Here is a 71051-nt window from a genome sequence, read left to right on the forward strand (position 1 = left end):
TCCAACGGTGACCTGGACTCTGGTCAGCTCCCTCCCTCCCTTTTCCAAGCCCTTTCATGAGTGCCTTTGGGAATCATTCCTTGCATAGAATCCTTTACCTGGTTTTTCGCTTGCACTTCACTTACTCTCCACTGCAGAAGACTTCTTTGATTGACAGGTTTTCCATTTTAAAGATGTCTTTCTCTCCCACCTAACAAAGACATCACCAAATCTGACAATTTCAGAAATATTCCCTTCTGCAAACACTTATCGAGTGCCTACCACGTACCTGGCTCACCAGGTGAGTCAGATGAAGATCTGAACTTCTGACCAGCCTGTCCTTCAGAAAGCCTTCTTCAGCGATCAATGCAAAGAAATAGAGGAAAACAACAGAATGGGAAAGACTAGGGATCTCTTCAAGAAAATCAGAGATACCAAAGGAACATTTCATGCAAAGATGGGCTCGATAAAGGACAGAAATGGTATGGACCTAACAGAAGCAGAAGATATTAAGAAGAGATGGCAAGAATACGCAGAAGAACTGTACAAAAAAGATCTTCATGACCCAGATAATCACGATGGTGTGATCACTGACCTAGAGCCAGACATCCTGGAATGTGAAGTCAAGTGGACCTTAGAAAGCATCACTACGAACAAAACTAGTGGAGGTGATGGAATTCCAGTTGAGCTATTCCAAGTCCTGAAAGATGATGCTGTGAAAGTGCTGCACTCAATATGCCAGCAAATTTGGAAAACTCAGCAGTGGCCAGGACTGGAGAAGGTCAGTTTTCATTCCAATCCCAAAGAAAAGCAATGCCAAAGAATGCTCAAACTACCACACAATTGCACTCATCTCACACACTAGTAAAGTAATGCTCAAAATTCTCCAAGCCAGGCTTCAGCAATATGTGAACCGTGAACTTCCTGATGTTCAAGCTGGTTTTAGAAAAGGCAGAGCAGCCAGAGATCAAATTGCCAACATCCGCTGGATCATGGAAAAAGCAAGAGAGTTCCAGAAAAGCATCTATTTCTGCTTTATTGACTATGCCAAAGCCTTTGATTGTGTGGATCACAATAAACTGTGGAAAATTCTGAAAGAGATGGGAATACCAGACCACCTGATCTGCCTCTTAAGAAATCTGTATGCAGGTCAGGAAGCAACAGTTAGAACTAGACATGGAACAACAGACTGGTTCCAAATAGGAAAAGGAGTATGTCAAGGCTGTATATTGTCACCCTGTTTATTTAACTTCTATGCAGAGTACATCATGAGAAATGCTGGACTGGAAGAAACACAAGCTGGAATCAAGATTGCTGGGAGAAATATCAATAACCTCAGATATGCAGATGACACCACCCTTATGGCAGAAAGTGAAGAGGAACTCAAAAGCCTCTTGATGAAAGTGAAAGAGGAGAGTGAAAAAGTTGGCTTAAAGCTCAACATTCAGAAAATGAAGATCGTGGCGTCTGGTCCCATCACTTCATGGGAAATAGATGGGGAAACAGTGGAAACAGTGTCAGACTTTATTTTTCTGGGCTCCAAAATCACTGCAGATGGTGACTGCAGCCATGAAATTAAAAGATGCTTACTCCTTGGAAGGAAAGTTATGACCAACCTAGACAGTATATTCAAAAGCAGAGACATTACTTTGCCAACAAAGTTTTGTCTAGTCAAGGCTATGGTTTTTCCTGTGGTCATGTATGGATGTGAGAGTTGGACTGTGAAGAAGGCTGAGCGCCGAAGAATTGATGCTTTTGAACTGTGGTGTTGGAGAAGACTCTTGAGAGTCCCTTGGACTGCAAGGAGATCCAACCAGTCCATTCTGAAGGAGATCAGCCCTGGGATTTCTTTGGAAGGAATGATGCTAAAGCAGAAACTCCAATACTTTGGCCACCTCATGCGAAGAGTTGACTCATTGGAAAAGACTCTGATGCTGGGAGGGATTGGGGGCAAGAGGAGAAGGGGATGACAGAGGATGAGATGGCTGGATGGCATCACTGACTCGATGGACGTGAGTCTGAGTGAACTCCGGGAGCTGGTAATGGACAGGGAGGCCTGGATTCATGGGGTCGCAAAGAGTCGGACATGACTGAGCGACTGATCTGATCTGATCTGTCCTTCATTTCCAACACGATGTTTCAAGATAAGACCTCCTTTCCTGAGGACTCTTTTACCTTTCAAGGCAATTTCTCAGTTGGCTTCTACCCCAACATTTTATCATAATTCTTTTTCTAAATCAAGACACACTGTATGATGAAGTTTGGGGAGTATTTCCTCACCAGGAAGTTAAAAAATAAAACCACAAGGCAGCATCTGTTTTGATAGCTTTATTGGAACATCATGATAACACAAAATGTGGATTTGGGGGCGCAGTGCAGATGCTTCTCCTCTGGGCAGCACACGCCCCACTTCTGCAGCCAGCAGGGGATGCGGGGGTCTCCAGGAGGGTAGGGCAGCTCAGAGAAAGGTCTGCAGTGGCAGGTGGCACATAGGCACCCTGACATCAGCCCTGACCAGCTGAGTCTGTAATCAGCCAGACCCGTCTTATGCTCCATCTACCTGGGCCATAACATAGAAACCCACCTGTCTCAGATTCCTGGGAAAACTTCCAAAAGAGGGATTCTGAGATTTCCAAGGGAATCCAGCCAACAGATTGAGCATCTCTGGGGAACACTGGGGCAAATAATGCCTTCAGGTGTATTGGCAGATAAATTGCTTAAAGCTCCCACTAGGTGGGCCAAACAGTCTCCGAGGAGCTAGACACACAATGGTCAACAGAAACAGGCAGGAGTTACTGACAGACAAGGGTCAGGGGACCACACAGGCATGACAGATATGCCCATGGCTTCCGAGGACAGTTCCAGGGGTGTGGGTGGGAGGCAGACCCAATAGGGACAGTCAAGGAAGACTCCGGAAGACTCCCTGAAAAGTGACGTTTCAGCTGAGATCCCGTGGCTGAAAGGACAAGAGCAGCTTTTCAAGTGATGGAAACAGCTCTGTGCGAGGTGCAGCTGGAAGGAGCAGCGAGATAAATAAACCCAAAGGAGAAGGCCGGTGGGGCTGGGGTGAAGAGGTAGAAGCCAGGGTCGGGGAAGGACGAGGCTGGAGGGCACATCAGGGCCCACCGCGCGGGGCCTGCGGGCTGGCTTTCTCCGCGCCGTTGCGTTTTGCTCAGCCCTCTCTGGCTGGAGGACAGGGAGTGGTCGGGGAGGGGTGGGCCAGTGGGGAATGCGGGAAGCTTTCCCATTTTCCTGATGGAGGGGATGGCAGCGGGACCAAGTGAGGGCCGGGCAGGTGAGAGAACCAGGTGGAAACACGTGGGAGCTAAGTCCATCGAGAGCGTGGAGCGTGAGGAGCCAAGAGGAGGGTGGGGCCAGGACGGACCTTTGAAATCAATGGTAGGGTTTCTGTCTGAGGAGGGGGACCCTGGGGCAGGAGCAGATGCAGGGCAAAGGTCAAGGTGCAGAGGCGGACATGCTCCAGGTGAGGCTGAGAAACAGCGAGAGCTTCCAGCAGGAACCTGGAGGAATTTTCGAGCTAAGCTTCCTGGTAGCTTCGGCAGTGCTGATGAGGCCACAGAGAGTGAGGAATGGCAGTGAGGGGCAAAGGCTCAGGACTGAGCCTTGGGCAATGGCCACGTGTGAAGACTGGGGAGGGGGACTGAAAAGGCATGAGTGGGTGGGGAGGGGTACTCCAGGAGGGGGTCTTGCAACCAGGGGAAGAGGGGGCTCGGGGAGGGGCAGTGGTCATGCGGGGAGCCCATGGACACCCTCATCTCCTCCACCTCCTTGGGTCTCTTCAACAACCCTGAAAGTAGGAAAGGGGAGCGGTGCCCCCCGGGGCAGAGTGAGTAAGGGGCTGGTCCAAGGAGGAGGCCGCCGCAGGTCCCCCCGCCTCCAGCAGAGGGCGCGCCGGGGCCAACTTCCTGACTCGAGCCTGTTGGGTCCCCCTCCCCCAACCTGACCCTCCTCGTTGCCCCTCACGTTTTCCCCAGCAAATCTGCTCCACGCCACTCCTTCTTGATGGAAAGCACCAGAGAGAGACAGAACTGCAGCATGAAGGGCGCCCCCCCAGGCTCCGGATCTGAGCCTGGCTTGCTGGAGGGTCGGCTGAGTCAAGGAAGTACCGAGGCCTCTCTGCAGAGGCAGGGTAGGGTCCCGTCGAAGAGCATGGGCTGGAGGCCTGGATTTCTATCCATCCTCCTGTTCGTCTGTTTGTTCCCTCCTTCCACAGCAATTCTCAAGTGTCCTGTGCGAGACGCACCTTCTAGCTGAGCGGCCCCACACTTCTCTGAGCCTGTCTCTACCCCAGATCCCTGCCGCGCGTACGAAGTGAGCCGACTCCGGGGAAGCACCGGGCACACAGAAGGTGTTCACTGAAGACCGACGCCATTCCCTTCCCTTCCCTTCCCTCCCTGCATCCTGCAGAGCGCTGGGATGGCAACACCCTCTGCGGTGCCCAGATGGTACCCGTGTTTCTGCACACACACAGGTCCTCAGAAGTCCCGCCATCTCTGCTGGTGACTCGGGGCCAGCACCAACGTGAGCTTTGTACCTGTGGCATTCGGCAGACCTGGACCCAGGGAAGTCCCAGTGTAGGGCGGGCCAGCTCCATTCCAGCCCAGAGGACCCCAGCACCCACCTGCCGGGTGCTCTGGGAGTCCCCAGACTGGAGCTGGGGTATGTCCTCTGTGGTTTGTGGGGCTTTGGGGTCCTTAGTGGCTCCGGGAGTCAAATCCTGGTGCTGGGGAGCAGTTATCATCAGCATCCTGGGGCCGGGGCTACACCGTCTAGGAGGGCAGCGTCCTCACCGATTCCTGGGCGGGTGCTGTTGGCGGCTCCTCTGACAGTGGCGCCCCTGGCTGCTCCCCCCAGGGGCCTCCCTCGTGTCTCTGGAGGAACCTAAGCGCCCAAAGGCTCTTGCAGCAGCTGAGAAGGTTGCTGGAGCACGCAGTGCTGGACCGTGCTGGATTCCTAGGGGGATACAAGCACAGGGTGGGCTGAGGTGAGTGCCACAGCAAGGCCAGTGGGCCAGACCCGGCCTCTGGCCTTTGCTTCTTCTCAGCTGGGCCCTGGGGAGGGGAGGGTGAGATGGGACAGAATTTGGTTGGGGGGGAGCAGTGGGACCTCCCACGTCAACAGGGCTTCCAACACGGAGGAACATTCAGGAGACTGGCTTTCAACTCCCAAGTTGGCTTCTAAGATGCTGTGTACCCTTGGTCAAGTTACCTAACCCCTGTAAGCAGAAGTAAAGATAACCACCTTTCCAATCCTTGCAAGGATTAAGTGTTATAAAATATGTCTATAAGTATCCCATACATTGCCTGGCTCATAGTTTGAACCCAATGAATGTTTGCTATTTCTGTGTCTGAATAAAATGATTCCTGAACACCTACATCCTGTTTTGCATGAGTGGGGGGAGGCTGGGAGAAGACACAAAGACTTGTTCAGCCTTGCATTAAAACCGGTTGTGAATACATCTGCCTCCCCATTAGAACATGTGGTCCTTGAAGGACAGGCGCTTGCCTTTCAAACCCCTACTAAGCGGCCAGCACATAGTAGGCCCTCAGTTAATATCTGCTGAGTCATGCTGATTGAAGGTCACTGAAGGAAAGTTAGCCAAACACTTGGGAGGAAAGGTTTTAACAAAGTGTTTGATGTACATTTTCAGAAAGGATGTCCCCCACCTCCAGGTATACAAAAGTCTTTTGCCTGTTGCGTGCTGCAGTGTGGACAGCTGACCTGCTTTTTCCTTCCACCACATTCAGTGAGTAAGAATTCCTTTATCGTTTTTATCTCGAGCCGTCTGAGGTCAAGAGAGAATGGCTCCACACGGCGGGCCTGTTTTTCAGCACCCAGCATGCAGGTCTACCTTTATAACCCGGAGCGAGGGCAGGCTCAGAGCTTTTATCAGGAAGTGAAATCTGGACAGACTTGGGGGGGCATTGTCTTGTGTCATTGTTTCTGTGTGCACAAGTACTTCCGTTTCCCACAAGTGATACTGCGTTTCCATCTGTGGTGATAATATAAAGTCCTATCAATCTATTTTGGTGAAAACAGCCAGGGGTGTGGAGATCTTAGGTGCACATAATACAGTTGGGAGAGGACCATGGGCTGCACAGGGAAGGGGATCTGCCAGCAGCTGTGGTTCCGGCGGTGTCCTTGCAAGTCCTGGCCCACCCTGGCTCACCCATGGCCCCTGGAGACTCTGCCTGGGTCTCTGCAGCTCCAGGGCAGGCAAAATCTGGCTTCAGCTCTGTCTAAGGCAGCAGCTGCCACCTAGCTTCGTGCTTCCCTGCCTAGGCTGCTGGAGCAGTGGCTTTCTGCGTCCAGTGTCAAGCTGGGAGCTAGCCTTCGCTTGGTCCTGAGATCAGGTCTTCTCTGGATGTCTTACAGAAGCTCGTGCCTGGCCTCCGCTCTAGCCATGATCTGTTAAGGGATTCTGGCCACCAGAGGAATCATACTCACTGCCTTCCCCAGAGAGAGAAAGAAGAGCATCATTGCTCTTCTTACAGTCCTTCAGAGTGACGCTGTAGATACGGCTGTGACTCTGTAAGACGTTGTGGACAGGGACTCAGCCGACACCCGAGCCTCCCTCAGTGCCTGGCGTGTCCTGGCTTAGCCAGTGCTGGAGGCCTCACGTGACCCAGCCTCTCGCCACAGGTCTGGCCAGCCCCACTCTCACCTGGACGTCAAGGTCACATCCCTGGCATTTCAGAGGCTCCAGTTCTTCTCCATGCCAGCAGGGTACATATTTGACCAAGCAGGCAGGGATCTAACCTTGGATTAACATACCAGATGGAGCCTGAAGTGTGATAAAATGACTTTCACTGAGATTAGTGAAATTATGGAAGACAGGATAGCTCTAGGCTATGCAATTACCTCCCTTCTCCTAAAAGGCTTACAAATCCCTTAAAATAATGTGATTGTGAAGTATCACATGTTCATAGTAAAAGATTCAGAACATAGAGGCTAACAAAAAGAAGAAGACAAACATCTCAAATAACTCGTCTACTCAGCTAGATCTTTTTGCTACATGGTGATTCTGTCCTTAAATATTTTTCAATAAAATACATCAAAGAGATTATATAAAAAACACAGATGTGTGGCTTAAAATATTAAAATGCATGCCAGCGTAACCACCTCTCAGGTTAAGTAACAGAATTTACCAGCCTCTGACTTGTTTCAGCAAATATGTTTGTATTGGTAAATAATACTCTGTGTTGTTCTGCCAGTGTTTTACTTTTATATAAATGGAATCATGTTTTAGGGTATTTTTTTTATGTACTACCTTTTTTTTAAGTTGTTGTTTAACATTATATTTTTGAGATTGAGCTGTGTTGACACGTGGACCTGTAGTTCATTTTCACTGTCATAAGGTATTCCAGCATGGGAAGATACTCCAATTTATTTATCTGTTCACCTTTTGATGGACATCTGAGTTGTTTCTCATTTTTATGATCTTCCCTCACAGACTTGTTTTTCAGTTTACACTCTGCTGGTCTCATTAAATGAACAGGAGAGTTTCCTCTTTTCTCCCCTCTGAAGAGTCTGAGCAGCACCGGAATGGTCTGTTCCTCTAGTGTTTGGTGGAACTCCTTAGCAAAACCAAGAACTACTCATGTTTCATTCACTTTATTTTTAAAGGTTATAGGATCATTCACGTTCTCTATTTCTTTCCAAGTCAGTTCTGGCAAATTCTGTTTTGCTAGGAATTTGTTCACTGCATCTGAGTTTTCCCTTGTTTGGGGCATAAAATTAATCAGGGGTTCTTATTATCTTTCTTAGGCTTCCCTGGTGGCTCAGACAGTAAAGCATCTGCCTACAATGCGGGAGACCTGGGTTCGATCCCTGGGTTGGGAAGATCCTCTGGAGAAGGCAATGGCAACCCACTCCAGTACTCTTGCCTGGAAAATCCCATGGACGGAGGAGCCTGGTAGGCTACAGTCTATGGGGTCGCAAAGAGTCGGACATGACTGAGCGACTTCACTTCATTATCTTTCTTAATCTTTGCAAAATCTATAATGGTATCTCCCTTTCATTCTTAATATTGTTCATGTTAATGATTAATCTCTCTTTATAGTTCTGTCAATTTTGCCTTTTGAAGCAAATTTATTTGATATATACATGTCTAGAATTCTTATCCTTCTAGTGAACTGCATCTTTTTTCAAAAGGTGGTGACCATCTTTATGTTTAGTAACCCTTTTTGCTTACAGTTCACTTTGATATTAATACAGCTACCCAGATTTCTTTTGGTTACTATTTGCCTAGTATATCTTATATTTCCTTCCTTATATGTTCTACATTCTTGTTTCCTTAGGTCTATGTCTTGTAAAAATATTTGTTTGGATTTAAAAAATCATATCTGACAACCTTCACTTTTTAAAAATTGGCACAACTTACTCCACCTATATTACCTATGATGACTGATGGATTTTGACTAATTTATTCAATGAGATTTTGTGTTTTATATTTGTCCCATCTTTTCTAAAACTTCCTGTCCTTTTATTTATTTTTTGCCTGTTTTAAACAGCCTTTTATTCTCCTTCTGTTTACTCCTCACCATATAGAATTTCTATCCTCTTATAAAAGATTGTTGCCATGCATATTTAACTTCACAGCGTCTGGTGGTATGGAGCCCTTCCGCCTTTACTTAGCTTGCCATCCATGCCAGAGAAGTTGGATTCCCATCCTATGTAGACGTTCTTACATTACACATGTCTAGAGACCCTAGTAGGGTTAATATTCCTTCATGGCCCATTTTTGCCCTGACACTTGAAACTAGAAGACATTAATGGGGTTGGAGAAGGAAATGGCAACCCACTCCAGTGTTCTTGCCTGGAGAATCCCAGGGGCAGGAGAACCTGGTGGGCTGATGTCTATGGGGTCACACAGAGTCGGACACAACTGAAATGACTTAGCAGCAGCAGCAGCAGGAGAGCCCATAACAGAGTATCTGCCATTCAGTACCAGCTTATGGAAACATCTCATTTTTACTTTCCCCTCATCAATTCCCCTTCTTTTGGTAATGGTACCTGGATTCTTTATTGGGATCCAAACTTCCTGTACTCTATCCATGTGGGTGAGGTGAGATTTACCTCTTACGCATTGCCCTGGCTCCAGATCTGGGTATAGTGGTAGAGATATGACCCAAACCAGCCAATACAACTTAAGCCTAAAACTTTCCATTGGAACAGGAGGAAAGGGGCATATTTTGCATGGAGGGTGGGTACTAAGGTGGCAAGATGTAAAGTTGGAGCTTCTGGTGGCACCCCAGGGAGACTTTAACTGAAAATGAAGCAGGCTAGGATGAAACTAGTTGCAAGCTGGACAAAGACAAATTTATGATGACATTTGAGTGACTGAGTCCAGCTTTAAGCTACTCTTGATCTCTTCAGTTCTAAGCCAGTTCCCAAGCTCCACCAATCCCAGCCCCTTATAACTGGATTTCTGCTAAAGGCATTTAAGTGTCCTAATAGCATTCCTAAGGAAAGTCCTTTGAATCTCCATCTTTTCTCATGAAGGCACTATAATGTGTTCAGCCACCAGGGGTCAGGACTCAGTTTCAGTGAGAAGCCTTGCTCTGGCGTGCTCTGAGCCTTGGTTTCCTCATCTGTGAAATATGTTAATAGTAGCAAGCTCACAGGACTACTGTGAGGACTCCAGACAATGAGTGTCATTGCCCTTTCCCATTACCCTCTGCCTCTTAGAATACAAATTATCACACAGAACCACCATACCCATATGAGAATCCGCTATTTCTTATAAATACTTGCCCCTTTATACATGTCATTGTTTGAAATTCCTTTATCTTCCTTGCTGTGCACTTTGGAGTGATTCAAGGTTCTGTTCAGGCATAGCCTCCTCTGGGGAGTTGTCTCTGAGGTCTCCCAAGGTTACTGATTCCTTCCTGCCTCCTGGAGCCCCTTTGCTGAGACACTAACCTTGGGCTAACGATCAGTTTACCTATCTCCCAGACCACAGACAGGTGTAGGATCTGTCATCGTCGACCCCAGTGTCCAAGTTTATAGCAGGATTCAGTCGTGTGTGTGAACTAATGAACGAAAGGCCCATCACTCTCAGTTTAGACGGTGATGCTCCTGTCTTCCGACTTTCCGATTTCACAAATGGGCCACAGCACTGCTCCTGGCTGCGTGGCAGCCTGTAGCCCTCTGGGTGGTGTCTCCTGCTGGTCTTGTTTCTACCTTCCCACCGCTACCAGCCCAGAAGAGCACTCTAAGCCAGGGCCTCGGGACCAAGAGGCAGCATTTCAGCCAATCCCTGCTGAACACCAGCCCTGTGCTGGGCTGACTGGGACCAAATGTGAGATCTGGAAGCTTGAGTCCTGCATTCTGGTTGAGGCTGCCTCACTCCCCTGCTGTCAGTCTCGGACAATTCCACCTCCTGCTGAAACTCATCTCATCTGTGAAATGGGCGTGGTCCCAGGGGAAGGCTGTGGAAGCCAGGAGAAGGGATGAGAGAAGGGAAAGGCTGAGGAGTTCTAGAAGATTCTTCTCCTCTCCCTCTTCTCTTTCCTGCGATGGGTATAGCCGTTAGCTGCTTTGCCCTGAGGGTCAGCAAGGGCTGGTGACTGAGGGACTGTGTGCTGAAGGCTGGGCTGGCCCCAGAACCCAGACCCTTGCTTATCCCACACCCAAGCACCTGGGAGAGCCGGCACACCCAGGCGGGCTACCTACATCCTGGGAGTCAGCTCCCTGGGAAGTCCTATCTCGTTCTTGAGAAGAGGGAAGTAGAGGAGCTTACAAAGGGGAAGTGATCCCCTAGTACCCTGGGAATCAGCTACAAACCATGTGTCTGACTCCTTGCCCTGTGCTTTTACAAAAATCAGAGGTGACCCTCTTCTCCAAGGAGACCTAATTTCTGGTTGTCCTAAAATAAGCTTTGAGGCGGAAATTCCCAGATGCCAAGTTACCAGAGCCCACTCGCACGAGTGTTATCTTCATTGAACTGTTTACTATCACCAACCAGTATTACCCAATATTTGGCTGAAACGAACAAACTTCCGCCCTTCGCCCATGAAAGAACTGATTTTTTTTCAGTGCATTCTCATAATTTTCTGCAAGTAAACACAGAGTCTGCTTTGAAGAGTGGAGGGCCAGGACAGGCTAGTGGGCACTCAAGACTAAGTCCACAGATGGAGCTTTCTGTCTGTCCTTCAAACATCAAGAGCAAGCTCGGCAAAGGCTTCCTGCAAGAGCTTGGCAAAAACAGTGTTCATTTTCATTATGGATAAGACACCCACAGAACTCCCTGGGACTAAGTTGAGATAATAAGCAACAGTCACAAACTATTATCCCTTTTTAGTTTTTTTCCTGTGACAACGGAAAGGATAGTGAGGGTCAGGGTACTTTAGTCTCCTGAAAGTGATCTTGAGTAGAGACCTCCCAGAACATACACCCCTAAATGCTGGTGGGCCACAGCCTGGGACCAGAATAGGAGCTCAAGGGAAGGGCTGGTAGTGACTCTAGCAACCCCGGCGGCCTGGTACATGGCCAGCATCCGTGAGTTGTACTGGTGAATGATTAGTAAGTAAGTGATTGACAAGTGAGCCTTTACTGAGTGTGCCTGTGCTAGGTCCTGATCGGGGTGCTTGGCATCCTTTTTCTAGTTAGTGCCACTCCAAGGTAAGTGCAGGTGTCCTGTTTCACAGACTAGGAAACTGGGGCTCCAGGCGAGTAAGTGATGCCCCCAGATTACTCAGGAGCAAAGCTCAAATGTGAACCAACAGGTGTGGACTCCCAACTCTGATCCCTTCCAGACCAAGTCAATATGATGGAGAGCTAATATGAGAGATGCGGAGATGGTCAGGGCAAGGTCACTGGTCTCGAGGTGCTCAAGGATGTGAGTGGGTATGTGTATGTGAACATACACATGTGTGCACCCAAGAGCATGTATGCCAGTGCCTGAGTGTGCATGGCAGTGTATGCATCAGAGTGTGAGTAAGTGTGCGTGGGCAGGTGGTCTGGAACAGCAGCCATTTCTGGCCCTGGGGATCCGGGGAGGTGTTGTGGAGCAGGTGTCATTGGAATTGGGTCTGGGGCAATGAGTGGAAATTGAACAGGTGTGTTGGAAAGGTGGGTAGTTTTTCAAGGCCCAGGGAGGCAGCACAAGCCGTGCGTCGTACTCTGAGAACTTGGAATGGTCTAGGTCAGCTGAAGTTGCAGTGGAGGGGAGTGAAGGTTTTCAGGGGCCAGAACAGCTTGGCCTTGCTGGAGCTGACAGGCACCTGAGCACTGCTGAAGGCTTTCTGCCTGGAGAGTGTTTTGAACTGACCAAGGTATGGTCTCAGCTGTAGTGTGGCCTGGCTGGTCTCCAGGAGTTGCTGACTGCATGGGTTAGTGTGACTGTACCTGCCTGTGGGTGTAGGAGCCCCAGGGGGTGGAGGGGGAGTGCGCACCTCTGGTATGGAGCATGCACCCGCACTGGGGGAGCCGTGGCTCCGGGGCTGGGCTCTGCTGGTTTCTGTGGGGTCCTCTTTAAGGCCCTCAGCCAACAGTCACACTGAGTGCTTACTGTCAGTCTGGCGTGCCACGGGGGCCCCACAACCCACATCTTTACAGAGGAGGGGACCGGCTTTTTGTAGGGTTAAGCAATCAACCTAACCAAGGTCACACAGCCAGTGGGTGGAGGAACAGGGCTCTGTGCCACAGTGGCGAGGTCTGAAGCCTGTGCTCTGGGCCCTGAGAGCAGCCGGGTGACAGCTAGGCCCGGCTCTGAGCATTTTGTCAATAGTGGCTCAGTTTAATTCACACATCCACCTCTATGTGATGGAGGGGGAAACAAAGGCACAGAGAGGTTAGGAAACTCACGTGAGGTCACAGAGCTGGTAAGGAGCGCTGGGCATGTCACACAGCACACTGGGTTTGCTGCTTCGAGGACATGTAAAGGCGTGGCAAGCCCTACTTCCGCTCAACCCTTCCTCTGCCTCCGCTGATAAGTGAGGTGGCAGAATAAGAAAGGATGGGAGTGATCACAGGTCAGCCTTAACACTGAACTCTCATAGCATCCATGTGACATGTTTGATACTATGACACTATGACACTCTTATCTCCAGCAGTGGAGAGAGTTCCCAAAACCCTTCAGTCACTCGCACAGCAAGTAAGTGGAGGTGGCTCAAGAGAGCACTGCTTGGCCGCCCGCTGGAGTTCCCTGCCCTGGCTCCTCCCTGGCCAATGGGCCCTGCTCAGATCTCCCAGTCCTGGGGGGAGCTGGTGTTCACCTGGTCCAGGTGCTCCAACCCTCCAGTAACCTCCATGTGAGACTTCCCTGCTTGCTCAATCCTCAGCCTGAAACTGGCATTTCTTTTAAAAACTGAAGTAACCTCCCCCCACCTTCCCCCCACTTACGCCAGTGGATGCCATGGACAAAGAACCCACGGTACCCGAGGCAACTCTCAAAGTCATTTCCTATCATTCATTCCATTCCCATCCCACCCACCCTCCCCCACCACCCCCTCGCTGGGAGGCAGGCGAAGGGTCACACCCATTTCACAGATGTGAAACTGAGGCCCAGAGAGGCTGCCATTTGCTCCAGGCCAGTCGGGCACTATATCCCAGGCTTGGCTCCTGGCACCGTCATGTCAGTCCTTTAGATTTGAGATTTATCTGCTCCTGTCAACTACAAATCGGCACTTGCCATGAACCTCCTACAAGGATTAAAACATGGGCAGCCGCAGCTGCTGACTTTCAACAGCCCCTGAAGGAGTTCAGGGTGGAGAGCGCCAATGAGGCACTCTGCCCTGGGAAAAACTGGCAGAACTGGTCCTCAGATAGATCCTTTCAGGAGCTGATTCTACGATTCTACGAGCCTAATTCTTGCATCTCCTCACATCTAGAAAGCCCTGAAATCCTTCATGGTGACGAGTGCTCCTCGTGACTAGCAGAAACCTTCTGCAAAAAGAAATATGTGCTTGACTGCATGTAAACTCCCTTCACCAAAATCACATAGATACTGACCTTCCCCTCTGTCTCTTTGGAGAAGCTTCTCAGAGCTGTCTGAAATGCTGTTCTGCCAGCTACAGTCTTCATTTTGCCGGAATAAAACAAACTTTCAACTCACACGCTGTACATTCTCTAGTCTCTGAAGGGCTCAAGCCCTGGATGTGGGCACCCTGATGGCTCCTCCTCAGCCCATTCTGCTCCCCTGTTCTCTCGCCCCTGTCCAGCCTAAATGGCAGAGCCCTCTCCTCCTTGCTGAGGATATCCTCTGTCCTCGTCAGCCCCCCTCACAGTGGCTCCAGGGCCCTCCCCGCTGCATGGTCAGAAGTGGCTGACAGCGACCCCCTCCCCCGCACAGCACAGCCAAGCTAGAAAACAAGTAAAGTGTAACAAGGCCGAAAACATCCCTCCCCTTTCACCAGTAATTCCTGTTCCAGAAATTCAGTTTCTAGGGAAATAATCTGAAACAAACAAAATGTTTTTTGCATGGAGATGTTCATTACAGGGTTGCTTATAATAGCAAAAATAATGCCTAGACAAGGGCAAAATGCAAACACAGGGGAACATTTCAGCCTGTCTCAGGCTCCGTGGGCAACCCCTCCCCCACCAGAACGGCCGTGGGTGACTCTCTTCTCAGGGCCTGTGGGTCTGTTCTCTCTGCGAACCCCTGCAACTCCCATTTGAAGTGGGCACCTGCCCCGTGCCCATTTGACACTTGAAGAAACGGAGAGGTAGCCTGCCTGAGGTCAACCAGCTCCCAAGCAGTCAGGCGCTACCAGGTTCAGCCCCTGGCAGGGCAGCGGGGGTACTGGTCACCACCACCGGCAGCCTGTTGCAGGCCGGTGTGTCAGCTGGGCGCTGTGTCTCTGGCAGGGCGGAGGGACACTGTTTGGAGACACTGGCGTCTGGGCGCTGTGTCTCTGGCAGGGCAGGGGGGACGCTGTTTGGAGATGCACTGGCGTCTGGGCGCTGTGTCTCTGGCAGGGCAGGGGGGACGCTGTTTAGAGACGCACTGGCGTCTGGGCGCTGTGTCTCTGGCAGGGCAGGGGGGACGCTGTTTGGAAATGCACTGGGCTTGCTTGGGTTCTCACCTGGGCTGGTCGTCCCGCCATTTAGGCTACGATCCAGAAGGGAAACAGACTCATGTGGGAGGGTCGGAGGGCATCCAGCCTTCAGGAGCCTTGTTAAGAGCGGCTCCCCCGACCCAGAGAGGAGGCTGGGCGTCAGTTCCCTGCTAGAGTGGGCCCTGCCCCCAGCCCCTCCTTTGGGGTCAGAATGCTCATTGGGGGTGAGGTGAGGGGGGGGTGGGTCCCCTGCAGACATGGCAGAGAGGAGGCTTCATGGAGCTCTGCACCCCAGTTCCTCTGCTCCCAAGGGGGTGCAGAAGGCCCCTAAACCCCCCCAGACCTACAGTGAGTCTCAGTGTGTGGTTGGGCCTTGGGGCCTTCCTGCCGGGTGGTGTGGGAGCCTGCAGTAGAGGCCAAGGCCCGTGGGAGGATATGGCTGGTCCTCAGCAATGCCAGGGGGCCTGGAGCAGGCATGGCATGGGCGCCACAGATGAAGACGGACACTGTGGGGCCAGACAGCCCTGGGGAGCTTAGCTTACCCTGCAGGGAAGGAGCGGGCAGGGAGGGGACTCTTGCGTTGGTGGGGTTCCACTTCCAAAGTCACCATGGTTACAACTGGAAGTGACTGAGATCCCCTGACCTGGAAAATGTACGTTTCCGCACCATCTGTTAGGTGGTGGCCTATGGGCACACAGAGCAGAATGACACAGTCTTACACCTCAGCACTGTGCTCTAAGCTTCTGTCCTAGGCCAGACATTAATGCCCTTGGTCTTTCTTCCAGCCCTGGAAAGGAGAGAGGGGCTGGGGTGATCAGTCCTGCTTTTCAAATGGGGGCAAATTTTAGAAAAGGAAGTACCTTTTCTATTCGAGCGCGTTGGTTGGCTTCCCAGACCCTGTGAATCTCAGTCCCTCTCTCCTCTCCTCCCCGACTTCCAGCCTCTATTGCCTAGAATGGCACCTCCAACCTCCGCCCTTCAGCTTAGAAAATTCCTGCCTGTCCTTCAGGAGCCCGCTGAGCCATCACCCCTTCCAGGAGGCTTTGTCCAATTGCTGGGCCCTCAGGGCCCTCTTGGCCCCCACCCGCCAGGTGCCAGCACTTAACCCCACGTGTTTGCACCCCGACAGCTCTTCTGACAGCTCCATTAGTTGCACCCCCTCTAACCACCCCCCCACCGTATAGGGCAGGGGCTCTAAAGGGCAAGTGAATGAGTGAATCAGGAAGACTCAGCAGCCCCTGAGACAGACCTCTCTTAGAGAACTCCATGCATGAATCCTCTTGTTGCTGTGACCCTAGGACCACATCTGCTCACAGAGACAGAAAGGGAGTACAGAGCGTGACTTCAGGGCTTGTGGAAGATGGCCCCATGACGGGGTTTCTCTCTGACTTTTAATTTTTGTGTTCCATTTCAATGATGATGAAGTATTTATAAATATTCTGTGTCTCCTGAGTCAATGTGGAAAGGGGAAGTTCCTTGAAACCTCTGGGTGCTGGTTTCTTGAAACTGCTGCCCACGCAGAGTGCCCACCTCCAGAGGACAATGGCACGCCCCATCCCGGAATGAGGAAGGCCCGGGTCTCACCCGCCCGCTCACGAGTCCCAGCGCCTGCAGTCCCCACCGCAAGCTGCAGCCTTCCACACTAGCAGATGTAGGCAAGCACAGCCACCTGCCAGTTTGGGGAGCTAGGACAACCCCCACCCCCATCTTTCTGCACAAAAACGGGCAGGAAAGGAAAGGCCCTCACATCCCAGGGGAGCCTCGGGGACTCTGGACTCCCTAAAATGCCTAGCGGGTCTCAGGCATACCCTGCCCCAGTCCCCTGACGCTGCCACAAACAGCTGCTGTGGGTTTAAGGAACACAGCATTGCCTGTGACCCACTGCTGTCTTGTCAGGAGCAGGGACAGCTGCTAGGAGCTATAGCCCTCTTTTGCAGATGAGCACACCGAGGCCCAGAGAGGGGTGCAATCTTCTCACACAGCTGTCCATGCCAGAGGCAGTGAGAAAGCCAGGCCCCCTGTCTGCCAGGCTGAGGCCCTCCCGGCAGCCCTGTCCACACCCCATCTTCACCCCTACCTGCGCATGCCCCTGCCCGCAAAGCTCAGGCTGCAACAAAGACACGTTTTACTGAATTTGCCTCTTCATCCTCAGACCAATTCATTAGTATGAAAAACAGCTTCCTCCCCGCCCTTGCCAGAAGATTCTTGACATAAACAATATTGGGGGTTTGGCATAATTTCTCTCTCTTGTTAAGCATTTATATATAATTAGTGTTGGAATGGTCCCTTGAGATGGATCCAAGCCCCCCATTTTCAGAGAAGGGACACGAGGCTCAGGATCAGGGTCCAAATTGAGTGCGTCAGTGGCGCAGCTGAGATACAAGTCCACGGAGCCTGTCTTGGACTTTGCAGCTGCTCATTTACAGGGGGGCCATAGGAGGGAAGGGAGGAGAGGGGGAAAGAGGGAGAGGAGGAAGGGAGAAAGAGCGAGAAAGAAAGAAAAACCAGCATTTACAAGCATCTACCCTGTGCCGGGCACTTTGCATCAACTGATGCTGAGCCTCATCAAAATCCTCACAGGGAGGTATCTTAATCCCCATTTTGCAGATGAGCAAGTTGAGGCTCAGAGAGGGCAAGCCACCTGCCCAAAGACACAAAGCCAGTAAATGCTAGCACCCTTTCCTTTCCCTCACCTCAGGGATTGGCGGGCTTCCCTGGTAGCTCAGCTGGTACAGAATCTGCCTGCAATGTAGGAGACCCCGGGTCTATTCAGGGGTCAGGAAGATCCCCCAGAGAAGGGACAGGCTACCCACTCCAGTATTCCTGGGCTTCGCTGGTGGCTCAGATGGTAAAGAATCCACCTGTAATGTGGGAGACCTGGGTTCAATCCCTGGGTTGGGAAGATCCCCTGGAGGAGGGCATGGCAACCCACTCCAGTATTCTTCCCTGGAGAATCCCCATGGACAGAGGAGCCTGGCGAGCTGCAGTCCATGGGGTTGCAAAGAGTCGGACATGACTGAGGTACTAAATAGCACAGTATGCAGGGGTTGGCAGACACTAGCCTGAAATGGTTGACAGAAGTGAATAGAAGACTTATATTTTGTGACTAGTGAAAATGATATGAAATTCCTATTTTGGCGCCCATAAATAAAGTTTTATTGGAAGGCAGCCAGCACCGTTCATTTCTGTATTGTCAGGGGCTGCTTTCCTGCTATGCCAGCAGGGTTGAGCAGTGGTTACCACAGAACACAGGCACCGGAAAGCTAACTTACTTATCCTGTCTGCCCTTTGAAGAAGAGGCTTGCTGAGCCCTGCCCTCCACCCTGCCTTTTCCCAGGGGTCTGGAAGGCGTGCAGGACCTCTCTGTGACTCTGTTCTCTGCACGAGGGTATCAGGGCTGAAATCCAGACCTCCTTCTGCTCGCCAAGCCATGTACTTTCAAGCTGGGTGCCCTGGAGAAAAGGCCTTCTCCTAATTTGTTCACCCTTTCCTTGTCGGTGCAAAGCTGCTAGCGGTGGGCCCAACGGCACGGTTCCCCCTCCCTCCGCGTTGCAGCCCCCGAGAAGGAAGCCCCATAGCAGTCCTGTCAGACCTGCGACAGAAGGAGCCAGAAGGGAGGGTCAGGAAAGGGCAGGCGCCAGGGTCTGTGCCAAGCCAGCAGGAGGGAGGGAGGGTAGCCAGGCACCGCTGGGGCCTCCAGCCTGCTTCAAAGGCGCTGTCCCCAGAGGGCGGGAAATGAGCGGTTCTCTACCTTTCAAGTGACTCCTGGGGGGCCACGGTTTATTCTCCTTGACTTGTGAGGCTGTAAAAGGCTTCCCACCTCCTTTCCCTCTGCTCTCCTTCCCCTGACTCCAGGGCTGGGAGGGGGTCTCACTCCCCAAACTCTCTGAAGAGACAGAAGATGAAAAGGATTAATGCCTTGGTGTAGCCCGCGTGCTCCGCTGTGCAGCAGGACAGATCCCCCCAGGCCTGAGTAGGACCTTCCCAGCTCACCCAGGCAGGAGAGGGGACAAAGGCCTTCACGCGGTCCAGGAGGTAGCCTCACAGCTGGACCCCCACACCCAGGGCTGTGAACGACCCGGAGCGGCCAGGAAGCCCGAGCACTCGGTGAAAGAGAGATGGGACCTTGGACACAGAGGGAGTGGGGAACTGGAGGGAAAGACAACACAGAGAAGAATGGGAAAAGGCAAGGAAATAAGAAAAGACAGAAAATGCAGAAAGCACCTCAACAGCACACGCTAAGTGAGGCAGCCAGGCACGGAAGACCATGGATCATCTGAAATGCCCAGAACAGGCACGTCCATGGAGACAGGAAATGCATTTGTGGTTGGGTGGGAAACGCAGGGACTGGGAGGTTGATGGCTAAAGACTACAGAGTTTCTCTGGGGTCATGAAAATGTGCTAAAATTGCCTGTGGCGATGGCGGCATATCTCGGTGAATAGACTCAAAGCCAGTGAAGTGTGCTTGAAATGAGTGAATCCTACAGTATGTGAAGTTTATCTCAACAAAAGTGCAATATAAAAGAAAGCTAGAAAATGACAGAAAAGAGACGAAATGAGAAGACAGGAAAAGCGATGGATGGCAAAAAAGGAAAACTCGTGTCTGTTAAAGCACCTGCCACATGCCAGGAACTGTGCTAAACGCTGGTATCCTTGATTCCATTTTACTCTCTCTCACAGTTCTGCAGAGTAGGTCTGATAACAGTTATCGTTTTACAGGTAAGGAAACTGCAGCTCAGACTGTCTGTGACTTGTCTCACATCACCCAACCCCTAACTAGGGGAAGACCAGGGCTCCTATCAGGTTCCCTAAGTTCCACCCCGAGGCAGGAAGACACCCCAGTAGCCTTGCGGTGTGACCGTCAGGCACAGAGGGCGGGGTGACAAGGCAGCTGACATCAGGGCTCCAGTGCAGGGGGCAGGGAGGCCCCTTGGTATGGCAGGATGGGGGTTGGGAAGGGATAGGGAGCGGGGTGCAGGATACCAGCTGCTCTGGGCGCCTGTGCCCCTAAGGAAATACTGGAATCAATGTGTCAAAGGTTAGTCAATTTCAGAACCCAAATGATATGAGTGGACAAGTTTGGGGTAAATTATGCAATGCTTCCTTTCTGAGCAAAGCTCCTTCTTAAGAAGAAGCGTGTATACATCAATCATGCAAACTTTTTACTGCTAAGGGGATCCCAGCCTCCTCTGCCAGACCAGACTGGACTTGGAGCAGAAGATAAAGCCAGCTCCGCCCTCCCCCGGCTCCCAACCTCAGGTCAAACTGGGTCACGGCAGCATGGAGACGCAATGGACCACATCCAGGTTGTCTGAACTCTGGATTCCCACCCCAATTCCCGGATCCTTTCACCACGCCTGGGGGGCGTGTGGGGTGACTCTGTGATTCACAGCAGGCTGTGGATCCCCCAGTCAGACCTGTTGCTGATGCTGCTAGTTGGAGGCAAGCCCTTTAGTGACGTCAGAGTTAGAAAAAGGAACCAGGAATTTCTGAGCTTCCACTAGGTTCCAGGAACTTCCCTCTGAGACTGGGTTCCCTGATCTCTTAAGCAGGGGTGGTGTTAGTCACCTCTCTGGGCTCCTATGGACCTGGGACAAGACATTTATGCATTCACTCATTCACTGATTCATTCAACAAACACTACTGAGCAGACTGTGCCAGGCCCAGTGCTAGGTGTTAGGCAGGAACAGACACAGATGTGGGCCTGCCCTCAGGGGGCTTACGGTCTAGGGGAGCAGATAGGTTGTGCCAGGGGCAGTGAGAAGCTGTCCTGGGCTGGGGGGAGGCATGGCCTGGGGACAGAACTGAGGGCTGCAGAGGAGGAGGCAAGGAGCGGGGAGAGCTGGAGGGCAGGGCCTCCTGGGTTAGGATGAGAACTCGGGGTCGCTTCCAAGAGCACCCAGGGGCAGAGCCGAAGGTCATCCTGTCTGAGGAAACGTTCTCGCCAGCAGCAGAAGGAAGGAGGGTGGATGGGAGGCAGAGGCCTGTGAGGGGAGCGGGCTGGCTGCAGGAGGCGCCTGTGGCTCCCTGCCTCCCTCCGCGCCTCTTCTCCTTCCTGAGTTCTGACTCCCACCTCTGGGCCTCGGGGAGGAGGGCAGTGGGCACAGGGACCCTGCAAGGAGGTGGAAGACCCCGTCTCTAGAGAGATGCAGATACTCTGATGCTCAGAAAGCTTGTCTCCCTGCCTCGGGAGATAGCATAGGGCGGCTGAGTGTATGGGGAAGGACTCAAGAGCCCTAGGCAGGGATTCAGAGAAACAGGGTCTCCTTCTAGCCCCTCCCCTAAGTTGCTCTGGGCCTCAAGTTGCTTGCATCCCTGGGCCTTAGTTTTCCCACCTGCTATCTGTAGGACTAGCACCGAGTCTGGGCTGAACTCAAGTCCATTCAGCGTTTCATCATGGAAAGAGCCTGGCTTTGGGGTCAGATGGGTTTGGGCTGGAATCCTAGCTCCGCACAGATGAGGCAGTGTGGCCAATGTCAGCTACACTGCTCCTGGCCGAGGGCCCACATTCAGAGAACCACTGCCCTAGAATAACATCCCCCTGGGACAAGGGCCTCTTCCTGGCTCAATGTGACACCGTCAAACAGTGCTGGCATGTAGCAAATTCTCAGTTAGTGCATGTGAATGAACTCATAGAATGGTTTGTTCTGGTGAGGGCAGAAGGGGCTGGAGGGTGGCTGTGGGCCAGGGGATGGGGTCAGGAGGTGGACAGGGGTAAACCATGAAGGGCCTCTAATCTTCATGCTAAGTCAGGGAGCTGGGGCTTCTGACAGCTCCACATGGGCCCCCAGAGGTCTACATCCTCACGGTGGAACTTGAGAACATTATGTGGCAAAAAAGACTGTATATGTGATTAAGTTAAGGACATTAGGATGGGGAAGTTATCTTGGGTTACTGCAGTGGGCCCTAAATGTAATCACAAGTTCTTTTATTAAAGGAAGGAGGCAGACGGAGAACAGGAGAAGGAGATGTGGCCACGGAGGCAAGAGGTCAGAGTGATATGAAGAAGGGGCCACAAGCCAAGGAGCTCAACGGCCCCCAGAAGCCAGAAAAGGCAAGGAGAGGGGTTCTCCCCCGAAGCCTCCGGAAGAAACCTGCCCTACGCGCACCTTGGTCTCAGTCTCCTGGTCTCCTGAACTAGCAGAGAAGAAATCTGTGTTGCTTCCAGTCACCAAGTTCACGGTCATTTGTTACAGCAGCCCTACCTTGGGAGCTAACCCAGGCCTGTTTCCAGTAAAAGCAGTGGAGTTTACTGAGCAGGGTCAGTGGAGCAGAGGGGATGAGGCTGGGGACCTGGGGTCAAAGATGGGGCGAGGTGATGAGGGGCGAGCTGAAGGCGGCCACCTGGGGTCAGGAAAGGGCAGACAGAGCATCCTGCTGGGGAGGAGGCTTCAGGTCAGCCTCAGGGAGGGGAGGACCATCCAGCTCAGCCACTCGCTCCTGGAGTGTCCCCTTGGCTGACTGTGCCATGCCCCTGCCCCGTCCCCCATCCCAACCTCCACCACCACCAATCAAGGGCACCCAGCCCTTTGGCAGTGATAAGGGTTCTCTGCCAGGTCAACGCTGGGTTTTGCACCCAAATGGGGAGCAGAAAGGATATACTATCGGTCATTAAGGAAGCTGGGAGCCAACCTTACGAAGGGTCACACAAGTCCCCGATCACCCTGGCAGCCTCCACTGGAAACGCAACCTCTGGCTGTCCCTGGCTTCCTAAACTCCCACTCCCACAGCCATAGAGCAGGCCCTCCAGCTGGCTCACCACCTCCTCCGCCGGACCCCTCTGTTCCACGGCTACTACATGTGACCCAGGCAGGCCTGGCCTCTCCGTTGGCCTTGGCGGCCAGGGTGGTGCTGACAATCAGAAGAGGAGGTGGACACCCACTGCCCGCCGCGTGCCGGGCACCTAGAGGACAATCAGTAACGGGGCTGCTATTTCTGCTTCTGCTCAGATCTTGGCTCTCTGGCTGCGTCACTAGCGGGAGTTCCTTGAACAAGTCACTTCTCCGAGTCTTGTCCCCCCCCCCATCTGTAACGTGGAAGCTAAACATCTACTTCACAGGGCGGTACAGAGAACGAACTGTGGCCCTGAGTCTAACGGGGCCCCGGCACCACTGCCTGGAGGGTCGCTCCCATCTGCATGTAGGGCTCAGCTTGGAGGGCTGCTCCCAGGCTCTCTGGGCTGTCACCGCCTCCTCTGGGTGTGCTGCACACTGGATTTCAAGGCTTAGCACACGCAGAGCTGAACCATGGCATCTGTTCCTCAACCAGACCGTGAACAGTTACAGGTGGCAAGGGTGGTAGCATGCGTGGGGGACCGGCTTTATCTCCCTTTGCAACCCAGCACCTAGGAGGGGTGGGGATAAGACGCTGTCACAGGTCAATATACAGAAATAACGGCCAAGGTAAAACTGGCACCTAACAGGTGTTGGATGAGGGCTGGTCACTGCTGGTGCAGTGCTTACTGGATGTCTCCCTGAGGATCTGGGGGTAAAGGCAGCCTGTTAACCCGGGTCTCACTGGTTAGCTCAAGAGCAAGTGGAATGATGACCAGACTGAACCGTGTCAACGGCTTTTTCCCGAGTGTACACTCCATGCTTTGTCCTTTGTTCTGTGAACTAAATTAGCTTTGTACTTAAGATGGCTTTTCCTGAATGAAGCAGTGTGGCAGGACAGGGTCATCTCATCCAGTGACAGACCTCTTGATCTGCACTTTGGAGAGATGTCTTTGGGCAGCTTGGAGGATGGATTGGACAGGGAGAATCTAGAGGCTGGGAGGCCTGGAGGAGGCTGGATGCAGGAGCAATGAAGCTCTTTCTGGAAGGATAGCAGGGGACAGGGGAGGGCCTGGGACCCACATCGACGGGGGGGACACTCCACATCCAGCTGCTGCAAGGCCCAGGAGTCCCATTGGGCAATTTTGTCCCCAACAATACCAGCTCCCAGAGGGTGTAGGTGTGTAGTGGTCATCCAAGCTTTTTTCTCGAGGCCGGTGCTCAGAGCTCGAGAGCAGACAAGTATCCTGCCAGGGGGCTCACACAGCTTGTTCGCATCCCTTGGCTCCCGTGTGCTTTGGGTGATTCTGGGAGGTGAGCAGGGCAGGCTGCTTGAGGACAAACCCCATACTCCATGAGAGGAGGACGCTGAGGCCCAAGGGGGCAGAGGTGTGCTCAAGCCACAGAGCCGAGACAAGGCTGTGCAGCAGATTTTCCATACCTGTCTGTCAAAACAGACACCAAAACGTCACTTCTGCATCCCTGCTGCCCAGCACAGTTCCTGGCATGTGATGGGAAGTTGACACATGTTTGCAAATGAATGGATGGATGGGTGGGTGGATGGATGGATGGATGGATAGATGGATCACTCACACAGACCAGCATTCTGGGGGGCAAAGGCATGGTCTGTGGGAAGAGAAAGGAGGGTGACTTTTCCTGAGCATTTGTATGTGTCAGGGATTCTACCAGCATCCTTCACTCCCCTCAACAGCTAGATGGAGCTCGCTAAGACCTGTGAAACTTCTCTCCAAATGTGAGCTTCCTCGAGCCACTCAAGTCTTTGGGGAGTTTTCCCTTAATACCTCTCAGGGGCTTTGTCACAAGTGAGTTTAATCTCAACCTCGTTCTGACCTTATCTTTCCAGCCAGGGTACCTCTCGAGGGTGGAGTCTTGGGGCCTCCTCTCTCTTGCATGCCCTGTGTCTCAGACATCCAGTGGTCTCCAAGCCCACTTTTTACTAGCCTCCTAGATTTTGCTCTATTCTCTTCCCTCTTATGGAGCAGCCCCAGATCCCTCTTCGCCAATGTCCCCATCTCATTCTTCAGGTCCACGTCTGAAGGGACAACCAGAGTCCTCTCTCCAAAGCACAGAGGCGATTGGGTTACCCCCATCCTAACTTCTAATCCTTCTATCTTCCCCTAAGACCTACAATTACAATGCCCAACCCTGGCTTTCAAGGCTGCGTCTTCCTGATGCAGCCAAGCCTCTTTCTCCTTCCACTTGAGCACCCCACAAAGTAAGAGCTGGTGCATAACAGGTGCTCAAGACTGGGCTGAATGGGGTCTCTGATTCAAGCCCCGGGGCCGCAGCACTAGCGCATGGCTATATGAGGGCTGTTGGCGGTTTTAAGTGAACACCTATGACCACTAACTAAGTGGGCAGAGTTGAGCACACTTAGGCCCCCCGATTGTAAGGATGAGGTAGCTAGAAGAGAGGGCCCACCAGTTCTGAGTCAGGGGCGCTCTGTGCAGATGCCAGCTCTGTGAGGGGCCCTGGCAACCTTGTCTGGGATCTGACTTGCTCCTTTTGAAAACGGAGGTCAAAAGTTCTACCTGAGGGGACGTTCGGGAGGATGGAGCAACACAGGGCTTGCAAAGTGCTCATGAAGGCTTCCCAGCACGCAGCATCCGAGGCAGCACCTGGGGAACGGCTGTTACCCTGAGGAAGACCCTCCCCCGCCCCACGCTCCGTCCCGCACGCAAACTGCCGGGGAAATTACCTGTCTGTGGCTCCCTGGGGGGCCGTGAGCTCAGTCCCACTCCACACCTGGAGCCTCAGGGGCCTCTCTTCCGGCCACCTGGGTCCCTGGCCCGGATGCCTCACCAGCTGAGAGCTGTTGGACCCCAGAGAAGTCCTGCGCGCGTCCTGGCCGGCGGGGCTGCAGCGGAAGAGCTGCTGGTAGGCCGTGCGGAAGTCTCTGTTGAGCGCGGCGTACAGCACGGGGTTCAGGGCCGAGTTGGCATAGCCCAGCCACAGGACCACGTCTTCCACGGTCTTGTCGACAGCGCTGTCCCCTCGCAGCCCCCGGTAAACGAACACGGTGAAGTAGGGGAGCCAGCAGACGATGAAGGCCCCCATGACGGCAGCCAGCGTCACCGTGGCTTTGTGCTCCCTGAGCGTGGCTGCCCTCCACGGGCCGACGTTGTGAATCCTCCTGGCCTGTTCCCGGGCGATCCTGAAGATGCGGTAGTACGTAATGCACATGACGAGCAGCGGCAGGTAGAAGGTGACCAGCCCGTCTACCAGACCGTACACCAAGTTGACCTGGACTTTGCACTTGGGGATGGTGTGACTGTCACTGTGGTTCTCAGGCCTGCTGTTCCATTCCAGGTGGATGGACAGGAAGGACAGGGTGATGGAAATGACCCAGATTAAGACCAGGGAGACGGCGACCCGGACCGGGGTGACCAGCACGGGGTAGCGCAGGGGGTCTGTGACTGCACAGTACCTGTCAAGGCTGATCATGAAGAGGTTGAGGATGGAGGCCGTGCAGAGCATGACATCCAGGCTGGTATAGATGTTGCAGAAGACCTTGCCAAAGCTCCACTGGCAGGACAGCTGGTAGAAGGCAGAGAAGGGCAGCACCAGGAGGCCGAGGAGCAGGTCAGTAATGGCCAGGGACACAATGAAGCAGTTGGTCAGGCTGCGGAGCCGGCGGTTCAAGCCCACCGCCAGGCAGACGACCACATTGCCGGCGATGGTGATGAGGATGAGGAGGATGAGGACTACGGTGACGGTGACCTTGAACGCGGTGGGATCCAGACAAGAGGATGAGGCTGTGCCATTGGCCGCCATCCTGGGTCCCTACAGCTCCTTCCCCTGTGGCCCCCCCGCCCCCACCCCGGGCCTGCAGTTGTTCCTCTTCCAGCTCCCCAGCAGATCAATTATGTCCACCACTGGGCTTCAGGCTGCCCACCAGAGCCGAGAGAAGTATCCAAATGTGGGGAGGCTCCAGGGACCGAGCTAGTGCTGTTTTTTCTTGAATAAATAAAATGATCTCCAAGAAGGTGGGGGGCATGAGTAGGAAGGAAGATGAGGGAAGTCTAGTTCTCGAAGCGAGGTTCCTGGTTTAAACCGCAGTCCTCAAATCGCCTCCAACAGAGCCAGCTTCCTCCCAGGACTGAACACATCTCCACTGGGCGTGAGTCTGGAGGTGGCTTTGGTTTTATTGGGGAGGTTTCATGTGGAGCTATGGCTGAAGCCTTCTCCATGATGGACAGCTGCCCCCATCCATGTGATGGGGTTGGGGGGGGGGTCTGGCACAGCTGCCTTGCCCTCTAGGGTCCACTGGAGAGCGTGAGCTAGAAACACAAAGATGGAGTTTTGAGCATGTTGAAACCAGACTGAGGGAATTCAAAATGAATACTTCTAGACCTTGACCTCACTTTAAGACGCCAGGAGGCCAGTCCGGCATCTCCCCTTAGAAGGGACCAGGGCAATCAGGATACACTGTGAGAGGAGGAAGGGATACAGGATGCCAGGGGCTGACCACCAAGTCACACAGGACATGCAGTAGGACGGCCTCGCGTTTATACTCTTTATATTAGAGATTCTAGACACAGACTCTACGCTCTGAGAAAAGGGTGCTGCATCTGCTGGGTCACTGCTGGTTCCCAGGGCCTTACGCCTATGATGGATAAACGATAAAATGAATGAAAAAATAGCCAACGTTAATACACTGACTCTGCCAAGTGCTGAGAACAGTGTTCTACACTCTAGCTTTATAAAACGTCACCATACTCTAAACAAGAAGCCAACCAGCTTTTTCAGGAGAGGGCCGGCTAGTGAACATGTTCTGCTTTGTATCCGGCAAGCTATCTGCTGCAATTTACTTAATTCTGTTTCGTGTGAAGGCACCTCCACAGACAATGTGCAGATGAGTGATCCTGGACGTTACTATGGACACTGAAATGTGAATGTCACATCGTTTTCATGTGTGGCAACATCTTCTTCTCTTGAATTTTTCTCAAACTCTTTAAAGCAATTTCTGGGCCAAAAAAAAAAAAAGTAAAATTGCTATTCTTAGTTCACGTGACACACAAAACCAAAGAGAGGACCAGATCTAGCCCGCTGTCCCAGTCTGCCAACTGCAGCCCCAGCCCTGCTCTGGCCATCTCTCTAAACCTCACTTTCCAGGTCAGCAGGTGCAGACCTCACTCAGTCTTTCAAACGGCTGTGTAACAGTCCGTGGGGTGGCTGGCTATGGTTTGTTTATCAGCACTCTAACACAGGTGTTTTGGTGGTTTCTAGTTTCTTCCTTCCTCCCTCCATCCCTTCTTCCTTTCCGCCTCTGGCCCCACATCAAACATCACTCCAATGGAATACCTGCACATGCCATGCTTCTTTTGGTTAAGTATCAGGTTAAATTCCTCCTTAGTGGTGATATTCTGATTCTGATCCATGCAAAACAAGCTAAGGCCCTGCTTGATTCCTGGACGCTTTCTTTCAAGCGGATCCTGGTTTTCCAGAAAACAGCCAGCAGCAGTCTCCTGGGGTCTGGGAGTGTGGAGAAAATCAAGTTGACAGAGGACCTCCTCTCAGGGAGGAGCTCAACGCCATCTGACACAGATGAAGTCTCTCTCTGGCTCTTGGCCAGGAGTGGTTTTGCAATCTGAATAAGAGAGGCATCATTTAATTGCAACCGCTGTGTCGGCACGGGGATCACGGCTCCTGGTCACCTTCTGCCACTCCACCTGGCTCAGCCACCTAGCCTAGCAGGCTGGGCCTCCAAGTATTATTTTTAGAAGAACTTTTCATTATATAAATAGCCCAAACAGTACGGCTGTTACTGTCACACTTAATTAACTTTGAAGGGGGTTTGGTTTTTTTTTTTGAGAACCCCTATTTCTGATCAAAATTTCCTCTGAGTTTCCTTAATAGCCAGGTTTAAGTATTTTGAACTGATGTTTTAGTTAACATTTGAAGACTTTCAAATCTGAATAAACCGGCCTCTCATATAATTAAAAATTAATTCTTCTTTCCCTCCCTCCCTCCTTCCTTCTGTCGCTTCCCCCTCTCTGCTCTTTTCAGCAAATATTTCTTTTAGAATCTACAATGTGCCCATTGTTGTTTGAGGTGCTGGGGCCATGGCCACAACCACCACAAAGAAAGCACTGGTTCCTTTCTTCATGGAGTTCCTGGAGTTTCAAAGAACAACCACTGCGGTTGTGTTTCTGTTTCCCAGAAGTTTCCAGTGACCTTTGTAAGGCATGAGCTTTCGTGTGGAGCTTTGTGGGCAGAATGATGGCCTTAGAGGATCATGGCCCTTGGGGTCACTACTCCAAGATCACTGTCTTCATGATCACTATCGTTGTTACCATCACAGCTAGTATAAAAAGCACTTTCTTGAACCTTCCTTTCAATAAGCGATGACATTGCTTATTGCAGTAAACCAAGGGCTCTGAGGTATACAGGAAGAGCCAACTGTTTGGATCATTGCATACCCAAGCCCTCACGCTGGGAAGGTGACCTTTGCTGACTGTTTGGTGTTACGTGGACCATCCATTCTTTCTCTGAGGCTCTGCCTGTACCAGACACACGTAGAACACTGTTCTGATACTTCCTTTCCTCATTTCTTTCAAAATCTCTACTATATAGTGGACACCCTTCTAGATCACTTAGATCTAATGCATTCTATTGGGAACCTAGGCTGTGGCAATAACCACCACCATCATGAGAAGAGCCATGAGCAAGGAGGTCTGCTTAAGCAGGCTTGCAAGTGGCAAATGATGGGAGATGATCTGAGTGTCTATCAGCAGGGGAATGGTTCAACCCATGATGGAGCATCTGCACTACAGCAGAGTCCTGGGCAAGGTGATTTCACGCATATTAAATGAAAGATCTCAGCTTCACAATGACTGCTCACGAGGGGAATCTGTTGCTATTTAACAGTTGAGGACAGCAAGGCTCAGAGAGGCCTAGTGATGTCACACCCCTAGTAAGTGGCCAGAGAGCCTGGATTCAGACTCAGCTTCTGTCCCTCCAGCTACCTTCACGCCCGCTCTTGCACAGACTTCAACTTGTCCTTCAAAGTGGATCTCAGCAGATAGTCCTGTAGTTGCCTCACTCACTCTGCCATTCGGGCACCCCGACTTTGGCCCAAATGCACCCAGTCTCTTCCTTCCCGACTTTCCCTTAGCTGTCTTCTTCACTTGGAGTCCTGTTCTTCCTTGTCTTCAGTCAACGATGCCTTTCTCAAGGCCTAGCTCAAACACAGGTCCCCACACCCTCCCTCACCATCTGAAAGCATGGTGTTGTTTTGAAAGCTTTCAAAAGCCAACATGATATAAAGTGAAGAAGACGTTATCTTAGGACCCATCTTGCTAACGGACGCACAAAATAAATCAAGATAAAGCACAGATGCTCAGATACAGTTCACAACTTGATACTGAGATGCTGAATGTGGCTCCCAGGGAAGGAACTTGAGGGGGGCGTGCATGCAGGTTGCCTCTGTAACAGCTCACCGCCAAACAAACCTGAACATGATTTTTGCTTTTCACCTTTTTTTTTTCCTAAAAGCAAAAATCCTCCTTGGATTTCTTCCAGTACAAAATAGGTACTAATGTAGGTCTTTCATGAAAGAGAAGTGAGGTAAAGCAAACTTTCAAAAAGTGGGGGGATCCCTGTACGTCTGTCTCCCTGAAGCCTGCAGGTGGGGGCACCCTCTCCTGTACTTTGTGCTGCGTTATAGTGGCTCAGATTGTAAAGAATCTGCCTGCAATGCAGGAGACCCAGTTCGATCCCTGGGTTGGGAAGATCTCTTGGAGAAGGGAATGGCACCCCACTCCAGGATTCTTGCCTGGAGAATTCCACAGACAGAGCCTGGAGGGCTATAGTCCATGGGGTTGAAAGAATCGGACTTAACTGAGCAACTACCACTTTTACTTTCACTTCATACTGTTGGTGCCTGGCTTTGTTAATATGGCTCAGTGTCTGTCTGCAAGCAGGGCCTGGATCTAGACCACCTGTCTCCAGCTTCCATCCACCTATCCATCTGTCCTTCCATCCTTCCAGCCAGCCAGCCAGCCAGCCAGCCAGCAAGCAAGCATTTCTTGTTGTCTAAGGGAGAGGCCCAGGGCACACAGAGTGAGTGTGAAAACGATATGGCATTTTCATTAAAGCCGGCTTCCCCCACTTCCTGTCCCGGTCTTGCAGGCTGACCACAGGCATTGCCGTTGTACATGTCACACTGCTTCCTCTTATGTCATCTCAGTTTTGGCCTTAAGAGCCTCTGAGAAAAGCACTTTCTGAAGAATTTGCTCATGGGATGCTGTGCCCCTTACTGCCCCCTGGGAGGTTTCTGACCTTCATCTACAGTCGTCACCTGGCACATGCAGCCATAACAAAAAGCAGTGCCCTGCTCAGAGTCTGATTCATCACGTCAAGCACCTCTGGGAGGCCATGGTGGCCAGACAGACACTGAGCCATATTAACAAAGCCAGGCGCCAACAGTATGAAGTGAAAGTGAAAAAAATTAGCCTTCAAGAGCAGCCACAGCTGAGTGTGTTAAAGGCACTCAGTGAGCTCACAGATGTGTATTAAACCCACTGTGCTGGGCTCTGCACGGGGAAGTCTGCTTTGATCACCTCCGATGACCAGCCTCGGTCATCTCTAAGTACAGATAGATCTTTGACGTGACTTGCAAGGTTCTGCGTGACCTGGTTTTGTCTTTTCTCTTTAGCTTTAGCTCCTGCCTGCCCGGTGCCCTTTAGTTGGACAACACTTGGAGAAATATAGCTCTGGTAGCATTTGATTTCTCCTGATTTTAAAAGTCCTAGGCCCATATGACTCTGTGCCTTTGCACATGCTATTCCCACTGCCTGGAATGCCCTTCTTCCCTTCCATGCCTGGGGAACTCACACTCTTCCCTGAAGACCTGTCTCTGTCACCTCCTCCAGGAAGTCTTTCAGAATCTTCCAGAGGTACCTGCTCCATCTTCTCTCACTTCTGCTTCCCACTTATACCCACGTCTGGTAGAGGCTTGTGATTTCTGGGGTGCACAGGAGAGAGAGGTTCTTTAACTTTCCACTGGGTAGAAATCTGAGTTTCCAGGGCCCTTGGAAAATTCTCCTCTGGATGTGGTCCTTGGTGATTCCTCATCAAAGTGTGTCTCCCTAGGAATGCGCTGTGGTGGGTGGAATCTGGAACACCATGACCCTGCTCAATCCTCTCCTGTGACTGCAAAGAAAACGGGGGCTTGAAGTGTTGAAGGTCACCCCCCCAGCAGAGGTACAGCCCAAAGGCCCACCAGGTCTGCCTAATGCCCCAACTCCCCTCTCACTGCTGCCCACAAAATCCTGCAAGAGATGCCACTGACAGTTCTATTTGCCAACAGAGGAGAGAAGCCATCTAGATTAACTAGTCTGGGGACTGGGGTCTTCTCCCATCAAATTTTATCAAACTGAGTCCAACACTTTTCTTTCCCTTTTCACTAAGAGGTGAAATGAAGCTCCCCTTTTGCAGCTTAAGTACCTAAACCCCCAGGCAAAGCCACTGGGGGAGTAACTAGCAATTTGGGGGAATTAGTTAAAGCTCCTTTGGGTTTCTCACTCAACCTGGAAGATGAATCCAATTCTCCAAGCGATCACTTACAATAGGAAAAGAAAATGATATTCAGCAGGCAACCATTGTGTGCTAGGGGAGCACACAATGGCTTCTGGGGGAGCCAGTGGGCAAGTCTGTGCAGTAGGTCATTTGATCCTTATTGTGCAAAAATTGACATGCCTACAAGTGAAGGGACACCCAGGGGCTCAAAGACAAGGACTCTGACACTGGATGAATCTGGATTTTAATCTCAGAACTGTCATTTAAGAGCCTGGTGACCCTGGGCATATGACTGCAACCTCTCTGAGCCTTAGTTTTCTCTTCTGTAAAATTGGGGTAATGATATGTCCTCCTTCACTTGGTGGTTGTGAAAATGCAGAGCAAAGGTATGTAAAACACTTTGTGCCTGGCATATGGCAGGTTACATTAAATATAATAATAGTATAAAAATAATATTTCATAATAACAAAAATATTACCTTTTATTATTGTCAAAAGCCCCATAGCCAGGAAACTGCATTCACACATGCTCTATATATGTAGGGAGTGGATCCGAGGGCAGACACTGTGCTGGGTGCCAGGGGACAGTGGTGGACATGGGAGACAAATCTTGGAGCTTCTGTGACAGCGTGGTGGTTGGAGGGGAGCAAACATGAAGTAACTCATAGCAGAGCTGCCGATTCAACTGCAGTATGTTGACAGTTCTATAAAGGGGGAGGGTAAGGAGCCACAGGCTTTGGTAGCTCAGCTGGTAAAAAATCCACCTGCAGTGCAGGAGACCCCGGTTCGATTCCTGGGTTGGGAAGATCTGCTGGAGAAGGGATAGGCTACCCACTCCAGTATTCTTGGGCTTCCCTGGTGGCTTAGACACCTGCAATGTGGGAGACCTGGGTTCGATCCCTGGGTTGGGAAGATCCCCTGGAGGAGGGCATGGCAACCCACTCCAGTATTCTTGCCTGGAGAATCCCCATGGACAGAGGAGCCTGGTGGCTCCAGCCCATGGGGTTGCAAAGAGTTGGACACGACTGAGTGACTAAGCACAGCCGTCCTGGTCTGGAGGGTACGTGATTTGAGACCTGAACAGAAAGGAAAAGGGTCACTCAGTGAAAACAGGGGGACGGCGGGCTCCAGAAGACAGCTACTCCAAACACTGGGAGGCAGAGAGTCGGGGATGTCCGCAGAGCCATAGGAGCCCTTGGGGGTGGGGGGTGAGTGGAGATTGATGCAACTGGAAGGCCAGAGGTGGCTTTATGTCCAGCAGTCCTGCGGGGACATCAGGGGGCAGGGGGGGGCGTGGCTGCAGGGTGGCAGGGGGCCTTACTGGGTCCTGCTGGCTACTCCCAGCTATCACTGCCAGTAATGAGATGCAGGGGTCACTGGGTCCCTGGTAGGCAGTTCCTCGTCTTTATGAGCCATAATGCCCCAGAACATCGCCCCGTCACTTCGTCGTCCGAATGGTACCGGGTGCTGCGGGCATCAGAGGGTGGCCCCAGGGTCAACTCCCCCAGGAGTGCCACCCACTCAGGAGTCCCAGAGGGGCCTGAGAAGTGGAAGCTTTGTCAGCAGGGTGACTCTCATTCTTGAAGGAGGGAAGACGGGCCTTCCAAGCCCCGCTGTGGCTGCAGACAAAGGTGCTGAGCAGTGTGACTGGAGACCAGGTGGCGGGGGCCACGCCACTTCAGAAAGGCTGGTGGCACTCTGGGACTCCATCACTGGGAGCCCGGGATGCGGGGCAGGGCCCGGGGGCACACCCAAAGGGTGAGGCGGGTCCAGCCCCCAGCAGTTCAGACACTGCCTAGCGATGAGGGCAGGGGCCATGGAGGGTGTGGGGAGCAGCAAGGGGCTATGGGAACTGGGAGGATGCTGTGGTGATGCTGTGGGTGGTGGCAGGTGACAGCGGTGTGTGTGTGCAGAAGGCAACATCTTATGGGGCCTGGAAAACCCCATGAATGCTAAAAAAACAAACTGACCCAGCAGTTGCACTTTGAGGAATTCATCATATGACCTGGAAATGTTGTTCAAATCCCTGGGACAGCATGCAATGCAATCATCAAAAGGACAACTGCACCAACTTCTCGCATTTCTCAGATTCCACATATAGGTGATATCATAGAGTATTTGTTTGTCTGTGTCTGACTTATTTCACTTCAGCATAATACCCTCCAAGTTCATCCATGTTGCTACAAATGGCAGTATTTCTTTCTTCGTTATGGCTGAATACTATTCCATGGTATGTATGTATCACATCTTCTTTCTCCGTTCATCTGTTGATAGACACTTAGCTTGCTTCCATACCTTGGCGACTGTAAATAACGCTGCTACGAACATTGGGGTACATGTTTCTTTTCAAATTAGTGGGTTTTTTTTTTCAGATATATATCCAAGAGTGAAATTGCTAGGTCATATGGTAGCTCTAATTTTAGTTTTCTGAGAAACTTCCTTGCTGTTTTCTAAAAAAGAAGCAGACTCACAGATACAGAGAACAAATTAGTGGTTACTAGCAGGGAGAAGGATGGGAGGGAGGGACAGTATAAAGGTAGTGGATTAAGAAGTACAAACTACTATGGATAAATAAGCTACAAGGATATATTGTAAATGCTGTGATTCACTATATTTTATGCCTGTAACTTACATAATACCATATATCAACTGTACTTTAATAAAAAAATTAAAATTAAATAAAGGACCGTTGCAGGCTTTGGGGCTGATGTGGAATGTTCTCTGTATGTGTGGGGTGTGACATTCTAAAGGGGGAACGCGTGTGTGTTTTTGTGCTCTTGCACTGACACACAACTTGTCCAGGAAGGACACGTGTGAAAAGGGACTGACTGCTTCCATGGAGGTTTATGGGGCTGAGCCAAGGTTGCAGGAAAGACTTCCTTCACCATATGTCCCTTGGGACCTTGGGAATCTCTTTACCTATAGTTAGTGCCATGGGTTTTCCAGTAGTTATGTACGGATGTGAGAGTTGGACCATGAAGAAGGCTGAGCACTGAAGAACTGATGATTTCAAATCGTGGTGCTGAAGAAGATTCTTGAGAATCCCTTGGACAGCAAGAAGATCAAACCAGTCAATCTTAAAGGAAATCAACCTGGGATATTCATGGGTATTCATGCTGAAGCTGAAGCTCCAATACTTTGGCCACCTTTTGCAAAGAGCCAACTCACTGGACAAGACCCTGATGCTGGGAAGGATCAAGGGCAGGTGGATAAGGGGGCGACAGAGGATGAGGTGGTTGGATGATATCACTGACTCAATGGGCATGAGTTTGAGCAAACTCTGGGAGATTGTGAAGGATAGGGAAGCCTGGCATGCTGCAGTCTATGGGGTCACAAAGAGTTAGACATGACTGAGCGACTGAACACTGACAACTGTGGGTAGACATCACCTATGGCCAAACTCACAGCCAGGCCACAGGGCTTGACCAGCAGAGAAGGGCAGACAGAGGGCACCCAGGTGGAAGGAACAACAGCAAAGGAAAGGCGGCTGTGTGCTCGGGTGACACTTAAGAGCCGGACCTGGTGCGTCGGGGCTCCAGGCCAGGGCTGGCACTTGGTCTACTCAGTCAAGAGTAGAAGAATTGATGCTTTTGAACTGTGGTGTTGGAGAAGACTCTTGAGAGTCCCTTGGACTGCAAGGAGATCCAACCAGTCCATCCTAAAGGAAATCAGTCCTGAATATTCATTGGAAGGACTGATGCTGAAGCTGAAACTCCAATACTTTGCCCACTTGATGTGAAGAGCTGACTCATTAGAAAAGACCCTGATGCTGGGAAAGATTGAAGGCAGGAGGAGAAGGGGACGACAGAGGATGAGATGGTTAGATGGCATCACTGACTCTATGGACAAGAGTTTGAGCAAGCTCTGGGAGTTGGTGATGGACAGGGAAGCCTGGTGTGCTGCAGTCCATGGGGTCACAAAGAGTCAGACACGACTGACGTATGTTCATGGGTCAGAAGTGCCTCATTGATTGATGGCCGACTGGGATCAAGAGGGTAGTGTCCCACATGCCACTAGTTCTCAGAACTGACTGACTTCAGTCAAGAGCCCCTTACTAGTAAGTCCTCTGCTCCAAGCTCACCCTGAGGGACCCCTCTTCCCGCAGTTACTGATAGGACTGGTCAGGCCCGGCCCCTCCCATTGCTTCTCCTGTCATTTGCATAAAGATGACAATGGCTGCCAAGCCTTAGCCCTGCATGATCTGGTCTCTGCCAACCTTTCCAGCCAATTCTCAGGGTGGGGAGGGAAATGTAGCTGTGGGGGAAGTGCTGAGGAGTTTGCATTTAGTTCTAAGGGCAGCAGGCCAGCCCTGGAGGTTCCATCAACAGGTCCGAGGTTGCCTTGAGAGCTGTGGGGCACCACCCTCTTGATCCCAGTCAGCCGTCAATCAATGAGGCACTTCTGACCCATGAACATACGTCAGATGCTTGCTTCACGACACGCCTAGGGCTATGTGCTCTCTGAACATCCTCTCACTCACGCTTTACCACAACATCCTGTGGCAAGGAGTCTTTTCCTCATTTTAAAAATGCAGAAACCCAGGTTCAGGAAAGTGAGGTTGCCCAAAGTCTCAATATCACCAAGTCGAAAAGTCGGAATTTGAACCCCCGTCTGTCTGACTCCAGAATCCTGGTTCTCAGTTGCTATTATTTCAGATTTCCTACAGAGAAAGAAACTATGCCCTTCAGGCTTTCCAAAGAGATGGTGTGAGTTCCCCGGGCATCCGCAGCAGAAGATACTTCCTCTTTTGCTGTCTTTGATCTTCGTGGTTATAGATTTCTAACTCCTTCCCCGCAATAGGCGAGATGTTTGGCAAAACCTCTTACGGCAGTATACAATTTCTGGTTGGGGTTGTTCATTAGAGAGAAAGGCCTTGGGCTCCTGGTGGTCTGAGTTTTTGTTTCACCATTTCATGTCTTCTGAGCTGACAGGGATCTGAAGCTGGGATTGTTTTCACTTCTGCTCTCAAGCCCAAATTGTCCCAAACACTGCAGCCCACTTGATGGGGGAGTGTCCCCCTCTGCACAGGCTGAGAGGTGAAGGGACCCAAATATTATCTGGAATTTGGGGCAGGTTCTGTAACCGCTGCTGTTGGCACATCCAAAGAAGAGCCCCACCCATGTGTGTCTACCAGCCCAGAAAGGCAGGGTGCAGCAAAGCGGACCTTTTCCTGTGATGACTGTTATCACTTGGGCATCACAGTGCCAGGAAGATGACCTGGGCTGGAAGCCAGAACACCGACCTCTTCCATCTGCTGAGCACCCACAGGTAGCTTAGTATCTCTAGGCTGCTGTGCGGTGCTCAGTCATGTTCGACTCTTTGCGACTCCCTGGACTGTGAACTGTAGCCCGCCAGGCTCCTCTATCCATGGGATTCTCCAGGCAAGAACTCTGGAGTGGGTTGCCATTTCCTACTCCCAGGGATCTCCCCAACCCAGGGAGTAAACCTGCATCTCTAGCGTTTCCTGCCTTGGCAGGCAGATTCTTTACTACCGCATCACCTAGGAAGCCCCAAATATCTCTGTGAGGCAGAGATTATTATGAGTCCCATTTGACAGATTGTGAAACTCAGCTTCAGACGTTGTCACTTGTCCAAAGGTGCACAGCTGGTAAAGAGGCAGGCAAGGCTTTGAGCCAGATCTAACTCCACTGTCTCTGAGTGTCCATAGCCAACCACTATGCCGCCCCGCCCCCTGCCAACTAAGACATGCATATAATTCGGTTTATTTGCTGACTATTTGTGTGACCAGTTCTTGCTGAGGTGTTTTCTTTTCAGTGAGAGACCCCAGGCCATCTGCCTGGCCTCTGCCAACGGTTGATGTGGGCAGCTGAAGCCACATCGGATGACAACAAATTCCCTTGGTCATTGTTGTTTAGGAGCATCTCTATTTCCCCTTTTTTTTTTCCATGTAGGTGAAGGGCACATAAGATCAAAGTGCGCAGTTCAATGGCACTCAGCCCATTCATAATGTTGTGTAACTACCAGTTCCACTTGGTTTTCAAACATGGTCATCACCCTGAAGGGAGCCGACACCCGTTAAGCAATCACTCCCTGTCTCTGGTTCCCGGCAACCACCGACATGCTTTCGGGCTCCATCAAGTTTTCCTGTTCTGGACACTGAGGACACTTAGGAAAGGAGGATCTCTGAGTCTCTTTTCTAGCCTCTGTTTCCCCTTCATCCACCTTGGGGCTCAGGCTACATATTCAAGCATCATCTTGGACCACTGTCTTTCCTTCATTCCCAACATTCAACCCATCAGCAAAGTTGATGGATTTTCCCTCTGAAATACACACCTCTTGGATGAGACTACTTTCTTTGGCTGCTGCCATCCTGCCCTAGTCCAGGCCAGCACCATCTCTTGTCTGGACTTCCGTGACAGTTGTCAGCAGGCATCTCTGCTGCTCCCTTTGGTCTCCAGCACTGCCCTCTTGCTCCTGTCTCATCCACACTGTGCCTCACACACGCTCCTTGGCTCACAAGACATTCTCCCCCCCGGGATCCATGCCCCATCTCTCTGACCTCCTTCCTCGGCCTCAGGACTCACTGGGTACCCGGCACTCTGACCCTGCCCCAGAGCCTTGGGCATTCACAGTCTCCTCCTCAGGCCTCTGCTTTGATCTGCTGCTGATGTGGACACTGGCATCTTGGCTCAAAAATCAGTTCTGTGGAGGGCATCCTTCGTGACCCCTGGAGCAGCTCCTTGAACCCTCACCATATTTCACTCCACAGAGAGAGCCAATTTTTTTTGGCACTTTTTTCTTTTTTTCCCTATTTGTTCACTGTATCTCTCTCCTAAATAGAACACAAGCATCATGAAGGCCAGGATCAATTTTTTGTTCCCTAACAGGCACTTAATGGGGGCTCGATTAATATTTATTGGGTTGACTGATGCATACTGAAAACAACCATCATTGCAAGATAATACCCCATTTGTGGGGTGCTTTGAAAGTGTAGGCAATGCTCTAAGAACTGATATTTACATACTTAATCCCATTTAATCTCTCTGCAACAGCCTTCCTACATGGACACCATTATTTACCTCCACTTTATAGATGAGGAACTTGAAGTTTATGGTGCTTTATAACCTGATCAAAGTCCATGACCAGACTCGAGGTAACAAGTGTGGGGAAGGTCTGGGTGGGGGTACTTTCCAAGACAGGCATTGGATGGGGCCAAATGAAAATTCTACCTTGATTCTTCTGGGGGAGATGATACCCTGTATTGCCAGTGTTTGCAGGGGGACCCAAATCTCTGCCACCCAGGACAAAACTCCATGGGGTGCAGAGGCTGGGTAGAGAGGGCACTGGGCAGGGAATTTGAAACCTGAGTCTGAGTCCCTGGTGTGACTCTGACTTGCTCTGTTACCTCCCACAGGTTTTATACCGCCAGTTTCCTCAGCAGAAAAGAGGGAAGATGGGCTTAGAATATCTTAAAAGTTTCTTGTAACAATTTGATGTGTGTGCGTGTCTGGAGGGGGTGGGAGGGAAAGAATCACAAACTCCCAGACTAATTAAAATAAGAGGGTTCTGGGTAGAAACAACACTCAGTGGTCATCTGGTGCTCAGGAACCCCTCCTATAGCATCCCAGAGAGGCAATCATCCCCGATGGCCCTGCATACCTCCAGGGATGGCGGCTTACTAGCTTATAAATTATTTGCCAATTGTGGCCATTTAAAAAACCTTATAGAATCCTACCTACTCTTTCATTTGGAAGCACACCCCCACATTGCATACCGAATGCATTAGAATACTCCTAGAACACATTCCATAGAAAATAGGATTTATATTTAGCTGTTTAGTATAAGGAGCTGCCACTGACTAGCTGTCGTAAATTGTCAATTAAACAAATATTTGTAATTTTGTGGGTTTTTTTTTTTTTGCATTTTAGATCTGGTATTTGTGTGTGTGTGTGTGTGTGTGTGTGTGTATGTGTGTGTGTACCTGTGTGTGTATGTATGTGTGTGTGTATATGCATGTGTATGTGTGTATGTATGTGTGTGTGTGTACGTGTGTGTATCTGTGTGTGTGTTTGCAGACATTTTTGTAGGCTACTGAAAGGCTATGAAGCCCCAGAGGACAAATCTAAGTCCCTTTTTCTGGACAGCCTCACAGAGCCCCTGACTTGTTGCTTCTCGGTGATACAAAAGTCCTCAGGCCCTCCACTGAACACCTCACAGTCCTTGTCACTGCCAGTACTGCCCTCACCAGAATCACCACCACCACCATCACATCACCACGACGGGCATCACCATCAGCGGTGACAGTAGAGCTGGGCACCAGAACCACCGCCCAATATGCATGTTCCTTCCTCTCTGTTCTTCCCCCCAGCCTCACTTCAGCAAGGTGTTGCCCTCCCAGCAGGGCACATAGCTTGCTCTTACAAGGCGAAAGTCCTGCAGCTCACTGGGTCACCTTAAAGATATCCACAGCAAACAGCGAAGGCTTGCCAGGAACATTCACACACTGGTTATCTTAGGTAATCCTCTCTGCCCTCCCCCACTTTCCACACCCTCCAGTCTTGCAGGAGAACTCCCTGCGGGGCTGCCAGGGCAGTCACTATTACTACACTTTGCAAAGACGGCTCGGACATGCCGAATGCCTGGGCTGAGGTCACACAGCTGGCCAGAGGAGGGAAGGGCCCTCTCAGTTTCCAATTGCAAACAGCATACCCTGTCTGAAGCCTCCTATATTTCCAAACTTCATGCATTCATGGACCAACTCCATGATTTTGCCAAACCCACAAAATACACCAGTTCTATTTTGTACTTAACATTTTTCTTTAAAGTGATGGAATGAATTGCAAAAGGAATTTTGTCTTATTATTACAATAACCACCAGGATCACTTTCCCTCAAATAGGCTACCCTGAAAACAAAGGCAGTGGAAACAGAGCTGATGTTATTAAATTCCATGTAGCTGCTGCTGCCTGAAAAGCCAGCCTAACCCTCTCCTGGTTAGAAAGGCTGTGCTACAAAGGTGTTAAAGACACATTAGCACCTAACTGATAACTTTCTTTAAATAAAGGAGAAAGTCTGAAGGAGAACTAAAAAGCCAATCTATTCACCGTGTGATGGGATGGTTGTTATCTGAGACAACTGACCATCCAAGTCCACCCCAGGGCACTCAGGGCCACTTGCCATGCTTGAGTATTTCATTCAACCCAGGAAGCTAACACGGTGTAGTGGAGAGGAACCAGGAACCTGTCGGAGGCTCAGTTTTCCCATCTGTAATGAGCATAAAACCACAGCATGCGATGCTGGCAAGATGAAATGTGAAGGCAGCGGGATGCTAGAGACGTGGTGGCCCCTTGGTAAATATCTCTCCCTGCCCCCTGGCCATTCTCTGGTCTTCTTGCCTGCCCTCCTGCAAGAGAAGGCACCCAGGTAAACACGTCTTCGTCTGGAAGGTCTGAGCACAGGGGCAGCTCCTGGGCAGCCCTGCACAGTCTCCACGGCTGGCTGGGACCATGTGCGGGTCAGAGGCTTCTCCTCCCAGCCTGCCTCTCACCTCTCCCCAGCTCAGCCCTGATACAAATAAGGTCTTTCCCAGCAGCTGCCACAGGTTTGGATCCCAGCTCTGCTACTTGCCAGGGAGGCACCGTTAGCCAGGCAGCTCTGCCTTGAGCCTCAGTTTCCCTTTCTGCAAAAGGGGGATACTAGTCCCAAACACACAAGGGTGGCTGGTAGGGGGTTAAGAGCAAGGTGCCTCCAGGACCAGTGACCTGGGCCACGTTCTGGCACCACTGCTTCTTTATGCGGCCATAGGGAGCAGGGACTTGGATTCTCCCACCTCAGATTCCTCACCTGGCACAATGGAAATACAAGGAATCTTTCCGTTATCTGACTGTTGTGAGGAGTAGCTGGGCAAACGTGTGTGACGCTCCAGAGACCACTAAGTGCTGAGCGCAAGTGAGTGCTCTACAGATGCACAAACACTCGCACAATTGGGACAAGAGCCTGCCTCCCTCCAGCTGCCCGCTGGCCTCCGGGTCCCTTCAACCCCCCAAGGCCCGGCCCACAGCCCCTCCCTCAGCTACATGCTCCCAGCCCCCAGCCCTGGGGGACCAAATGACTGCTGCCTGGCTTCTACTCCGGATGCAGGCTTTCTGAAGATGCTCACTCAACACAATTCCAAATACACACAAACTGTAGGCTTAACTGTATTATTTATGACAGGTGATGCTGCAGATGACTTTTATATGTTCAAAACTGGAAGAACAGAGGCGTAAATTATGTCCTAATGGAATTACTAGAGCTGTTGCTATCACATTTTGGAAACTATGAAATAAGGGGAAATGCTTATATTTAAGTAGTAAAACAGTAGGATTCAGATTGTATACAGAGGATGACTGTAACTGTGAACTTCTACCCTGTTAACCGGCTGGGGAGAAACACAACAAATAAAGTTTATGTCTAGAAGGGAAGGCTGGATGGTAATAGTGGCTTTCTTCAGATGGTGATACAATTTTTTGTTACTGTTTTCTTCTGTATCTCCTTATTCAAAATCTTCTACACTTGAGAATTAATCCTACTGAGACTAAAAAGCAACAGGAAGATGCAGAAGTGTATCTAATATATTCTCCTTATATCAAAGGTGAGAATACACCATATATATGTAAACATGTGTTTATATATGGTGCTTCCCAGGCGGTGATAGCGGTAAAGAACCCACCAGCCAATGCAAGAGATGGAAGAAACATGGGTTCGACCCCTGGGTCGGGAAGATCCCCTGGAGGAGGGCACGACAACCCATTCCAGTATTCTTGCCTGGAGAATTCCATGGACAGAAGAGCCTGGCAGGCTACAGTCCATAGCGTCGCAAAGAGTCAGACACGACTGAGGTGACTTAGTATGCATGCATGTGTTTATATATGAAGTGTATGCATTTTTGCATGAAGAAAATCTGAAAAGATACATTGCAACAAAATAAAATTGACCCCCTCTTTTGGGCAAGGTAGACGGAGCCTTTGTATATTATATCATGTACCTTTGTATGGGCTTCCCTGGTGTCTTAGCTGGTAAAGAATCTGCCTGCAATGCAGGAGACCTGGGTTCAATCCCTGGGTTGGGAAGATCCCCTGGACTAGAGCATGGCAACCCACTCCAGTATTCTTCCCTGGAGAATCCCCACGGACAGAGGAACCTAGCGGGTTACAGTCCATGGGGTCGCAAAGAGTTAGACATGACTGAGTGACTAAGCATGCACACACCTTTGTATATTGTACTTCTGAGCCATATCAGTGTTTAATGAAAAAGTGAGAAGAAAAAGTCTTAGCTATCTAATAAACCTTTAGCAAAAGGCGGTATTTCCCCAAATAGGGGCAGGGTACTGCTTAAACAAAGGAGTCTGTACTGGGAATGACTCAGGGGTGAATCAAGTCAGCTGGGGTCTTGCTGGAACGAGTCCACCAGCATGTCTGTGACTGACAGGCCCTGTGGATTGCAGGGCTTTCCAAAAAGCCAAATCAGATCCCAGACCCACCCTCTTTCCACCAGCCCTACTTTTACCATGGAGCCTCGCCTGACAATGATGCTCCCAGGACCTGTCAGGGAATGCAGGGCAAGGGAAGGTACTAGGGCAGAGAAAACTAGGAGGCTGTTCAGACCTCCTAGGTCCGAGGGCCTCCTGACCCAGGCAGGCTGTGTATGAACAGTCTACATCCTCTGGGACTGTGGGGTGTGCAAGCGTGTTGACTCAGAGAGCAGATCGGGACGTGGGCCAGAGGGAAGGACCCTGTGGTCAGTAAGGGCCCAGTGCCATGGGATCACCACAGTCTACAGGAGAAACGGGAAATATGATGTTTAAGTGAGTAAGTGAGAGTCGCTCAGTCGTGTCCGACTCTCTGTGACCCCATAGACTATAGAGTCCATGTAATTCTCCAGGCCAGAATACTGGAGTGGGTAGCCTTTCCCTTCTCCAGGGTGTCTTCCCAACCCAGGGATCAAACCCAGGTCTCCCCCATTGCAGGCGGATTCTTTACCAACTGAGCTACCAGGGAAGCCCTTAAGTGAGTACTTCTGGCTTTAAAATAAAACATCTAGGGGACTTCCCTGGTGGGTCAATGCTAAGACTCCATGCTCCTAAGGCAAGGGTGTGTGCATGCTAAGTCGCTTCAGCGTCCAACTCTTTGCAGCCCCATGGACTGTAGCCCGCCAGGCTCCTCTGTCCATGGGGATCTTCAGGTGAGAATACTGGAGTGGGTTGCCATGCCCTCCTCCAGGGGATCTTCCCCACCCTGGGGTTGAACCTGTGTCTCTTACATCTCCTGCATTGGCAAACGGGTTCTTTACCACTAAATGCAGGGGGGCTGGGTTCAGTCCTTGCCCAGGGAACTAGACCCTGCAGTCCTAGAAGCAAAGATTGAAGATCCTGTGCCTGCAACTAAGATCTGGAGTAGCCAAATACATATTTAAAAAGAAAGAAAGGAAGGAAGGAAGATCTGAAAATATATACAGTCTTTGAAAAAAATAAATAGAAGACCCAAACTTTTCAATGAAATCTCATTTTAAAATAACGGCTTAAAAAAAAAATCTTACAGTTTTCTGCGAAAGTCCTCCACCAGCAGGCGTCTAGGACCTTGGCACATTCCTGGCGCTCTCGGAGAGCAAGGTCGGCCCCCAGGATCTGGTTGCTTTTCTAACCACCCTCCCGCCTTTCATACAGCTTTGCAAATTCTGCCCTAGACCAAATCCATCGGTCAGTTGTTCAGGGTTGCGGGGGCGGGGGGATCTGACATTTACCCACCTCTGCCCTGGGAGTGTGGTCCAGAAGAGGGGTGATTGAATCTAGCAATGGGCTTTCTCCGGGGTAGTGAGTGCTCTGCGTCTGGAAGGGATGGGCAGAGGTGCCATAGCTGGGACTCCTACAGCCTTCAGAGGCCAGAGTGTCTGCCCCTTCTGCCCTCCCCAGCCTGTTTCCCCTCCCCTCTTATCACACCCTGTGCTTCAACCACCCAGAAAGCTTCAGCCTTCCTTTCACTCTCCACAGTCTCACACTTCTGTGCCTTTGCACAACCCAACCCCTCAGTCTGGACACCCTCTACCTCTGCCTCTGTGGTCGTGTCTCAGCCACCAGGAAAACGCCACCCTTACGGGCCAGCTCGCACAGCTCCCATGCCTCCCCATCACAGCAGCCTGGGAGGCTGGCCTTGGCATTTCCCGTGTCGTTCATTATTTAGACTCCCCGATCTCCTTCGGGGGCTTCTGTCTGCCAAACGGCTTTAGGCTCTGCCCCTTCCCTCCAGCGGCAGTGCTCCAGCCTTCATTTCTGCTCATCTGGAAAGAGCGAGGGTATCCAGACGGGGTGCCTGGTCTCCCCTTCGCTCCCCAGCACCCTGGCCTCTGTGCTGTTTAGGGAAAGGGCACTTTTCAAAAGTGCAACCTGATGGTCTCTATCCTCAGCCTCCGATCTCTTCCTGGCTCCTGCAGCCTCCAGGGCTAAGTCCACAGTCTTCTGCTTGGCACTGCAGGCTTTCCATGATCAGGATCTCGGCAAATCGAATCCTCTGTTACCTCCTTCCACTGTCCCCGGAGCCTCAGGCAAAACCTAATTGCTCTGAATGCCCTGAGCACACCTGGAGGCTTTGCAGCCATGTCTCCACACCTCTTTCTATGCCTTTAATACACAGACACTCTGCCTACCTGCTGCACTCCCGTTCACCCCCACACCCAGCTCTGAAAATCCTCCTGCTTCCCCGCCAGGGCAGTGGGTATTCCAGTCTCTAAGGTCTACTCGCAACTTCAGGGCTGCTTTTGTCCTGCTGTTGGCTACAAGCCTGCCTCCCCCACGACACCTGAGTCTTTGGGCAGGGGTGGCACTCATCTGTCTGAATGTCTTCGGGGCAGCGCCCAGGACTAGGCACAAGCAGACCACCAGGAAGTGTTTGTTAAGTGACTGAGTGAGGGGGCCAGATGGCTCTTATGCTCAGAGAGGGTTTGGAGGTTAGAAGATTACTCTCCTGGGGAAAGTGGGTGACTCTAGAGCTGAAAGTGGCCAAGGTAGAGACCTGGGCAGACCTGTTGACAATTCTTCCTACTGTTCCTGGCTGCCACATGCTCCTGGAGACTGTCCCCACGGGGCTGGTGATAATCAGCCACGCTGCCTGCTACGATCCGTGACTAACTTGGCTCTAGCCACCTTTCTCTCACTGCCATGGCGCCAGGCCGGCGCCTCCTGGCAGAGCTACCACAGGGAAGCTGGCATCAATGAAGGGCAGAGTTAGAAAGGCCCTATGAGGTCAGCCAGTTCATATACCCGTGTCTGTTTTCAGATGGCGCAGCCGGGACCCAGAGAGGGGCAGCCACTTGCCCAGGGTCACACAGGAGGCCAGTTCTTCTGGATTTTATAAGATACTAAAAAGGATACTCAAAAGAAACCTTGAGAGGGGATAGAAAAAGCCTGGGGCGGGGGGTGTCAGGGAAGGCCCTTGAGACCAAGAGAACAGGGAAGCTCTTTCTGAGGCTGACCCCAGACCTGCTCCCCATGCAAAGGAGGATGGGGTGGCAGTGGGGGGTAGGGGAAACCCCCTGCAAAGGACTTGCACAGCAACGGGCTTGCTGCTTTGAGGTCGGCTTGGCCATAGCAGAGTGAGGGCAGATGCACTCAAAGACGGGCACAAGGCCCTGTCGTGCAGGCCTGGTACTGTGCTGTGGGGTTTGTCATTTGGTCTAAGCAAGGGAAGCATGCAACCAACTTTTAAAGCTGATCTGAAAAGACAGTGCTGCAAATAAGATACACAAATGGCCAAGAAGCACCCCAAAAAGCTGTTCAAATTCATTAGCCATCAGGGGAATGCAAATCAAACCCACAATGATATCACTTCACACCCACTAGCATGGCTAGGATCCAAAAGTCAGATCACAAGCACTGGTGAGGATGGGGAGAAACTGGAAACCTCAAACAGGGCTGGTGGGAAGGTAAGATGGTGCCACTGCCTTGGAAAACATTCTGGCGCTTCTTCAAAGGGTTAAACCTAGTGTTATCATATGACCTGATAATTCTACTTCTAGGTATATACCTCAGAGAAATGAAAATTTATGTCCTGACAGAACCTGTACACAACTGTTCAGAGCAGTGTTGCTCATGATAGCCAAAAAGGTAGAAAAGACCCAATTACCCATCAACCATTAACTGATGATTGGATAAACAAAATTTGGTCTATCCATGGAATGGAAAACTATTTGAGCCATGAAAAGCGGTGAAGTACTGACACATGCTACAAGATAGATGGGCCTTGAGGACACTATGCTAATCGAAATACACCAGACCCAAAAGGTCATATGTTGCATGATTCCACTGACACAAAATCTCCAGAATAAGCACAGCCAGAGAGACATGAAGTAGATCAGTGATTTGTGGGGGTGGGGGTGGGGATAGGGAGTCACAGCCAATGTGTACAAAGTTTCTCTTTGGGGTGATGAAAATGCTCTGGAATCAGATAGCAGTCATGGCTGCACAGCTCTATGAATATACTCAAAGCAACTGGCTTGTATATTTGAATGTTATGGCAGGTGAATTATATCTCTATAAAGCTTTCATGTTTTTTTTTTTTTTTTTAAAGACCACTCTGGCTGGTGGTGGGGGCAGAGTGGCAGCAGGGAGGCCAGGAGTGCCATCACGGGCTCCAAGGTGGCACTTGCTAAATATCCGTGGACGCCCGGAATGGGCCAACCCTATTCAGGAAGGCCCTTCTCTTCCGTTCCAGGGTTTCTGTACCCTGGTACTCAGTACCGCTGACATTTTGGACAGGTGAATTCTCTGTTGTGGGGGCCATCCTGTGCGTTGTGGGATGTTTGGCAGCATCCTCACCCTCTACCAACTAGATACCAGTACACCTCCTCACCCCCAGCTGTGATAATAAAACTATCTCCATATGTTGATAAATGTCCCTGGGCGGCCAAACTGTGCCCAGTTGAGAACCACTGTTCTAGCCTGTCTTGCTCACCTGGTGGGGTCTTGCTAATCCTTCCAGAACCATTTCAGATACCATGTTGTCTGAGAGCCTCCGTTCTTCCTCCTCTGAGGCCCCACGGTGCCTAAAACAATTCTCCACACCCACTAGGAAAGCCCCACGGACACAGTTCACACACCGCTCTCCCCACGTCTGTGTGGGGACGACACCTTATGTGCCTTTGGGTCTGTAGCACAAGGCCTAGCACTTCAGAGGTCACTGCGGAGCCATTTCTTTTCTTTTAAAAAGGAACTTGATTTAATTTTGGGGGGCATGCCCCACAGCTCGCAGGATCTTCGTTCTCCTAAGAGGGACTGACCCTGGGCCCCCACGTGAGAGACTGAGTCGTCACCACCGAACCGCCAGGGGATTTCTTGAGTCATTTCTTCCCCTGGAAAGTGCAGAGGAGCACTGCCTCCCCCAGGGTTTCTGTGATAAGTACTAAGATGCCAACCGATGGCATCTGTTGACCCTTCCTGACTGCAGCTAGGAGTGCAGACTCTGAGTTTGGGTGGCCTGGGTTTGGACCCTGTGTGACTGGGGAAGTGGCTGAAGGTATCTCATTCTTGGTGTCTTCTCTGAAAAATGGGGCTCTCGCTAGCACCTGCCTCGCAGCTTTACCACGAGCACACAGTAAAAACGTAACTAATGCCAGATGTTGGCGGTATTAAAAATTTAGTATTCCTTCTTCCTTCTAAGATGCCTGCCAGGCCTCAATACAGAGGTGTCTCTATTGCTGACAGGCCTCCATACCCCAGCCGTGTCCTGGGTGCTGGCCAGGAAGAGGTGGGAGTGGGTGGGGTAGATGGTCCTTAAAAGTCAGACAGTTCTCTGTCCACTAATTATTATAGTATATGTTCCCTGCATAAAATCTGGAAAGTTCATAAATTATAAAGGGGGAATAAATCTCCCACGGGCAAACACTGTTAATGCCGTTTGACTTACATCCTTCCAGTCTTTTTTCTAAGTACTTGCCACCAATTTGTGACGCCACATATTATACATATGCATGTCCCCATCCATGAAAGGGAAGTCGCAGAGTCGTGTCCGACTCTTCGCGACCCCATGGACTGCAGCCTACCAGACTCCTCCGTCCATGGGATTTTCCAGGCAAGAGTACTGGAGTGGGGTGCCATTGCCTTCTCTGTCCCATCCATGAAGAGCTGTCCATTTCTCATAGAGGACAGGCTGGTGATTGCCCAGAGGAAGCGGCTGAGGTGGGGAGCAGTGGGAGGATGGGATTAGCAGGTGTAAGCTGTTACATATAGAATGGGTAAACAAGGTCCTACTGCACAGCACAGGGAACCGTATTCAGGAGCCTATGATAAACCGTGATGGAAAAGAATATTTGAAAAAAGAATGTCTCTCTCTCTAAAAAAAAAAAAATATATATATATATATATATACGTATAACTGAATTACTTTTTGCTATAACAGCAGAAATTAATACTATGTTGTAAATCAACTATAATTTCAAGTGTTTTTATACTGTGGTAAAATACAGATAACATAAAATTTATCATAAAAAAAAAACTGTCCATTTTTATTAGCCACCTGACTGTTCCATAGTTTCCTCAGTTGATTTCCTACTTTCAAACATTCAGGTCCTCTCTGTTGATGAATCTCTTTCCAGCTGAGCCTTGGCTTATATTCCCATCATCTTGTTTGGATGTCCTCCTCTTCTCTTAGAGCATTTTTGGCAAAGGAACCTCTCCAGCCGGCCACAACACCCATTTCCCCAGAGCAGGGTGTCCATTTTCCCATCATCATAGACATTCTCCAGAAGCTGAGCTAAATCCTTGAGATTGTGACCCAATCCTGTTTCTGATTCTCTGGGGCCCTGGCGGAGCTGGACCACAGCTGGATTTGTTTTCCCCTCAGACAACTCAGCCCGGACGGTCGGTTCCATTAGTCATCATGAGAGGATGCAGAAGGAAGATTGCTCTTGTGACCTGGAGAGGCAGCCGAGGTTGAGGGGAACGGAGGTGAGGTGAACTGGGATGAGGTGGCAGGAGAAGGAAAAGAAGTTGGCGGGATAGAGTGAGTCAGCCTGGTGTCTGCTTCCCGTGTGGAGTTGGGTCGTGACCTTCCTTCCTTCCAGACTTCTGGAGAAATCGCCTGGCAAAGGCACCCCTCAACACACACCACAGCCAGAGTTCAGACTCACTTTCTCTAGCGATTAACATAATCACCTCTTCCTAACACGTGTGTCACAAGAAACCAGGCAACAAGCACGCAACTAACCAGGTGCCAGGAACGCCATCCACCACCAGATTTGGGGCGCAGTTTGATGCTCTGAGAAGCACTCTACGATCAGGCAGGACTGGGGCCAACCCCAGGGCAGGCACTTCCCACTAGTGTGACGCTGTGGAAATCACAGACGCTGTGAACCTTGGTTTTCTGTAAACTGGAATTTAATGGCACTGGCTTCCCGATTATTGCAATGACTATAGCCAATACCATATACATCACTCACTGAGTTACCAGGCCTGGCAGGTGCAAAAGAAATGTTCTTTTTTCATTCTATTCAATTCTCCTCATAACTCAGGGTCAGAGGCGTCAATAAATATCATTTACTAATTGCTTTACATAACCTCCAACAACAGGAATCTCACGAACAGGGAGGAATTCATGACTTTCTATTACAAATAAGGAAACTGAGGCTCTGAGAGCGTCCCTCAGGAGTCTTTACTGGATATAAGCTGTCACCTTAAAGGCTGCACGTTTAAAATAACCACCAGGATGTTGTATCTGGGTTGGGGAGGGGTTTCCTGACACCCCACCTCCTCATTCCCTGGGCACTGCTTCATGCCCAGCTGGACCACTAACCAGCTCTGGCAAAGGAGACCAGGACGGATCTGGCACATACAAATGAGTATTCAGGAGGCAACCAGAGCCAGGACTCTGGGCTCCGGAGTTAGGATATGACAGCTGCCGCTGGGAATACCACGACCCGCAGGTACCTGCCTGCCCCACCTTCTTATCCTTGAGTCTGGCCCTATTCATGGGGGAAGAAATTGAGGTTCCCACGCTCAAGGTCAGCTGCACGCCTTAGGCGGCAGAACTGCGTTTCCAAGCCTCCAAGCCGAGGCCACCTGCCCGGCTGCATCCTGGAGGCTCGCTGTCCAGAAGCTCCCGGTTCCAGGTCCTCGCTCCCGGGCATCGGGGTGACAGTCCAGGAGGGCGAAGGCTCCCTAAGGAGCTGGGACCCTCCTCCCTGCCCACCCCCTGCCCTCTACCGGCTTTCCTTAAGCAGAAAGTCGTGCCTTGCGCCCACAGACAACGCTCTGAGAAAACGCCAGCGCCCAGACATAGGGACAAAACACGGGCTGTTTCTGCGAAAGTGGGTTTTCCAAATCCATCCCCACGGGGGCAGCGGGGACTTCCGCGCGATCCCGCGCCCAGAGCACCACCGCAGACCCACCGGGGCTGCATCCCGCGCTTGCCACGTTCCCAGGGCGCCACCCCCGCGAGTCACAAAAGGAAACTGAGTCTCGCCGGCAAAGGGACTGGTCCAAGGTCAGTCACAGCCCGCACGCGGACGGGCCGGGGCTCGAACCTGGGGTCAGGGTCAAGCCGGCGACGGGGAGCCGGGGGCAGCCGTCAGGGGCGCGCCTCCTCTCCTCCAGGGCCTGCCCGGGGACCCCGCCCCGCGCCCAGGCCCGGCGGGGAGACGGCGGCCGCGTTACCTGGAGGTGTTGCCGCCGAGGTGGCTCCGCTCGGGCTCGCCTCCGTCCTGCGCCCGCGCCGGCTGCGCTCCGGGCAGGGATGGAGCGGGCGGCGCTCCCCGCCCGCCCTCGCCCTGCGCCTCGCACCCACTTCCTCGTCTCCGCCCCCAGCTCGCTGCTCCTGGCTCCCGCTCTCTCCTTCCCTTCCTTCCCTCTCCAAGCCTCCTTCTCTCCCTCTCTCTCGTCTCTTTCCTCTACGGCGCACGCACACACTCACGTCCTCTCCTCCTTGGCTTTCCTGCCTCTCCCACACTCTCCCACGCTGTCTTTTGCTTTCTCCTGGACCTTCTTTCCTTCTCTCTCTGCCTCTGACACTTTCCCTTTTGTCTTTTTTTTGGTCACGCTCCCCCCTCTTTCCCTCACTTTCCCCCCTCCCTCCCGCCCGCTCCCCCCACTGCCTGGCCTGGGACCCAGATTCCAGCTGTGCCTTCCCTGGCTAAGAGGAAGGGGACTCCTGACTGTGGTCCAGCGCTGGTTTCTGCCCACAGCTGGACAGCCTGCCCTGGGAGGGCTAGACCCATGGGATCAGGTGGCACCCGCTACCCTTGGGTGTCCAGCTCTCAGCCACCCTGGAATCAAGCTAGAAGAGAGAGGAAGAACTAGTTTCAGGGGCAAAGTCTGGACAATTCTGGGATCTGGACTGGAAACAAAGAGTGCCTGAGGCTTAAGGGCACAGAGAAATCTGTTAAGGGGTTATTAATTAAAAAAAAAAAATCAGTGGAGTTTCAGAAATCCCCAGAGTGGACTTGTTCTAGTTGAAGGGAGAGATGGAGAGAGAGAAAAGGTAGGAAGGAGAGTCTTGGGGAAAAGGGCTCTTGGAGTAGGGAAAATAACACCCGCCTTTCAGATGAAAACATAGAGGCCCAATGGGAGAAAGCCTCTATTACAGATCCAAGTATCAAGGCTGCTATGCTAACCCAGCAGACCTTGGTAGAGTGGAGCCTGGGTGGGCAGGGTGGTGAGGGTTATGCCAGGCCTGGGTTGCTAACCCAGTGTAAGTGAGGCAGGCAGTCAGAGGGGCTGCCCCATCTGATACGTGGAGGGGAGTTTCTGCAGAAGCTTGACAAAGCAGGGGGAAAGGGAGCTGGTTCTGCTGAGTCTAAGTTTCGGGTATGTGCTGCTGCTGACTGACACAGCACCCCAAGTCATTCTGTCGCTGTGGACCCCCACCCCCCACCCCCGCCCCAAGGCTATATGTGTGCTGAGATGCAGAGACTAAGGTTATAGTTCCCTGGAGCTCAGAGGTCACAGCTTTTGGGGGAGGCTGTTGTAGATGGTGTATCCAAGTCAACAGTGTCTTGGAATGACAGAAAAAGCCGCCAAGCTGGTCTCACAGACTTTACTCCTGCTCACCAACAATTCACAAAGTAATGTGTGTGTGTGTGTGTGTGTGTGTGTGTGTGTGTTGAGTCTCTTCAGTCATGTGTGACTCTTTTGCAACTCTGGGCCGTAGCCCGCCAGGCTCCTCTGTCCATGGGGTTCTCCAGACAGGAATACTGGAGTGGGTTGCCATGTCCTCCTCCAGGGGATCTTCCCGACCCAGGGGTTGAACCCACATCTCTTATGGTTCCTGCACTGGCAGGCAGGTTCTTTACCACTGGCGCCTCCTGGGAAGCCTCACAAAGCAATATAGGTTATCTCAAAAAAGTATAAATTAGATCACGCCTTTCTACTTCCCTGAAGAAAACTCTTCCAGGGCTTTGTGTTGCAGTTAGAATAAAATCCAAGCTCCTTATTGCCATCCACATGATCTGGCCTTGACCCACCTCTCTGAGCGCATGTCTCACCATTCTCTGCCTCTCTCTCTATTCCTCATCCATAGGACCTTTCTCCTTGTGCTCACAACAACCCAGCTGGATCACACCACAGACCATTTGAACTGGCTGTTCTCTCTACTTCCCCTACATCATTTTGCAGCGGCCCCAAAGTCAGTGAGACCACAAAGCCTGATCATCCTACTTACAACAGTCACTTCCTTGCTACTAGTTTTTTCTATCACCCCTTTCTTATTGTAATGAAAACATTTATCACTATGTCAAATTATTTTGTTATTCATTTGTTTATGTGCTTATTGCCTGCTCTAGCGTGCCAGAATGTAACCAGTGAAGGAGTTGGAAACTTGTTTGTATAATTCCCTGTGTCTCCCCAGAGCCTGGAACAATAACAAATGCTTTAAAAGTATAGGTTGAAGAAGTGAATGAACAGATGCTATAATGAAGAGGTTTAGAAAATGGAAAAGTTGGTTGACCCTGCCAAAGAAAACGAAAATTGTCTATAGAGAGGCATGGTTTTTAAGGCAGATCTTAAAAGGAAAACAACACTTCACAAGGTGGAGAACAGCAGAAGGGCCACAGAGGCGGAGGAAACAGCTCGATGAGCTGCACAAGCCGTCAAACAGCCTGGAGCATTCAGGCCGGCAGGAATCAAAATGTGGGGATGCTTAAGAGGATGCCCGTGGGATCTTAGACTCAATCATGTGAGCCATGGAGGCAGGTTTTCACACTGGGTGGCTCTCAGAGAAGAGATGGTTCCAACGACCTTTGTCTCTCTGCTCTGTGGGCAGAGGAAGCAGATGAGACAACAGCACTTGGACCAACAGTAGAATTAAAATGAGACAGATTTTGGCTCTGTTGAAGGATTATTATTTTTTTTTAAAGGACTCGAAGAGGAAAATGGGCTCCACGTGGGTGAGATTATTGTCCATTCACATTCAGTGTCCCTCCCAGGAGAGGAGGAACTGTCTGTGACCTGACTGGCCACTGATGTAACTGTGGATGTGATTTGTGTCACTTCTACGCAGAAGCTCTGGGCCAGTGAGTCCTTGTCGATTCCCTTTTCTGTCTGTCATGAGACTGTTCGGGAGATATGCCATGGAGAGGTTGCTCCCTTACTTTGAGTCCCAGAGTGAGGTCTCAGAAGCCCAGGCAGCCATGTGGTGGACACATAATGTCATTGAGAGACAAATGTGATTTAGGCCATTTAGATTTCTGGAGTCACAGATAACAACTTGGTCCTTGGTTTTCCTTGCTGAGTCAGAGGTTCAGTCAAGCTGGTTCCAGCACTTACTATCTGTGACAGCCACCATATGGCCCTCTGCCCCTTTGCAGTGTGACAGCTCCTCCCATTTAGAGTGGAGTCTATGTCCCTTCACCTAGTCTGGGCCTGTCTTATGGCTTGCTTGGATGGACAGAACCCAGAAGAAGTGATGCGGGGTCGTTTCTGAGGCTAAGCCTTAAGAGGCCTTGATCCCCCAGCTTTTACTCTCTTGGGATCATCCCTGAGGCCACCAGGCTGTGGAGACATCTGAAGGACCACACGGTAGGCGAGAGCCGGCTGTCCCAACTCTTACAGCCATATATGTAAGCACTGGTGAGCCCAGCAGAAGAACCACCCAGGCATGCACTGAACTGAGAGAAATGATGTATTCTTGTTGATTCAAGTTGGTGAGCTCTGGGGTGGCTTGTTACAAAACAGTGAATTACCAGATAAAGGGCCATGGGAATCAGTTCCCATCTCGAAGCCCATTTGGGCTTCCCAGGGGGCACTGGTGGTAAGGAACCCACCTGCCAATGCAGGCTAGGGGTAAGAGATGCTGGCTTGATCCCTGGGTCAGGAAGATCCCCTGGAGAAGAGAATGGCAATCCACTCCAGTATTCTTGCCTGGAGAATCCCATGGACAGAGGAGCCTGGTGGGCTACAGGACAGAGAGGCCTGGTGGGCACAGAGTCAGACATGACGGAAGCAACTTAGCATGGCATAAGCCCATTTAGAATATGGGCTTTTCTTTTTTAAAGAAAATATGCATTAAGAACCATTGTTTTATTAATTGACACATATTAAGTTCACACATAATCTAAATAAAGCCTTTCAAAATCTACTGTAGGATCCTTAATCAAAATACAGATTACAAGCATTCAGAAACATTCTCATTCTTCTGATACTATGGTTTGAGAGTTACAATTTTTATGATTTACAAAACTGAAGCTCATTATTTAGTAACATGGACAGACATTAATCTTATGACCTTTTACTGAAAGGTTACCTATACTTTTCTTGAATATCAGTGTAAGAGGTCTTTATTTCAACAACGTCAACTCACCATTAAATAAGCAAAACAGTAAGGTCTGCCTCAAAAGGCTCACATGGAAGAAATGAATATTAAATGCATTCATTCTTTCAGCACATGATACTGGACCTACTACGTGTCTGGCACTGAGTTGACTGTGGGTTACAGTAATGAACAAGATAGACAAAGATCTGACATGCTAGAAGGTGTAGAAAGACATTGAATAAGAATAAGCCAGGTAATTTTAACTAAAGAGAATTGCTATGAGAAAGCAAAGTAGGGTAATGTAATTGAGTATGACGTGGGGAGGCACTTTCTTGAAGACAGTCGGAGAAAGTTTTTCTGAGCACGTGACATTTGAGCTGAGCCAGGAATAGGAAAATAAGGGGCAACAGTGTCCCACGTAGGAGCAGTAGGGGCAAATGCAAGTTGGTAGGCACAGACTTGAACTTGGCAAGGATCACAAAGTTCGTCATGACTGAGTGTAGGAGGGAGAGGGGGCATGGTTTGAGATAGTATTGGTACAAGGTCATAGTGAGGCGTGAGGATTTCATCCTAAATGAAACAAAGTCATTGGAGGGTTTTCATAGGCAGCCAATACCCTTCATGCATTGTAAAGTAAGGCAACTCATGGTTGGCCACCCAGCAGATTGGGATGACATTTGCAACCCCTTCCAGCTCTAAAAGTCTCCAGTTCTGTAATAAAGATCTGAAGCCCTTTGGTAACTAAGCACTTTGCTCATTGAAGTCACCATTATTACACATAGGCTCCCCACCTTGCTAGAGGGCTTCGGGATCTGATGGCCTCAAAGTCCTCCTGGCTCTGAACATGTAAGAACTGTCTTTCAAAGGAAGCCGGAAGAACCTTCTTGTTCTGAGGAAACCCAAACCACTATTTGACCAAAATAGATTAAAAAAAAAAAGAGCCTTCTTTGGATGAGTAATCTCTGACGAGTCTGACAGCTTAAAATTGGAAAAAAGAAAGATCGTAACAATTAAGATGACGAATGGGATAGTGATAACATTTATCGAAGTGGTCTGCGGAAAATTCCAGGGAAACCCCACCGGTTTTTGTCATGAGTCGTTTCTTGTCTCTATCCTGAGCTCTGAGGTGGCTCTGGGTTTGTGGTAGGACACCTGAGACTGTGATTGGGGTGTGAGGTGCAGTATTTCCTGGTCGTCATGTGCTCTGGGTCTTGAGAGAGGTGTTGGAAGGGTCTCAGGGCTGGAGTCCTCAGACAGATGCAACACATTCCCACCCCACTGGGCAACTCCAAGGAGCCTGAACTTGGCTATTTTCACTGGTGACTTTAAGACTGCATTAAGTGCCCATTCTTACTCACAAGATAGGAAGGAACATAATTTGCAGAGCAGGTACCATCTTCTGTATCTATGCTGTGTTCTTTATATAACACATCAACTCAAATAATTGTTATCAAAGCCCTGGAAGGCAAATGCTATTATTTCTCCCAGATTGCAGATGAGGAAACTGAGGCTCTGAAAGTCAGAGTTTTCTCCAAGTTCTTGCAGCTAGCTGTGGGATTCATGTGACTACCTACCTCCAAAGCTCCTGCTTTTAACTAATTGGCTCTCCCGGCCCACTCCAGTAGAAAATAGACTGTTTCGTGGGAATCCAAAGTAGATGATGCATTCATCCTGGGTCTCTAGCCAGCCAGCCCACCCTGTGGATTTTGGACTTGTCAGCCTCCTTAATGGCATGAGCCAGTTCCTTAAAATAATTCTCTTTCTCTCTCTATCCGCATTCTATTGGTTCTGTTCTTTGGAGAGCCCTGACTAATGCACAGAAGAGGAGCTATTAGCCATGTCCTAAAGCAAGGGTGGGACAGAATATTTAGAGCAGATGGACACAGGCAGGCCAGAACTGGGGACTCCTGGAATAAAGAAAAAGTTAGGCCAGGACCCATGCTAGGATGATCCTCTGGGAGCCTGGCTGCGTCATTAATCAGAGTGTTGGGAGGCAAGGAGTTCGGAGGTGAGCCTGGGCCCAGCTCAAGAAATCATGGGGAGCTTGTTCCAGGTCTAGGCAGGGGCAACATGGGCAGAGCTGTTGTCTGCCACAGTGATTTCCACCACGCTTTGTCCTTGCTTTACCCACTGTCAAGGCTGGAAAGTTAGAGACTTGCTTTGCCAGCCTCCATTTTGGATAGAGACTCTCATGTGACTCAGTCTGGCGAATGGGACAAAGGGTCGGTCTTTGGGGCAGGGATGGGGAATTTCCTGTCTGTAACAGGAACGAGGGGCAGAAGGCATGCCTTCTCCTGCTGCCAGGCCTGCTTGTTCTGCCACTTCCTTCTTTGGATCTTGCAGCTGAGGCAACCATGTTGTGCCCGTGACGGGAAAACTATGGAAGAAATGGACTCAGAACCCAAACACAGTAGGGCTCCCGCATCAACCTTGGAAACACCGACTTGCCAACTTTTTCCCTTGTGAAGTAACGAAACGCCCAAATGAGGTAACCAAATGAGTCCAGGTTTTCACAATTTATAGCTGAACACATCTCACTTTAAGGAGGAAATATTCACATGTGCAGAAAATATGATCCTATCCTTAATTTGCTGCTCTTTGAGGACATGGTGACTGAATTTTCCTCTGTTGGGGCATGCTCCCTTTCTCTCTCCACCTGCTACCCTGCCAAGTCTAGGTATCAAGTTTCTCTGAAAGTTCCCAGGCTAGATCACATGCCCTTCCTTGAAGCCTTCTTCATCTGACTGATGCCCCTTCGCTATCATAGCAGATGTCACATGGGGTTCCAATGGCCTCTTTCCACCAGAGTGTGCTTTGTGAGGCAGGAAGAAAGGGAAATAGGAGGGAGCTGGGAATATTTCCCCCCTTTTTGGACTTCTGCTTATGGCTCACTTGCCCAGACCTGTTGTAGCCATCCCTAGCCACAGGGAGACTTGCCAGGTGGCAGGGTGCCCTTCTAACCTCTGCGTGGATGCAGGGAAAGGAGAGGAGGACTGGGGTGGAAGTATCGGGTTGGTCACTAAGCAGAATCTGCCACACACAACAAAACATACTTTTCAAAGTTCTTTGATGTTTTAACCCAGGTATTATTATTGTTTCTTCTAAATGGAAATACTTGCATTATTATTATTATTTTGATTCTCAAAGCAATAAAGTTTGTTGTAAAAAAAAAAATTCAAATCATATGGCTTTAATGAGTTTCCAGAAATCTTATTCCCCCAGAGATAAGCTTATGGATAATTTGATCTATATCTCATTCTAGATTTTCATTTATTCATACAAATGTTTTTAGACATTTATTTGTAAAAATGGGATCTTATATATTACTCTGCCACTTACTTTTCTTAACATAGGAGTAGCATGGATAGTTCCCCATATTTATGCAAATGTATCTAATATAACTCTTCTGAAAAGTGACATAGTTTCTGTGCTCTATTGATGCGAAAAAAAGGACTGCAAGCCTAGTGGCTCAAAGCAACACACATTTATTATCTCACTGTTTTTGTGAGTCAGGACTCTAGGTGCAACTTAGACGAGTCCTCTGTTCAGAGTCTTTTCCTAGACTGTAACCAAGATGTCAGCTGGGTTAGGTTCTCTTCTAAAGGCTTGAGTGGGGAAGGATCTGCTTTTAAATTTACTGAGAGAGTTGTTAAGAGGATTCGGTTCCTTTTGGATTGACGGCCCGAGTTCCTCAGTGACTGTTGGCTTGAAGCCATCCTCAGTCCCTTGCCCTATGACCCTCCCCACCATGGCAACCTGTTTCATCAAAGCCAGAGAGGCAGAGACTCTGCTAGCCGGACAGAAGTCGGGATCTTTTGTAATCTGTCACAGAGAGATATGCAGTCAACACTGAGGTGTTCTGGTGGTTAGAAGTAAGTTATGGATCCTTCCACACTCAAGGGGAAGGGATTAGACAATGATGTGAAGAGCAGGAGCCAGGGTTCGCTGGGTAGCCGTCTGACATGCTGACCCACTTGTCTAATGACTCTTCTGTTGACGACAATTCTCTTCAGTTCTCCCAGGCTGTTTCTAGTTTTCTCACCAATGCAAACAATGTCATCATCTGTGAACGTGAATCTTCCTTAACTGGTCCGAGATGTTCTTTAGAAAATTCTTCCAGGAGGAATGTCTAAATCTGACAGCAAACAGATTCATGGGTAAGTGCTCTCCCAGAGGTTGACCAAATATATACTTTCAGCAGCAGCTATGTGTGTGTGTGTGTTGACTCTTCCCACCTCCCTCACCAACACTGAGCTTTTAACAATCTGTTAAATGTTTCTCAATACGATAGGCGAAAATGGGTATCTCAGCGTTCTAGTTTGCAATTCTTTGTTTCTCAGTAAGGTTGAGTGTATTTTCTTATGTTATCAGCTACATGTTTTGGTCAGAAATTTTTGGTTACCAGGAGCAAAAAGCTATTTGAACTAGCTTAAGTTTAAAACGAAAAGAAAAAAAAAAGGAAGAGGTTGTTTGTTTTGTAAGAGCACAGAGCAATTATATAAACAAATCACTGCCTTGCCTTATGGGAAGCTGAACATCACCCACCCCTACTCCCTACGGCCACTTCCTTCACTGCTCACCCTCTGGGGACCAGGAGGGATCTGCGTCTCTCCATTCTTTGGCTCCACTCTCTCCTCCTCCTTTACTGAAGCTCCTCCACTTAGAGGAGAAAGCGCCCTCTTTGCTTTTATTTTCAAAGAAAACATACTTAAATGTAATAGTGTCATCCCCATCCCAATCCCTTCCCTCACAGGCAAACGGATTTTTCGTATCCTTTTAGTTTTTTGGATTTTTTTGCTCTGTGAATGATGATGATGATGATGGTAGCTCCCGGTAACTGAGCATTTAGTATGTTCCTACGGCTTCCAGGTGGCGCAATGGTAAAGAATCTGTCTGCCAATGTAGGAGATGCAAGAGACCATGTTCAGTCCTGGGTTGGGAAGACCATGCCCCCTGCCAACCCTGGAGCAGGAAATGGCAAGCCACCCCAGTATTCTTGCCAGGAAAATTCCAGGGATAGAACAGCCTGGCAAGATATAGTCCATACGGTGGCAAAGAGTCAGACATGACTAAGCAACTGAGCTCATATACACAGCATTGTTCCAAAATATCACATGTTTTAATACTTGTAAGACAGCCAGTTGAAGATAATAGTTATTCCTCAATTTTATAGATGAGGAAACTGAGGTTAAATAATTTGTCCAAAGCCATACAGCTAATAATGTCAGAGCCAGGATTTCAATCCAGGCAATTTGAATCTGAAACACACACACACACCCCAATTAAAAAAAAAAAAGTTTTTAGTATAGTTTAAAATATCACAGTTCATTTCCTGCATTTTTTCATGTGTATGTATGTATAGATTGAATCCCATTCTTATTAATTGCAAATCCTACTTCATTATACAGAATGGGCAGTGTGTCCAGCAAGCCACCCGCCTGATGCTCTCTGAGTCTTTCTCCTTCCATTGTTGCCTGCTTTTGTGTCTTTTGCCTGTTTTTCTATGAGGTGCTTTTCTTTTCCTCGTGGACTTCCATGAGCTCCTTGAATAGCAACTGTTGTGAATGTATTTTCTCATTTTGTTCTTTGTCTCCGTGCCTTGTACTGCAAAGGAGTTTTAAATCACAATGTGATTATATCTACTGATCCTTTCTTTTATCATTACTGACTTTCCTGTCATGCTGTGAAACCCCTTTCTCAACTCAATTATACAGCCTTTCTCTCCTTTGTATTGTCTTCTCTTACCATTACTGACCCTCATATCGTGCTGGGAAACACCTTTTAAAAGTCAACTCAAAATTATAAACCCTTTCTCTCCTCGCACCCACCTTTATATTCTCTATTTCTTTCATGGCTTTTGTCCTGCATTGAAATATCTGATCCATTTCCTTTTGTTTTCTCTATTGCTTTTATAGTTTTTGCCTTGTCTTTAAATATATAATCCTTGTCAAATTTGTTTTTAAAATCAAAATAATCATCTCTCAAATAATTATCCCAAAACAGTTGACTAAGCCACTTTCACGCTGACCTGTGTCTTGATGTCCGTGGCATTACTGTCTGTAGAGCTCCAGAGTAGGGGCCTTGGAGTTGGGCAGACTTGGATTCTGGGCCCTGCTCCGCTACTCGCTGGCTGTGTGACTTTGAGCAGGTGGAGTTCTCTGGGCTTATGTTTCCTGCTGTGTAAAGTGCAGATCATCAGGATTCCTGAGTCACAGGACTTCTGGGGGATGCGGTGATGCCACACATTCAGAGCACTTAACAAACACCTTCAGGATTATTATTCCCTAAGTCCCCACCTCCTGCTTTGCAAGCCTATGTCTGGGCCCCCACTGTTTCTGTCCACTTCTGCTCCATAGTCACACCATTTACATGCCCCTGGTTACAGCATCCATTGGACTGTAAGCTTCTTGAGGACAAAGATGATCTTTTTATCTTCAGGCCTGTAGAACAGGTGTTCAGTAAATACCCACTGGAAGAGGAATGAGTAGCATGAGCTCCCCTCCTTCTTTCATTTCTTGCACATTTTATTGGCTCCTCTTGAGTATATTTTTCTTCAAATTAATTTTAATTAATTTGCAAAGGTCTTCTCCTAGGCACTAATGGGATTTTTATTGGCATTACAACAAGTGAACAGGGTAATTTGAGGAGCATCAACCTTACAACCTAGGAAACTTGATGATCTGTGTTGCTGTATCCCAGATCTCCTTTGTTGAGTTTTGCTAAGCTGTGTTGGCCTTGCCTGCTTGCCTGTAACTTCATTCCTGGGTATTTTTGCCATTTGCTTTGCTCTTTTGAAGCCATCTGGTCTGTGATAGTGACTGAACACCAAGAATCTTGGGTTAGATTCCTTCCTGCTGGCATCAGTGGTTCAGACCACTGGCTCTGGTGTTCAGGAGATCTGAGTGTGAATCCACTTAAAAAGTGTGTGCCCTTGAGAAATCACCCACCACCCTTAGTCTCAGTTTCCTAGTCTGCTCCACAGGCTCACTGTGAAGATTAAATAAGACTATAGGTACAGCTTTTAGGATGCTGCTAAGTAATGTGCAAATATGCAATAAATATCTGCTATTATGATTACTTAGTAATTTTAATGATGTAAATATTTCATAACTCTAAGCAATGTACTATCATGCTGGGTGTTTTACTATTACTATACACAAAAAAATATTTCTAATTCCTCTCCCCACCTTATCTCTTTGGTTGCTGGGAGATCTTTCTTTTCAATAAGCCCATGTGTCAAGTAGTCAGTCAAATGACTTTCCAGATTCTTAAAGATGATGCTGATGTGGAGATGTTGTAAAAGTGAAATTGCTTTGCCCGAGATCAGATGGAGACTAGGGCTAGGGGACAGGAAATCTTGAGAGGGATGAGGAGGGTTTAGGAGAAAGATTCTGGGGAGTGAGAGAGACCAGAGAGAGAAGGGCAGATCAGGAATATCAAATGTCAAGAGGATTTGGGAGGGAAATCCATACCCTCTCTTATCTCCTCCACTCCTACTCATCTTCATGGCTACCATGAGTGGGTTGTTTTTTTTTTTTTTTTCCCAACACCAGCAAGTGTTTCTCTGAAACCAATTCAACTGATTCTGACACTGTCTATCTGGAAGTGGCATCAGATCCCACACCCGTCCTATGAGACTGTCCCCCTGCCCCATTTCAGATACTAATCACAAGTCCAAGTTGTCATCCCTGTATCTGGCTGAATGGGTAGAGATTAGAGGCACCGATAATGCCCTCCTACATTCAGTGAATTTCCTAGAGTGGCTCACAGAACTCAGAGAAACCTTTTACTTTCTAGATCCCCAGTTAATTACAAAAGGATGTAACTCAGAAACAGCCAGATAGAAGCAACGCACAGGGCAAGGTACCAGGAAAAGGTGCGGCGCTTATGTGCCCCCCAGGAGTGCACCTCACTGCCCAGATCTCCACGCATGTGCCATCCCAGGAGCTCTACAAATCCTGTCCTTTTGGGTTTTTATGAAGCCCTCATTACATAGGCAAGATTGATTAAATCTTGGCCGTTGGCGATCGATTCAACTTCTCAGCCATCTTCCCTTCTGGGAGGTGGGCAGAACCAGAAGTTTCAACCTTTAATCATGTTGGTTTCCCTGGCAACCAGCCCCCATCCTTAGGGGCTTTCCATAAGTCACCTCATTAGCATAAATTCAGGTGTGGTTGAAAGAGGTTTGTTATGAAGTGCAAGACACTTTGGTTACTTTTAATGCCTAGGAAATTCCAAGGATTTTAGGGCTCTGTACCAGAAACTGGGGACAAAGACCAAACATATATTTCTTATTATAAATCATAATGGAAAAGCAGAAAGTTTTGAGCCTCCTCCTCCCTGGCCCAGATATCTGTCTGGGTCTTTGCATGGGGCCCTTTTGTCTCCAGACAGAGCAACTGACCTACCTCTGAGCTTTACCTGCTTACAATAGGTCCCTGAGGCTGCAGGTCTCTTGCAGGCCTCCCAGGCCCTCTGGCCCTGCAGAGACCTAAGCCCACCAGGAAGCCATGCAGGTCCCTAGTGGCATGGGAGCGGGGATGGGAGGCTGGAGGGGCTGGGGTGTGGGAGTGCTGTGCGCAGCAGGAGTGGGGACTTTGCTCACTGGTCCTGGGCCCGGCCTGGCCAGAGTCCCTGCCTGGGGTGGGGTTGGTGGGGAGACGTGCAGCCCTGTCGGCCTGAGTGTGGGGACGGAGCCCAGACGCTGGTTCCCTGACTGGAGCCCTCCCCACTGGCTGCTCCTGCCAGCTGGGCACCATTTCCGCAGTTCAGCAAGTTTACCAGGAGTGGAAGAATTTAACTACCACCATCACCCTCTCCCCACTCTATTGACCCAACCCATCCCCACCCCCCAGCAATTTGCAGCCCTGCCCCCACCCTTGTGTCCACCCAGTCTGAAATTCAGCATCAAGTCCCTCTGATGCCACAGCTTATTTCTTATCAACACCATGTGTGAATAAGTGTATTCTGTTATTGCTGGGCCCCAAGTGAGTTTCCTGACAGAGCTCCCACAGGGCGCATGCACGAGGAAGTGAGGAAGTGTCCTGGCAGGAAGCAGATGGCACACTCTGATTGGGTAATTTGAAGAATGAGGCAAAGGAACTTTTTACAAAGAAGAAAATCGGGTGCAGGGAAGCCCCCAAAAGATGGTACGGCACCCTCAACTGGCTGCTACTGGGCACCTTTCTCTCTAGGGCTGAAGGGACAAGAGAGCTAGTAGGTTCCAACACCAGGACACAAGCAGGGGTCGGGGAGAGGGGAGAACGGCCTAGAAGGAGCTGCATCCTTGAGCAGAGGGCAGCAGTCATGCCCTCGGGGCCCTGCAGTGGGAAGTAGGGGGTACAAGCCCAACTGCACTCTCCCTGCCTTCCTGCAGCTCTGCTCCTTGGCTGTGCACAGTGAGGAGCCAGGGGGCAATGGAGCTCTTTGAAACAGTGGGTCTTGTGGCTGGAGAGGTGTGGATCGCCAGGGTGAGATTGGCCACCCCAGCCAAGAGTCACACATCAGTCCCCAGGGAAGTAATGGCAAACACACCACGAGGCCCGAGAGCCAGACTCTTGTAAGTTACATTTGTATTAACCTATCTAATCCCTACTACAGTCCTCTGAGGTAGATGCTATTATTGTCAGCATTTCTGAGGGAAAATAGGCTCAGAGAGGTAAGATCCTTTTCCAGGGTCACCCAGCTACCAAGAGGCAGAGCTGGAAGCCAGATCCAGGCAGCCCAGCCAGAGTCTGAGGTCCAGGACACAGCTATGTGCTGTCCCCCAACTCCCACATCAGGGTCCCCAGGAGAGCTGCCTTCCCATGGCTCTGCACTGTGAAATGCACTCCGGACCCTAATCAGAAGGCAGGACCCCTAGTAAGGTAAGAGATACTCAAGAACTTCACTCAGGGGGAGCCCACGGCGAGAGATCGAGCTGGCAGCAGATGAAAAGAACAATCAGGTTGGCTGCATCAGCTGATGGGCTGCATCAGCTGATGGCCTGCAGCCCTGTGTGTGTTAAAACCAGCGTTTCAGCTCCCCAGGCCCAGTGAGAACCCTGGACCCAAGCCCTCAGCCATGAATTTGCCCTGTATCTCTGGGCCAGGTGGGTGACCAGATGCCCTATGTGAGTCCCAGCAACATTGCTTATCAGCTGGGTCTCGGCTGCCATAACAAAATATCAAAGACTGGATGGCTGATATTACAAATGTTTATTTCCCACAGTTCGGGAGCCAGAAGTCAGGTATCGCAATGCACTGGTGGGCTTGGTTCCTTCGAGCCTTGTGAAGGAGAATCTGTTCATGCCACTGTCCTGTTCCTCCGCTTGTAAATGCTGTTCTCCCTTGTCTTCTTCCCTCTGTATAGATTTCTCTGTGTCCAAATCATTCCCCGCCTCCCGTCATCCCGCACACACACTGCGTTTTTTGGCTGCACCTCTCGGCCAGTGGGATCCCAGTTCCCCAACCAGGGGTTGAACCTGTGGCTTCTGCAGTGGAAGTATGAGGTCCTAACCACTGGACCACCAGGGTGTTCCCCCAATCTCTCCCCTTTTATAGGGACAACAGTCACACTGGGTTAGGTGCCATCCTAGATGATCTGTGGATCCTATTTCCAAATAAGTGCCCAATTCCCAGGTTAACAGCATCTTTTGGCGGGACACAATTCAGCTGATAACATTGTCACTCCAGCCAACTTAAGAGCTGAGACATTTATTCAGTCCTTCATTTGCTCCCTTCATGCCTGTAATGTGTACTATGCTCTGGATGTTTTGAGACGCAAAGACATTGAGGACTGGTTCCCTGAGGTCAATATGCTCATAGCCCAAGGAGGCAAACCCATAAACAGCTAACAGGAGGGAAAAGATAGAAGGGGTAAGTGGTCAGGGAGAGAGTTAGGGGTGACAGGGGATGCCGAGAATCGCTCTGGCTGTTCTCAGGGCTCTAAGTCCTGTGTAAACCAACCTTCCATGAATCCACTTGCATTTATTGTCCAAGTCACTGGTTTCACGTTTGTCGAGCATTTGATGGGGTGGGGGTACATGAGGGGGTGGGGTGGGGCGCAGAGGAGGGCTTCCTTTTTCCTTATTGAACAAGAAATTTTTTTTTTTAAAGTAAGTCTTCCAAACATATTCCAAACTGATTCTCTCAATAAATTCTTGAAAAAAAAAAAATTCTCTCAAAACCTGAATCTGGTGCCTGGGTTTTTTACAGTCTGTTTCCCCAAGTTCTAATCCTGGCTCAGGTCTTACTGAGGAAAGCATGAACTTCCCTGATTCTACTCCTGCCCAGCTCCAAAGAGGGGGGTCCTCCCTTCCAACCGTCAGCCAGCATTCTCCAGTACAAAGAACTGTGTTTCCCCAGGGAGCCCGTACTTTGAGATGGAGTCTTCAGAATGACACTAGGATAAAAAAAAATGTCCTGTTTTGAGTATTTACTGTCTGCCCAACATTGAGCTAAGTACATATACCCATATAAGTTCGTGTTACCCTCACATGTATTCTGATCTACAAGTGATGGGACTTGGAGAGGAGAAGGCTCTTGCTTATAGTTACAGACGAGGCAACCATAAACAGCTGCTCAGGCTGTGCACTACACAGCCCCAGATGGTGACATTCATGAACTCTGTGAATTAGCTGGTAAGATCCAGGGCTAAGATTTGCACTGAGATCTTACTGGCTCCCCAGCCCATGCTGTCAATCACTATGCTACATGCCTGGTTTTCAGAAGGAAATGCTGGGAGGGACTTCAGGGACTACCTTGCCCAGAAGCTGCAAACTGGGGAACCAAGAAGTCATGTCCAATCTGTTTCATCTGTCTGGCACATTGGAGTTGATATTTACAAATTAGAAAATATTTACAAATTATTACTTCACATAAAAATCCAGAGTGTTTGTCTTCTCAGAAGACATTGGGCTCATTCTTACAAGACGGCATTTGATGGGCCTGAGTAATGTCTCTCCTTCCACGGGGCATGAGTTCTCTACTCCACGGAAGCTCCCACACATCCTTTGGTCTCAGACACCTGCTTGCCTCACTCATGCACATCACCTACCCGGGCCCCGCAGGACACTGGACTCTATGACTTTTGCTGCAAATACCCAGCATGCATACCCAAGTCCTTGCCTGCTAGGTACTCACCAAACAAAAGACACCTCCCAGCCACCACTTCCTCCCCCACATGTCCTGCTTCTCTCCCAGGAGATACTCCTACTCATTCTTTGAGGTTCGGCTGTCACACCTTGATGAAGCCTCCTTCCATCGCACCTCTGATTGCCCCTCAAGCATTAAGATCAGCTGTTTACTTGTTGCCTCTCCAGATAATGGGCTTTCCGAGCACGCAGAGAGTCTTTGATCTCCGCCTCCCCAGTGCCCAGCGTGATGTCTGGCCCAGTGGCTATGTGACTCTAATCAGCATTTATTCCGTTCTGTTTCTCTTTCCCTCTTTCTCCCGACAGACAGGAAAACTGAGGATCAGAAAGGACATGTGACTTGTCCCAGAGCACATAACACAGACCAGAAAGAGGACAGAAAGAACCTGTTCTTTGGTGACCATGAATTCCCACTCTCCTGTTTTCTAGAATAGTGCATTCGGGGAGCAGGAGCTGGCTCAAGGACAACAGTTGGTCTTCTAACTTCTAGTTTAGGGCTCACAATCTCTCTTTCTACAAACAAATTCTGGCTCATATCTTGCCCGCAGGAGAAGTGCGAGCTCCCTGTCTGACTCTACTCCCATCTCAGCTCCAAAGAGCGGAGTCTTTCCTTCCAGACTCAGCACAGAGGACACTGTTCCCTCAGGAGGCCCTCAGATTCCAGTTGACATGGGAGTAACTGCTGAGCTGTTAGTGACACTAACTGCTGAGCTGTTAGTGACATTCCTCTGGAGTTCTATTTTATAGCAGACTCAGGAAGTTTCTCTGGATTTCTAGAACATTTAATAACATAGCTGGGCAAGCAAGGATGATGGGGACCATTGGCATTTTGCAATTCTCTGAGCTAAAAGAAGGCCATCTGACTTAATCCATTTCAGAGTTGCTGATAAGAATGTAGAGGAAAAGGTCAGTCCCAGGGCTGGAGGTCATCCTGACCCAACCACGTTGCTGTCCTTATTAATAGAGCACTGATTCTAGTCCCAGGACCTCCAGCTCTGCTGGGTTCCCCTGTGTGACAGGTATTCATAGACTCTGAGAGGTCTCAGCTTTCAGGCAGTCAGCCAAAGCCTGCCCAGGCTCATTTCCCCTCCTGCGGGGGCCACATTGCCTGCTGAGGCCAGTGGTCCAGATTGCAACTGGTGCTGTTTCAGTTGCTCTCTTTCCTTTGGTGATGAACACTCTTCAAGGCCCCATCTGATTCTGTTTACCATTCACTAAGCTCTTCTCAGACTTTCAGTTGGGGGCTGGATGGGGGTCTCTGCCCTCACAGAGCTTATGGTCCTGTGGGAAGGACAGAAAATGAGGAGTTATGAAGCAAATTGTTGTTACTCAGTCACTAAATCACGTCTGACTCTGTGACCCCATGGATTGAAGCACGCCAGGCTTCCCTGTCCTTCAGTATCTCCCAGAGTTTGCTCAAAGTCATGTTCATTGAGTCAATGATGCCTTCCAGCCATCTCATCCTCTGTTGCCCTCTTCTCCTCCTGCACTCAATCTTTCCCAGCACCAGGGTATTTTCTAATAAGTCGGCTCTTCACATCAACTGGCAAAAGTACTGAAGCTTCAGCTTCAGTATCAGTCCTTCCAATGAATATTCAGGGTTGATTTCCTTTAGGATTGACTGGTTTGATCTCCTTGCTGTCTAAGGAACTCTTAGGAGTCTTCTCCAGCACCACAGTCTGAAAGCATCAATTCTTCAGTGCTCAGCCTTCTTTATGGTCCAACTGACATCCATACATGACTACTGGAAAAACCATGACTTCGACTAGACGGACCTTTGTCAGCAAAGTGATGTCTCTGCTTTTTAATACAATGTCTAGGTTGGTCATAGCTTTTCTTCCAAGGAGCAAGTGTCTTTTAATTTCATGGCTGCAGTCAACATCCACAGTGATTTTGGACTCCAAGAAAATGAAATCTGTCACTGTTTCCACTTTTTCCCCATCTATTTTCCATGAAGTGATGGAACTGGGTGCCATGATCTTCATTTTTTGAATGTTGAGTTTTAAGCCAGCTTTTTCACTCCCTTTTTCACTTTCATCAAGAGGTTCTTTAGTTCCTCTTGGCTTTCTGCCATAAGGGTGGTGTCATCTGCATATCTGAGGTTATTGATATTTCTCCCGGCAATCTTGCTTCCAGCTTGTGCTTCTTCAAGCCCAGCGTTTCTCAAGATGTACTCTGCATATAAGTTAAATAAGCAGGGTGACAATATACAGCCTTGATGTATTCCTTTCCCAATTTTGAAATAGTCCATTGTTCCAGTTCAATTCTAACTGTTGCTTCTTGTCCTGCATACAGGCTTCTCAGGAGACAGGTAAGGTGGTCTGGTATTCCAATCTCTCTAAGAATTTTCCATTGTTTGTAATGATCTACACAAAGGCTTTTGTGTAGTCAATGAAGCAGAAGTAGATTTTTTTTTTTTTTGGAATTCCATTGTCTTCTTCATGATCCAGCAGATGTTGGCAAGTTGATCTCTGGTTCTTCTGCCTTTTCTAAATCTAGTTTGTACATCTGAAAGTTATTGGTTCATGTACTGCTGAAGCCTAGCTTGAAGGATTTTGTGCATAATCTTGCTAGCATGTGAAATGAGTGAAGTTGTGCTGTAGTTTGAACATTCTTTGGCATTGCTTTCCTTTAGGATTGGAATGAGCACTGACCTTTTCCAGTCCTGCGGCCACTGCTGAGTTTTCCAAATTTGCTGGCATATTGAGTGTAGCACTTTCACAGCATTGTCTTTTAGGATTAGAAATAGCTCAACTGGAATTCCATCACCTCCACTAGCTTTGTTCATAGTAATGATTCCTAAGACCAAATGATACAAACAAATATAATAAAGTTACTACATGTGATAAGATACCATGACCAGGAGAAATGTGA

At 49.9% G+C, this 71051-nt stretch overlaps 1 protein-coding gene across 3 annotated transcripts; it reads right to left on the reverse strand.

The window, feature by feature from the left end:
• Positions 1 to 2294: 2294 nt before the first annotated feature.
• Positions 2295 to 52267, reverse strand: HRH2 (histamine receptor H2). 3 transcript variants are annotated; one of them, XR_011465539.1, is made up of 4 exons: positions 51955 to 52267; positions 25494 to 27075; positions 18754 to 18888; positions 4822 to 4953 (listed from the first exon to the last, which is right to left on the reverse strand). XR_011465539.1 is itself a non-coding variant. In XM_070377219.1 (3 exons), exons 2-3 carry the CDS (start codon positions 26567 to 26569, stop codon positions 4770 to 4772), a joined length of 1260 nt encoding a protein of 419 aa, XP_070233320.1. In that variant the 5' UTR covers positions 26570 to 27075; positions 51955 to 52267; the 3' UTR covers positions 2295 to 4769. The 3 variants fall into 3 exon arrangements, 2 of the variants coding, with proteins under 2 accessions (XP_070233320.1, XP_070233321.1); XM_070377219.1 differs by lacking the exon at positions 18754 to 18888 and having other exon boundaries at positions 2295 to 4953; XM_070377220.1 differs by lacking the exons at positions 4822 to 4953; positions 18754 to 18888 and having other exon boundaries at positions 25490 to 27075.
• Positions 52268 to 71051: the final 18784 nt, after the last annotated feature.

This window comes from Bos mutus, chromosome 10 (genome assembly GCF_027580195.1).
Source record: "Bos mutus isolate GX-2022 chromosome 10, NWIPB_WYAK_1.1, whole genome shotgun sequence".
Classification (NCBI taxonomy): Eukaryota; Metazoa; Chordata; class Mammalia; order Artiodactyla; family Bovidae; genus Bos; species Bos mutus.

Bases quoted from the DNA above. Each gene is read 5' to 3' on its own strand.
- HRH2 (XM_070377219.1), bottom strand. From the start codon at position 26,569: ATGGCGGCCAATGGCACAGCCTCATCCTCTTGTCTGGATCCCACCGCG. The intron at 4,954-25,493 runs GTAATTTCCCCG...GTATCCCCCTAG, and splicing joins CCCCAGGGAGCCACAGACAG to GAATCCAGCACGGTCCAGCA.